Source organism: Selaginella moellendorffii, unplaced genomic scaffold, assembly GCF_000143415.4.
Source record: "Selaginella moellendorffii unplaced genomic scaffold, v1.0 SELMOscaffold_59, whole genome shotgun sequence".
Taxonomy (NCBI): domain Eukaryota; kingdom Viridiplantae; phylum Streptophyta; class Lycopodiopsida; order Selaginellales; family Selaginellaceae; genus Selaginella; species Selaginella moellendorffii.
In genome coordinates, this window is record NW_003314320.1 from 319,670 (window position 1) to 383,159 (window position 63,490).

General features: G+C 44.0%; 11 protein-coding genes, 4 long non-coding RNA genes and 1 other non-coding gene across 24 annotated transcripts; 7 read left to right on the forward strand and 9 right to left on the reverse strand.

Moving 5' to 3' along the window:
- The first annotated feature begins 3,364 nt into the window (after positions 1-3,364).
- LOC9643804 lies at positions 3,365-5,205 on the forward strand. The gene is made up of 13 exons (XM_024688829.1): positions 3,365-3,469; positions 3,519-3,587; positions 3,637-3,702; positions 3,774-3,837; positions 3,891-3,965; positions 4,040-4,128; positions 4,180-4,253; positions 4,352-4,427; positions 4,488-4,648; positions 4,702-4,744; positions 4,807-4,872; positions 4,938-5,033; positions 5,085-5,205. The coding sequence occupies exons 1-13, from the start codon at positions 3,371-3,373 to the stop codon at positions 5,154-5,156; spliced, it is 1,050 nt and encodes a 349-aa protein (XP_024544597.1). The 5' UTR covers positions 3,365-3,370; the 3' UTR covers positions 5,157-5,205.
- A 2,444-nt stretch (positions 5,206-7,649) lies between these two features.
- Positions 7,650-7,886, forward strand: LOC9643987. Its single transcript, XR_002994064.1, has 3 exons — positions 7,650-7,696; positions 7,748-7,804; positions 7,847-7,886. It is a non-coding gene; the product is annotated as an uncharacterized LOC9643987 (long non-coding RNA).
- Positions 7,887-8,130: 244 nt separating this feature from the next.
- Positions 8,131-14,043, reverse strand: LOC9643806 (ABC transporter G family member 39). 2 transcript variants are annotated; one of them, XM_024688775.1, is made up of 24 exons: positions 13,593-14,043; positions 13,401-13,521; positions 13,252-13,340; positions 13,103-13,187; positions 12,890-13,049; positions 12,740-12,816; positions 12,613-12,666; positions 12,456-12,546; positions 12,095-12,396; positions 11,756-12,037; positions 11,378-11,694; positions 11,164-11,324; positions 11,010-11,113; positions 10,794-10,950; positions 10,636-10,740; positions 10,447-10,577; positions 10,062-10,394; positions 9,717-10,007; positions 9,566-9,649; positions 9,378-9,511; positions 9,092-9,319; positions 8,842-9,013; positions 8,528-8,782; positions 8,131-8,467 (listed from the first exon to the last, which is right to left on the reverse strand). In XM_024688775.1, the coding sequence occupies exons 1-24, from the start codon at positions 13,931-13,933 to the stop codon at positions 8,198-8,200; spliced, it is 4,344 nt and encodes a 1,447-aa protein (XP_024544543.1). In that variant the 5' UTR covers positions 13,934-14,043; the 3' UTR covers positions 8,131-8,197. The 2 variants fall into 2 exon arrangements, with proteins under 2 accessions (XP_024544543.1, XP_024544542.1); XM_024688774.1 differs by having other exon boundaries at positions 9,378-9,649; positions 13,593-13,933.
- A 540-nt stretch (positions 14,044-14,583) lies between these two features.
- LOC9643988 (pentatricopeptide repeat-containing protein At4g02750) lies at positions 14,584-16,284 on the reverse strand. Its single transcript, XM_024688743.1, has one exon. The coding sequence runs from the start codon at positions 16,282-16,284 to the stop codon at positions 14,584-14,586; it is 1,701 nt and encodes a 566-aa protein (XP_024544511.1).
- An 84-nt stretch (positions 16,285-16,368) lies between these two features.
- LOC112351246 lies at positions 16,369-19,179 on the forward strand. Its single transcript, XM_024688744.1, has 3 exons — positions 16,369-16,869; positions 16,934-16,980; positions 17,051-19,179. The coding sequence occupies exons 1-3, from the start codon at positions 16,369-16,371 to the stop codon at positions 18,963-18,965; spliced, it is 2,463 nt and encodes an 820-aa protein (XP_024544512.1). The 3' UTR covers positions 18,966-19,179.
- Positions 19,180-19,645: 466 nt separating this feature from the next.
- Positions 19,646-20,928, reverse strand: LOC112351281 (chlorophyll synthase, chloroplastic-like). Its single transcript, XM_024688846.1, has 6 exons — positions 20,915-20,928; positions 20,808-20,855; positions 20,482-20,740; positions 20,217-20,424; positions 19,951-20,153; positions 19,646-19,889 (listed from the first exon to the last, which is right to left on the reverse strand). Exons 3-6 carry the CDS (start codon positions 20,686-20,688, stop codon positions 19,698-19,700), a joined length of 810 nt encoding a protein of 269 aa, XP_024544614.1. The 5' UTR covers positions 20,689-20,740; positions 20,808-20,855; positions 20,915-20,928; the 3' UTR covers positions 19,646-19,697.
- A 273-nt stretch (positions 20,929-21,201) lies between these two features.
- TRNAL-CAA lies at positions 21,202-21,285 on the reverse strand. Its single transcript has one exon. It is a non-coding gene; the product is annotated as a tRNA-Leu (tRNA).
- Positions 21,286-21,361: 76 nt separating this feature from the next.
- On the forward strand, positions 21,362-21,913 carry LOC112351283 (30S ribosomal protein S31, chloroplastic-like). Its single transcript, XM_024688852.1, has 3 exons — positions 21,362-21,528; positions 21,590-21,654; positions 21,722-21,913. Exons 1-3 carry the CDS (start codon positions 21,402-21,404, stop codon positions 21,851-21,853), a joined length of 324 nt encoding a protein of 107 aa, XP_024544620.1. The 5' UTR covers positions 21,362-21,401; the 3' UTR covers positions 21,854-21,913.
- A 5-nt stretch (positions 21,914-21,918) lies between these two features.
- On the forward strand, positions 21,919-26,026 carry LOC9643807 (pentatricopeptide repeat-containing protein At3g12770). 5 transcript variants are annotated; one of them, XM_024688851.1, is made up of 4 exons: positions 21,919-22,217; positions 22,449-22,847; positions 22,895-23,231; positions 23,299-23,404. In XM_024688851.1, the coding sequence occupies exons 1-3, from the start codon at positions 21,950-21,952 to the stop codon at positions 23,209-23,211; spliced, it is 984 nt and encodes a 327-aa protein (XP_024544619.1). In that variant the 5' UTR covers positions 21,919-21,949; the 3' UTR covers positions 23,212-23,231; positions 23,299-23,404. The 5 variants fall into 5 exon arrangements, with proteins under 5 accessions (XP_024544619.1, XP_002983642.1, XP_024544616.1 ...); XM_002983596.2 differs by lacking the exon at positions 23,299-23,404 and having other exon boundaries at positions 22,895-23,293; XM_024688848.1 differs by lacking the exons at positions 21,919-22,217; positions 22,449-22,847 and having other exon boundaries at positions 23,119-23,231; positions 23,299-26,026.
- Positions 26,027-39,942: 13,916 nt separating this feature from the next.
- On the forward strand, positions 39,943-42,656 carry LOC112351296 (pentatricopeptide repeat-containing protein At3g26782, mitochondrial-like). The gene has a single exon (XM_024688905.1). It carries the CDS (start codon positions 39,976-39,978, stop codon positions 42,577-42,579), a length of 2,604 nt encoding a protein of 867 aa, XP_024544673.1. The 5' UTR covers positions 39,943-39,975; the 3' UTR covers positions 42,580-42,656.
- Positions 42,657-43,208: 552 nt separating this feature from the next.
- On the forward strand, positions 43,209-44,780 carry LOC9643809 (E3 ubiquitin ligase BIG BROTHER-related). Its single transcript, XM_002983598.2, has 7 exons — positions 43,209-43,556; positions 43,641-43,887; positions 43,949-44,127; positions 44,179-44,217; positions 44,275-44,405; positions 44,465-44,573; positions 44,633-44,780. The coding sequence occupies exons 1-7, from the start codon at positions 43,218-43,220 to the stop codon at positions 44,669-44,671; spliced, it is 1,083 nt and encodes a 360-aa protein (XP_002983644.2). The 5' UTR covers positions 43,209-43,217; the 3' UTR covers positions 44,672-44,780.
- Positions 44,704-46,103, reverse strand: LOC9643810 (probable xyloglucan endotransglucosylase/hydrolase protein 5). Its single transcript, XM_002983703.2, has 4 exons — positions 45,797-46,103; positions 45,630-45,730; positions 45,345-45,538; positions 44,704-45,239 (listed from the first exon to the last, which is right to left on the reverse strand). The coding sequence occupies exons 1-4, from the start codon at positions 46,101-46,103 to the stop codon at positions 44,831-44,833; spliced, it is 1,011 nt and encodes a 336-aa protein (XP_002983749.1). The 3' UTR covers positions 44,704-44,830.
- Positions 46,104-47,377: 1,274 nt separating this feature from the next.
- LOC9643990 (hydroxymethylglutaryl-CoA lyase, mitochondrial) lies at positions 47,378-49,290 on the reverse strand. Of its 2 annotated transcripts, none has more exons than XM_024688830.1 (8): positions 49,047-49,290; positions 48,829-48,982; positions 48,582-48,761; positions 48,437-48,517; positions 48,195-48,358; positions 47,964-48,100; positions 47,799-47,914; positions 47,378-47,722 (listed from the first exon to the last, which is right to left on the reverse strand). In XM_024688830.1, the coding sequence occupies exons 1-8, from the start codon at positions 49,193-49,195 to the stop codon at positions 47,471-47,473; spliced, it is 1,233 nt and encodes a 410-aa protein (XP_024544598.1). In that variant the 5' UTR covers positions 49,196-49,290; the 3' UTR covers positions 47,378-47,470. The 2 variants fall into 2 exon arrangements, with proteins under 2 accessions (XP_024544598.1, XP_002983750.2); XM_002983704.2 differs by having other exon boundaries at positions 48,829-48,985.
- A 3,950-nt stretch (positions 49,291-53,240) lies between these two features.
- LOC112351287 lies at positions 53,241-54,093 on the reverse strand. Its single transcript, XR_002994068.1, has 3 exons — positions 53,648-54,093; positions 53,422-53,556; positions 53,241-53,350 (listed from the first exon to the last, which is right to left on the reverse strand). It is a non-coding gene; the product is annotated as an uncharacterized LOC112351287 (long non-coding RNA).
- A 1,510-nt stretch (positions 54,094-55,603) lies between these two features.
- On the reverse strand, positions 55,604-56,307 carry LOC112351279. Its single transcript, XR_002994067.1, has 2 exons — positions 56,227-56,307; positions 55,604-56,151 (listed from the first exon to the last, which is right to left on the reverse strand). It is a non-coding gene; the product is annotated as an uncharacterized LOC112351279 (long non-coding RNA).
- Positions 56,308-56,848: 541 nt separating this feature from the next.
- LOC9643811 lies at positions 56,849-59,696 on the reverse strand. 3 transcript variants are annotated; one of them, XR_002994057.1, is made up of 12 exons: positions 59,525-59,696; positions 59,310-59,467; positions 59,028-59,185; positions 58,749-58,984; positions 58,511-58,684; positions 58,364-58,460; positions 58,108-58,303; positions 57,992-58,059; positions 57,715-57,934; positions 57,592-57,659; positions 57,210-57,531; positions 56,849-57,134 (listed from the first exon to the last, which is right to left on the reverse strand). It is a non-coding gene; the product is annotated as an uncharacterized LOC9643811 (long non-coding RNA). The 3 variants fall into 3 exon arrangements; XR_002994055.1 differs by having other exon boundaries at positions 59,248-59,467; XR_002994056.1 differs by lacking the exon at positions 56,849-57,134 and having other exon boundaries at positions 57,174-57,531; positions 59,248-59,467.
- Positions 59,697-63,490: the final 3,794 nt, after the last annotated feature.

The window sequence follows — 63,490 nt, forward strand, 5'->3', positions numbered from 1 at the left end:
GCCGGCTATCAACGACGGAGTACTTGTGAGAGAAGGCCCTCGTTCGTTCAGCCTCACCTCCAGCTTGCTGCTGGGTGCGATGTTGGAGGACTGCCATCTTTCTTCCCCCGACGTGCTGCCTCGTATCGATTCATTTACTCAAGCGCTTCAGATCGCCTTCAGCTACATCAATCACGAGCGCTTGGTGAAGCCAGAAGTCCTCAACGCGAACGGGCAACCTTCAGAATACATATGGCAGTCGGAGGTACTTCTCAGCACCAAGTTTGTTCTGGAAAAGGGTTTTCAACAAGGCAAGTACACCGTTCTAGTGGAAGCTAAGAAGAAGGACAAGAACGGAGATCGGAGAACTCGTCTTAACTTCCTCTACGTCAACTCCATCGCGGAGGGAATGGAAGTGCAGGGCGACGGAGATGAAGAGTCTATCCGGAAGCACGTACAGAAGACTGAAAAGTATGGTACGCTTCATCAATGCGGCATGCATTATGCATATCTACGGGTGGATGATCGCAAAAAGCAAGCGGTGGACGTCAAGGCTGTGATAAAGAGGGAGGCCGAGAAGTTGAAGGAGCAGCCAGTTTGCTGGTTTGTGGAGTACAAGCCGCATGACAAAGCATGGGTCATAGAGCAGCTTATCAAAGGCTCCAAGAACTGGACCAGCATGCAAATTTCAGCCCCTGCGAATCTTCCGGAGTTCATGTTCCAGGCTAGGCGGTCGTCGGTTTATCCGCCTAATTTGTTGTTCTAGATGCCGAAAGCTTGTCTTGTTTAATTTTTCAATCATTTAGAAAATTCCTAAAGTTAGTTTAGATCGTTATAATTTGAGCAGTGATCTTCCACTCATGTTTTTACGTTTTGGTTTTTGCAGGGAGCTGCTGAAGCTCTTTTTTGGGAGAGTCGCTTAAACATCATAGCAGCATAAGTTGTATATATATTCCTAAGCTCTTAATATTTGCCACTTTTAAATGTAAAACATTACACTAAAAGTCAAAAACCTTGAAGCTTTTATACTACTATTTACATTTTTTATTGTGGATATTTTAAGCCTTTACATTTATTTTTATTTCATTTTGTGAGGTCTAGGTAGATGCCATATAAAGTAGTGGGATTTGGGTTAATCAAATATGCAATTTCTATATCTTATAAGGGGTAATTTTGATTTCCTTTTAAATTTATGATTTTGGTTTCAATCTAACTTTGCATCATTTAAATCTCTTTTAATCTTCTCTTTTACTTTTATTTCTTCTTTTCATTCATCTTTATGGCAAAGTAATATATTTTTCCTTTGGAGGAGCCTCTTCCTCTTTAACTTTAGAATAGCAATTAGTGCAATTGCTCAATATTATATGGTTGCAATTGAATAATTAAATTTAGTTAATGGCGATGTTTATGCAATGTAACTCTTTGTGCTTTTATTTTTAATCCTTGTGTTTATTGCCAATCTTTGTATCTAACCAAATTTCTTCAATAGGAGATGATATATATCATTAGTTCAATCACTTGATAGTGATTGCCACTTATCATTTTGGAATAATTTCTAATATCTACATAAGTTTCTCACATATATCTTCAAGCCTTCTCCCAAATGTCTTATTTGGATATACTGACAATTATAGCATAAACTTTCACTTTCAAAGTTATAGCATGATTTAAGGGTTATTATGCTTTTAAATTCATTATTAAAAATGCTAAAAAGTAGCAAGAGTTTCTATAAGAACTTACAAGAAAATTGGCAGAATTTTGGGTGGAGTCTTTTATTCTAGAGGATATAGCTAACTACAAAATTCTTATGAAGTTATTCACAAATTAGTTTGATCATAGAAAGTCATCAATGGTGGTTGGGGCAACAAATCCCATAAGATTTTAATGAAGTGTTGGCCACAACATTTTCAATTTGATTTGATTTAGCTCCACACAAAACAAAAGGCTCTAAAAGCAAACATTAAATTGTATTGATGGAGATTATGCAATTATTAGAAAGTATTGTCTCACAATATGAATCTGAAGTGTTTAAGCCACATATTACAAATATCTTTCTCAAACATTTGCTAAAATTGTAAACACTGCTTTTAGTGAGGTTGCCTGCTCCTTTCCAAGTTGCAATTGATACTTAAAATGTGTACAAACCTTATTAGAAGCATAAGAAAATCTAGAAAATATAAAATCAAACAAGAGATACACTCCAGCTTGAAACTCCTCACATCCTACATATGTAGAGAGAAAGATATAAAAAAAGTGGAGAAGATAAGTTTAGGGGATCACTCACTTTCTAAAGCTTTTTGTCATACTCAAAGATATGAGATCCAAGTGTACTTAAAGAAATGAAGGATTTATAATTTTCATTCACTTGTGCAAAGGAATATGATGCAGATATAGACAAGAAGGCATAATTGTGCCAACACCACCTTATGTTATATTTGGGGCAGATTAAAGCAACTTCTCTAAGGCTTGATATCATGGTGGGGGAATGTGTGCATTCTATGTTACAAGCGGCTCAGATCACAAAATAGAGTGAGATTAAATATGCAAGAACAGCCAAAAGAAGCTCTAAAGATGGACATAAAAGTTTTTTGCAAAAACTCTAAAAAATGGAAGATAAATAAGATGGAAGAAGGATTGTGAAGAAGAAAGAGAAAAAAATCAAAGAAAACTTACTAGAACTTATGAAAGACTTGACAATTTGAAATGCCATAAGTTGTGAAAGAAAGATGAGAACCAAATATATTCAATGGCATCAAGTGAAGGTGACAAAGATCACTAGTGTGTGAAAGCTTATGAAACTATGCTATCCACCATGTGCTGATAGAAAAAAATCCAAATCTCTTGAAATATTATTCCATCAATAAACCACTCCTCAGATGGCTCTCCACCAAATCTAAATCTAAATACTCACACAAGAAACTTTTCAAATTGATACAAGAATCTCAAACTTAAACTGTTAGAAGCAAGTCGTGAAGACAAAAGGAGTATAATAAAGAAAGACCTTTGCATTCACTCAATTCTCCACCAAATAAAGTGATCTATGACTCATTGGAAAAATCACAGCAGATAAAAATAAGGAATATGTGAGCTGGGCTCCAAATATGTATGAGGAGGAGATCTTAAATAATTGAGCATCGTTTGTATGGATAAACATTTAACAATCCAACTTCCTAATTAAAATAAATCTTGCACATAAATAGAATATACATAAATATCAACTAAATATGTTAAGCTAGAAGATAAAATACAGTTAGTGGCCTTCGTTGCATTTTAAAGGCGGGCTATTTAAGCTTTACAAGGGCCAAAGTAAAACAATTTCTTATGCTAGTTTTAATTAAAGTGGAAAAGGAATAAAGATGAGACCATAGAACCCTAGAAAGTGGGTTTATGTATGGTGAGAGCCAGGAGGCTTGTGCGTGCAACAATTCCCAGGCATGTTGTCGGTCTACCGTCGCCCGCAACTCCACATTCCCGACGCGTCGCCGTCCAGGTCTTGCGATTTTCTCATTTTTCTTTTCCTTCTTTCAATTTCTTTCCAGGCTCCAATCGATGGTGGTGAAGCATGTAATGTCTACATCGCTTCGGCGTCACGAATCTATCGCCTCAAGGTGTGATGTTTCCTGTGCTTCCGTTGCCATTCATGTTTTTGGTTTCTAGGCCGACTTGCCGTGTTCTAGTGTCTTGGAAGGAAAAGAGGGCTTGCTCGTTCCCTCCGACTCTCGGGTGAGCTTTTCTTTTTCCTCTTTCATTTCTTAGCTTTGCCAGATTTTGGTTCTTAAGAGCTAGCTTTGCAGATTCTGGAAGCCGAGAAGCTAGAGCATTGTCCACATAGAGCTGAAGTTCAATGCATTGCACTGTGTGAGCTCGTAGATTTTATTTCCCTTTTGCTGAGATATGGTAGTTCTTTGCAGCCAATCCATCACAAGAGGCACTGCTAGCATCTGTTGATTCGTATGGCCATCTCATGGTCTCAAAGCTTTCTAAAGGTTGCAAGATTCCCAGAGTTTTGTGTGTCCTTCACGCATTAATTTCTTCGTTTCAAACTTTGAGAGGATTTTAGGAACATCCTACGCTGTATCTCCTCCTGATCCTGGAGCCGGCGAAGGCGGATGGGCCGGATGCGTCTTCTCTCCTCATCAACCATCGCTGGTAAGAATTGATAAAAAAAAGAACCAAGATTTGATGTGAAGAACAATGCAGATAACTGTGGCACGAGGATTTGCCAAGAGCATCGACATATATGACAGAGACGTACACGTACGCACCTTCCATACGTAAGTAGTAAAGTTTTCCAAGCTCCTCCTCACTTGCTTGAGTTTGTGTAATTTTCTTCCGTTTTTTCCTTCTTTTTCTTTTTTTTCTTTTTGTGAAGGCTTCAGTGTCCAACAGCGCTAACATTTCTTCATGGAGCTGCCCCATCTGTTTTAGCAATCAGTGAGGGTCCACAGGTAGTGAAAAAATATAGAGAAAAGAAGCACTTCTAAGGTTTATTTTTAATTTTTTTCCAGTTAAGTATTTGGGACTTGAGATGCGGGGAGCAAGGTGGATGTGTGCAGCGTTTCCTGGGTTCCTTCACAGGCGAGAGCTTATACTCTGTTTGTAGCTCTTGGGACAATCTCCTAGGGGCCGCTGGAGCTGATCGAGCAGTGACAATATTTGACACTCGAAGGTACGTTCTTTGTCCAGGCCAGAGTTTTCTTGCAAGGTTTGTTTTCTCTTTAGATGGATTCCAAGAGCGAGATGGGTGAATGCTCTCAAATACGAGGTCTGGCTCTTATAAATTCCTAGAGTTGTATGTAGTCTGAGATTGATTATCGAGGCTTTCAGGTAACAGGCATCGCTTTTTCGGCCACGAAGCAAAGCTATGTGTTTGCTCATGGTCTCGATTACGAGGTAGCAACAGCTTGTTTGCTGGTTTTGGTAGTAAAATGTTTTGTTTTTTTTTTTTTGGCCTCGAGGTTGCTGGAGGCGAATGGAATGAAGACGATTTTGAAGGAACTATCAAGCGAAGCTTTGGCTTTCGTGGAGATTCACGCTGGCTTGGAATGGACAAGGTGATACACTTGAAAGTTTCGTCCACTCTCACAATCTTTTGTTTCTTCTAGTGTCTTGACAAAGATTTTCTGGCTGGATGGAGTGAAAATGGAAGCATTTTCATAGGAGATTTTGAGAATTAAAATGTACTCTTTTTTCATCCTTTATGAATTTTACTTTAAAATTAATGCATTTCATCCTTGAAATAAACCATAAAATTTTACCCTCCTTTTTCGAGGCGAATTTTATAACAAGGAAGGTTACTTGTATTATGTTCATACTTGTACATTGTACTTATATATATGTTTAGGATTGATATGGACTAAGCTATATCTAGAAATTATGAGTCTACGTGGACAATGCCACGCGTTTATGACGTGGCACTCCTGCTGATGACGTGGCTATTTCTTTCCTATCTGGTCGTGGTTCCCAACTGATGGAGATCCTTCTCCATCTTTCTCAATCGATCCTTGATCATCACAAACTCGGCGCGCATCTTCTCCTCCAGCCCCTCGGAGCTTTCATCCAGCGGCACATCGCTGGGCGCGGGGCGACGCTTGGCCGGGGATGATCTCGCGGACGAGAACCCTACAAAAGCCTTCCTGCCGCCCGCGGGGGGGCTGGAATTCTCTCCCATTGCCGCCATAGCTGGATGCTGGAGCTTGTGGATGAGTTGCTTGATCCTCTCCACCTCCTTGAGATCGCTGGCTTTGCGCTGCCGCTGCGTGCCATAGACGTCCCACTCGCATTTTCCCGTGAGCACGCCCTTGCGGATTGGAGCTGGGGGAGATGTCGCGCTGCTGATTCCATTGCCCCCAAACACCTTGGGCAGCCGCAGATTACTGCCCAGGGAAAATCCCGCCGGCATTTTGATCGATTAAATGCAGTAGAATGGACTAGGATCGCTGGGCGCCCATCTCGAGCTCGCAAATGGGACTCTCTTTGGCGCGGAGAACACCAAAAGCCATGGGATTGCCAACGTGGCTGTCACTTTTGACACGTCATCGTTTTGTACTTTCCACGTCTAGGGCTTGGGGCTAGTTTTTATTTTGGGCAAAATGGCGGCAAGAGCTCTATTGCGGAGCTCCGGGCGGATCATCCTTGCGCGCTGCTCCGGGGTAGGCAAATGCTCCCACGATCTTGATTCCATCCATTTTTCTAGAATGCGCACAGGATTACACTGCGGGGCGGAGCTCATCGTGGTTTTGGATCAAGCGATCGAAATCTTGGTGTGTTTATTTCTTTTGCTACATGCTTTCTGCCGCGAGCTTTAGCGGGATCAGTAGCTGTTCTCGAGAAATTTCCACTCTACTGGTAATATCTTGCATTTGATCCATCGCGCATCGTTTAGTTTTCGGGATATGGCCACACGGAACTTATACGAAGTGCTTGGATTGGATTCGAGTGCTAGCACCGATCAAATCAAGAGGGCCTACTACTCGGTCGGTGCCATATTAATTTTTTTAAACTAGTTCTTCGATCTTTTTCCTTAAAAACTTGCAGCTAGCCAAGCAGTTCCATTCAGATTTGAATAAAGGAGACTCGGAGGCTTGGATTAAAGTTTCAGGAATTACAGTACGCTTATGAAGTAAGTGAGTGGTCTTTTGTTTCTTCGTTTTTGCAACGTTGCTTGAGTGTTTTGGTCAGATTCTCAAGGACAAGAAGAAGCGAGAAATGTATGACAAGGTATATCCACCAGCCGTATTTTGGAGATGGTTTGAAAGCCTTTCCTCCAGATGGGAATGGGTGCTTTCAATGAGCGCGCTAGTAACTGTGCCGATTTTAGTTCGGCAATTCACGAGGTATTCAAATGCAAATCTCCGAGCATTGTGAAACACCTGACTTACAAAACAAGCACAGCTTATGAGAGCAATGTGGATGCAAAGTAGTCGAGCGGTGAAAGTAAGTATTTTCATGTTTCGGACTCACACTCATACGTGTTTTCCTTTTTGAAGATAACTCTGTCATTGAGCTTTCGAGAAGCTGCACATGGATGTCAAAATCCTGTGTCTTTTTTGGCTTTAGTACGCTGTGGAATGTGCAGTATGGATGATTCCAAATATCTTGGTCTGTGGTTTTAATCTAACAGCTTTTAAGCTTGCAGATGGCAGTGGAATCCGAGCTGGTGCTAGGCAACAGCCCTGTTCCGAGTGTCGAGGCCTGGGAAAGGTTGAAATGGAGATTTCTAAAATCTAATCGTGACGCTGCTCTGTGTGATAGAATGCCCGAAAGCAAGGCCCTTTTATAATTCGTGTGCCGTGCTCAGCTTTTGGGGGATCAGGTTCTCAGGTAGCATGGAAAGTTGCTATGTTGTTACTGATTTATTACTCTCTTTTTTGCAGAACTTCTGTAATGTTTGTTCTGGTGGAGGTGTTGTCAGGGAGACGAGAACACATGACATGAGAATTCCACCTGGTATGCTTTGGTTTGTGCATGACAATAGAAAACAACTCCTTTAGGTTTTTTTCCTTCACGATAACCAAACAGTAGACACCGGAATGCGAATAATTATGCGCAAAGGAGATCCGCTTGGGAGACTTATTGATCTTATACTTTTTTTGAAGGTTTGCCCGTTTGAAAGCATATCCAAGCAACTAATTTTGTTATGTAGGTCCTGGATGATCCGGTCTTTTGGAGAGAAAGAGAGGACGTCCACATGAACTTGGCGATCGACTTCACAGCGGTACAATTGTTGTCTCTCTTCAGTATCACTCAAACTCAAATGGTTGAACAGGCAATTCTCGGTGGCGAAGTGTCGGTACCAACACTATCCGGGAATGTTAACACAAAGGTTAGGATCAGAGCTTCTCAGATTTGACAATCTTTTTTGCAGATTCAACCTGGAACACAGTATGGCGAAGTCCTCGTTTTGAAAGGAAAAGGCTCGTGGTTTTCTTATCTATTTATTTCGATATGATATATAAAAACTTATTCCAGGCATTCAGAGGTTCAACTCGGATGTCTCCGGGGATGAATACATCCACTGCCAAGTATAAATTCCAAAGTAAGTAAACTCCAACTTTCTACCGATCAACAATTCATCGCTGTGACGAAACTTCGCAGGAACATCACACCGACTCAACGCCATTTGCTTCAACAATTCGTGGACGAGGAAACTAAGCGCAAAAGGTTAGTGTCGATTTCTTTTCTTTCGATCTATACAATGTCGACACCGGGGGAAGTGTCATCTGTTTTGGAAATTCAAGTGCTTGATCCCGAGGGCAAACACCGAGATGCACAGGATAACAATTCCAACGTGAGCCGCCGCCACAACGCCGAGAAAATCGTGGTGGAAGCCAAAGTAGTCCTCCAGGAAGCTCTTCACGGACTGCATGCCAACACCAGGCACCGCAATGAGCGTCTCCACGTCGCCCAGCTGCGATGTGAGGAGACCGTACAGAGACCAGGCAATGGGATTCGCCCAGTAGTACCATCTCCACCACACTGGGATTTTCTGCAAGCAAGAGGATCGTCAAAGACATACATACAAATGGATGGAAGCATTGATCCTTACCTTGTACGGAATGACCATGCCCGAGAAGAGGTTCCAGACGAGGTAAAAGGCGCTGGAGATGACGGCGGCGATCTGCTCGTTGGGCGTGATAGCAACGGCCATCATTCCATAGAAGGTGAAGATGAGGAAGGAGAAGTAGACGAAGAAGAGGTTCCACATAAACTTGGCGGCCGTCCACTCGAGATTCACCGCGGGGTAAGTAATGGCGACGTGTAGCACGGCTTGGAGGAATACGTGAGGAAGCTCAATAATCACCTGGAAGAGATAAAAGTTCCAAGGATTAAAACCATGCAAGATGGTAAATATTGCTTAACCTGAGCAATCACGTATGAGAATGCCGAGTAGAGGCCAGCGGCTTTCTCGCGATAGTACACAACGCGCTCAATCTCTACAACCGATTGTACCGTGGATGCGTTGTTGAGACCAATGCCAAGGACACCAGCGTAGAAGAATCCCAAGAGATTGAGAATGTCCTGCTGGTTATTCCTGCGCAGTATAGAGATCTTCCATATCGGCAAAAGCTTTCTAGAGAAAAAGTAAAAGAAAAGGAAGGACGAGACAGACCTGTTGGATCCCAGTCGCCAGAACATGCTACCAAAGAGCAGCGCGCATGCCAATGTGTAGAACAATCTCACGGCGCAGTACGTTGGATTGCGCCAGTACGACCACTGCTGCTTCCACAGGCACGCCACACACTGCTCCGTGAACGATCTGGCGAAAGTGCTCGAGAATTCGAGGTCACTGCTGCCTGGAGCCGGGGCTGAGAGCTCCTTTATCATCGCCTCGTTCCTCCTGAATGTGGAAAAAAGCTCACAACGTGAGAAGTCATATCATCAGAGAAAGTACGTACTGATAAAGAGAAGAATTCCTGTAGTGTTCGGCAAAATCCACGCCTATCTGGCTCTCCACTGTCGCGGACGTTACTTCAAGCATCCATGTTGCTGGATTATAACCTTCTTTTATCCTTGGGACACCCTCAAGTGCCTGCAATGTAATGTAAAGGGTTGAGTAACACTGAATGTGGATGAAAATGCTTACTTGGAAATAGTCTGTCAATTTTTGAGAATTCTGACCGAGGGGACCTGCGTAGATTATTCTTCCACCATATTTCATCAACAAAAGCTGCATTACGAAACATCCGGTTGGTCATTTAGAATTCCTGTGTTTTTCATGAAAAGAAACAACTTACCTCGTCAAAAGCTTCGAATATGTCAATGCTTGGTTGATGGATTGTGCAGACGACTGTTCTGCCAGTGTTGACAGTATTTCTCACAGTGCGCATGACTATTGCCGCTGCCCGTGCATCCAGCCCTGTGGTAGGCTCGTCCATAAAAATAATTGAAGGGTTCGCAACCAGCTCCACTGCTATTGTCAGCCTTTTTCTTTGCTCGGTGGAAAGACCATCCACGCCAGGAAAGCCCACCAGTGCATCTTTCAGAGGAGTAAGTTCCACTAGTTCCATGACCTCTTCTAAGAACATCTGTCAGAGAAGCAAATTTTTTAGTCTACAAACAAAAACCAAGATATAAATTACCTCTCTGGTTTTTCTGTCAACCACTCGAGGCAGACGAAGCCAAGCAGAGAAAACCAGTGACTCGTACACGGTCACGTTGGGAGAATGAATGTCTGTCTGTTCGCAGTATCCAGCTACTCTTGCAAACGTTTCTTGCTTCTTCGTGTATCCAGATATTCTGATATCACCTTCAATGTATCCACCAGTTTTCCTTCCAGCCAGGACATCCATCAATGTAGTTTTGCCAGCACCGCTGACTCCCACCAGTGCCGTAAGAACTCCCGGCCTGAATGAACCACTAACATCACGCAGTAGCTGTAACCTTTGCGTGTCTGCGTCTGGCTGCTTCATTGCCTGTTGTTCATTACGCGTTAAGAAATTCACGTATACAACAAGATAAACTCACCGATGGCAAATCGACGTAATAGTTCACATGATGGAAGGATAGAGCAAGAGGCTGAAACGGTAGCACCATTCCCCGCTTTGAGATTCCACCCGACTCAATATCCTCAGCATCCCGAATTGACATCTCAATGCCTGAAGCCAGAGCTTAATCAGAGACGAAACGGGTGGCAAATAAATGACAACGAATTACCACGACTATGAGAGTAGCGGTTAGAGCTTTTTCCAGAGTACCGACGAGAAATGGTCGCATTCGTCGTTTCTTCTTCCAAAACAGCTGCTTGAGGTTTTCCGGGAGCTGAATTTGACGCGGGTCAGCAAACTTTATAACAGAGATACAATTGCAAGTACCTCTCAGATAAGTCATGGCAAGAACAAAGATCGCGTTTAGCAAGATCGAGAATCCAAATAGTGCCCCTATCCCGATCCATAGCCAGCTAGAACTGGAAAAGAGTCCACGGGCATGCAAAATTTCTGTTCCAATACTACCAGTAGAGTTCAGAACGGGCTGCATAAGTGAAATGGCATTTGTGAGATGTAGGGATGCAAACATTCTAGTACACGTACCTTTTGCCATCTTTCTGCTTCAAACTCGTTCACAGAGATAGCATTTTGGGCGTACATCATAGGTGAAGTCCAATAAGCCCACGTCCACCATGAAGGGATATTGTCTGTTCATAGGAAACAGTTAGTTTCCTTGTGAGCATGGCGACGTTGTTACCTCTAGATAGGACAAAGCCTCCCATCACAAAAATAATCAGCAAGGCAAATGAGCCAAATGTGTTTGCCACAACTCGGGTCCGTCCAAGGGCGGCTAGAGATCGAAAGAGTCCTCCTGACATTAGGTGAGCGAAGACAAGCACAATGAAGTGTTGCAATACCCTGGTTTCAAAATCCACACTCGTCGGTTGCTCATAGCTGACAAATATGCGTACCTTGTAGCTTCAGGAGCGAAACCGATAACCCAGTAACTTAGAAGCACCCATATGGCGGGTTCAATGACTGACAATGGTATCCTCAGTACTATGTAAGGAAGGGAATACGCCCAAGCAGGATAGAACATTAAGTCCCGTTGCTTGTAGAACACGGGAAGTCGTTCAACTGTCATCACAAGCTCCGCCAACCCGTTGAACATTACAGCGAGCACTCCAAAGAATAGAGCTCCCATGTAAATATTTGCATCACCGACGGTGCTATGATGCATTTTGGTGCGCAAAAACACAGTCATTGCTATGCATGCTGTTATTGCAAACTGTATAAAAAAAAAACCCACGTAAGATCTTGAGAAAAAAGCCCGAATGACAACAACTTGCCTGGACCGTCTTGAAAATGTACACGAAACTATTGCGCTTCATCAGCAATGCTTCTCGTGACAGGCAGGCTCTTAGCAACTCCCAGTTGCTCAGCGCGTGATTATAGGTGACTAGTGCACCCGGATGACTGCTAGACTTGTCGAATGGAACTGCAAGGTCTTGGGAAAGCTGATGGCCAACGCTGAACTTCGAAAATGCCTCCGCGAATTCATCGACAGAAACGTATTGATATGGTTGAGTCCTGTCTGCCCAGTATTGTTGTTGATCTTTCAATGATGTTACCTGGAAAAAAAAGACCACATTAGCGGGAGTCAAAGCCATATATATATTAAATGGTACCTCCTGGAGAAAATCCGCAACACCCTTTCGTTGTGGACACTTGAATCCCATCATAGCAAAGAAGTCTAAAACTCTTTCACGAGGACCCTGGTACACTATCCTACCTTCGGACAGCAGAATAACATCGTCAAAGAGCTCAAACGTTTCCGGTGCAGGTTGAAGAAGGGAGACAAGCATGGTAGCATCCATGAGATGAACAGTCTGCCTTAAGCATTTAACAATCTGGAAAGTTGTTGAACTGTCCAGCCCGGTGGATATCTCATCCATGAAAAGAGCTCTAGCAGGTCCAACCAACATTTCTCCTGTGCAGGAAGATAAAAAGTTTCGTTAGGCCAGAGTCATCTTCCCAGTGAAAATGTACCAGTTGTGAGTCTCTTTTTCTGGCCCCCTGAGATACCCCTTCGCATATTGTCCCCGACCATAGCGTCCGCACAAAGGTCCAACGCAAGGATCTACACTTAAAAACATACTCGAACTTGGTAAATTTTTAAAGCAAGTAGGTCGTAAAAAACATTTACCTTGAGAACGTAGTCTGTCACAATATTCGTCTCTTGTCCTTCAACTACAGTTGCCTGTCAAATACGAAGCTGAGTTTAGGCTCCATGGATTTTTTTATTGCTTCTTGGCAAACCGACCAATACTCACCTTAAGAAAAGCGTCCAATTCGGCGTCGGGCTTTACGCGCATCATAAGTTCCCGTCTCGAGAGCTCCGACAGCATCTCTGTTAAAGCAGAAGGTTATGAAAATAGAAAACTAAAAAGAAAAGACGACACAGAAAAAGAAACAATACGCACCGTATCTGGTACCCACTCCTTGACAGCGCCCAGAGAAATCAAGCGTCTCTCTAACTGTCATCTCGGCAGTATGTAAATCATGCTGGCTGATATAAGCTGATGTCTTGTGCGGTACAAATTCGGTCATGTCATGCCCATTGTATGTCACCTTACCACGAACCTACAAGAAACATAGTGCCTTTGAAGCACACGAACTCGCTGGATCGTTATTACCTTCAAGGATGGATCAAGCCTTCCGGCAAGCGCCAGCAGCAGACTCGTCTTTCCCGAACTAGGTGGACCCAGAAGCAGTGTCATCCTGAAAGGACCGTAAGTTCACTCGTTCTAGATCTCCGAGAGAAGATATAGAAAAAGAAAAGAACCTGCTGGGCTTAATGACGCCACTAACATCCCGCAAAATGTGAAGCTGCTTCTTCTTGGAGAATGAAAGGTTGAGAATTTGTAAGATGCTCTACAAGGAAATTTGGAACCAGTGAAGATAATTCGAGCATACATAGGATTCACGACTTACCTCAATTGCGTCGATCGTGAAATTGTAGAGCGTGGGAAGAGCTCTTCGTCCTATGTGCACCGAGGCTTCCAGGCTCAAGTTTTCAAACCTCACTTCAATTCTTGGCAATTGGATCCCGACCCTGTGATAGGAAAAATTAATCGCAAAGCCTCGGACAGGGAAAAGAAAAGAACGCAGAGCAATCGCACTTACAAATCGATTCGCTCTCGCAGCTTGCGCAGCATTCGCTCGTTATCGCGCTCCGCGACCCTGAAAATCCGCTGCACAAGAATGCGCCTTTCCTGCCCCTGGAGCCGAGTGACATCGATCTCATTGTGCTTGAACTTGCCGGCCTCGTCGTCGTCGGCGGGGCTGGGCAGCAGCGCCGTGCGCATGCGATTGTAAGTCGGCAGCTTCTCCAGCGACGCCCATTTGAATGCGTCCTCCTCATCGTACTCCCTGCCGGACTCGATCGAGAAGACGCTGCTGCCGCGGCTCATCGATCGCAAGCTGGAGCCCTTGACAAGAAATATCGACCCCGCCGAAGAATCCATGGCGATCCGCGCAAGAACTGGCGCTGAATCAGACCTAATCGAGCAGACGCGGCGCCGGCAAGCGATTCAGCTGATCAAGAATCATCAAGAACCAGGGCGGCGATCGTCTCGACGAGCCCAAAATATTTTGCCCTGTTCTTTCCAGAGGCAAGGATATATAAGGCCCATAACAACACGGAGGGAGGGAATGTGTGTGGAGGGTTTTTGAAAGCCAATGGCCGGTAAGCCGCATCTTTCACGTGTAAGGAGTACTCTTACGAGCCGACAATCGATCCGACGGCTGCCCGTCCACGATAGAAATGCCGAGCTGGCATCCGAGGTGGAGCCCGTCCTAAATGCAAACTCTCTTCGTCAATGCCCGGACAAGCGATCACCTAATAGTCGTTCGCCACGTCGGATGGGCAGGTTTTGACTTCCCTGGAAAAGTGGGCTTCTGTCTGAAATTTCTAAACAAACAAAACCAACTCCCATGCGTTGGCACCGGCACTTGGACACGCTTTGGACTTTTTGTTGACTATACTTGAAATTGACTACTTATAGTCAGCGTCAAGGGACCATGAAGGATACACACCAGAGAATGTAAATATTTGATCTCACAGATATTGCTTACACGGCCTCATAGCACCCACAATAAAGCATAAGGATTGATATCACCACATGGTTGAGGAGGCGAGAATGTAGGGCGATGATTTACAAGGGTTTAAACTAATCGCATTCTTTGCGGCGTTTAAGCCAGTCTTCCCATCCCCGTGCATTCTACACGCCGCAAGGAGCGTTGTCCAAGGCAGCAAGGGATCGTCCCCTTTCTGACGTGGCGCCTGCTGAATCAGCATCCACGCCATATCGAGTATGCCAGCGCGGCCGAGGAGATCCACCACGCACATGTAGTGGTCGGAGTCCAAATGCCCGGCAAATCCAGCCACGTACGCGCAGGCATCTTCCACCATGCCAGCGTGGCTAAATGCCGACAGTACGATGGAATGCGTGGTGGTATCCGGCTCGATCCCCTCCATCCTCATCACCAGCAACATCTCCAGTCCACTTGGGATCATGCTGTTCTGGCAATAGGCCGTCAGCATGGCATTCCAGGTTAGCACGTCACGGCACGTCATTGTCTCCATGACAGTCGCGGCCTCCCGCACGCTGCCGCATTTGCCGTACATGTTGATCAGCGAGTTCCTGACCGTTAGATCCGCCTGGAGCCCCGCTTTGACGGCCTCTCTGTGGATTAGTCTCCCCTCCAAAGGGTCACTCAAGCTAGCACACGCATCAACCAATGCCGCTAGTGTCACTTCATCAAATTGGCTGGACTTTAATTCAATTGCCAAGTCACTATGGCCGTTTTGGGCATATGCCGAGACCATCGAATTCAACGAAAGGATATTCCTCTGTGGCATTTGCTGGAACATTGTCTTTGCTAGATCTATATGTCCATTCCGGCTATATGCAACGATCATGGTATTCCACGATGATATGCTATGGGTGGGCATCGCATCGAAAGCACACTTCACATCTTCTAGAGACCCACATCTAGAATACAAACTTACAAGCGCATTTCCTACCAAAACACTACAACCGTAGCCTTTTCCATTTATACAGTCGTGGAGGATTCTCGCATCTTCAATCTCCACGCAGGAATCTAGTGCTGTGACTAGAGTCACTTCATTGAAGGGCATTCCCTCCAGATCCATAAGCCGAAAAAGCCTCAGTGCCTCTTGACAGAGGCCATTTTGAGAGAGAGCGCCTAGCAATGCATTCCATGTCACTACATTCTTTTCGACAGGCATTTTGTCAAAAACTTCCCTGGCTAACGAAACATCTCTCTCCCGGGCATTTGCGGTTATTAGAATATTCCAGGTGGCCGTGTTATACTCGGGCATTATGCTAAGAAAACTCCGTGCTTGATCTAAACAACTATTGTGTGCGTATCCACAAAGCATTGCATTCCACAACACTATATCCTTTTCCAGCGCTCTATCAAACACATTCCTAGCCTCAAGCAAATGCCCATTGTGCGAATATGCCACGACCATCGCCGTGCTCAGAGACACACTTTCCTCGCCCCGGAATTGCGAGAATATCGTTCTTGCTTGAGCGATGTCTCCTCTATCGCCATAGATGCCGATCATTGCATTACAAGACACACAATCCCTCTCCGGCATAGCATCGAAAAGCTCCCTGGCCTCGTCCAATCGCTCGGGCTCGCGACAGTAGCCAACAATCACGGCATTCCAGGCGATCAAGCTGCGTTGCGGCATTCGATCAAAGAAACTCTTTGCTTTGTCCAAATGCCCTCTTTGGGCAAGTGCTGTGACGATCGCCGTCCATGTGAGAAGATTCCTTTCTTCCATTCGATCAAAGAAATCAATCGCCTCGTAAAACGATCCATTCTCTACATAGGCAGTGAGAATAGCATTTGATGAAACGATAGTTCTATGAGGCATGGTATCAAACACAGACCTCGCGCTCTCACAGTCCCCGGCAATGGCAAACGCTGTGATCATGACCGTCCACGACACAACGTCGCGCGTGGGCATCCGTTGAAACAGCATCCAGGCCTCGTCGACCATGCCACAGTGGGAATATGCAGTGATTACTTCGTTCCAGGTTACAACGTTCCTCTCTCTCATTCCATCGAAGACGCCGCGAGCGCCAGCGAGATTCCCAGCGCGGGCATAGGCGGCGATGAGGATGTTGGCGGAGAAGACGTTTGGGATCGCGATCTCGTCGAATGCGCGCTTGGCGTTGCGCACGCTGCCGCATCTGCCATACATTTCGATGATCAGGTTTCGGAGGAAGAGATCGCGGCGGTGCTCGCTGCCCAGCACGCTGGCCTCGAGCCGGCGGCAGTCGTCCAGATCGCGGCATTGTCTCAAGAGCTGCGCGTAGCTGGATCGATCGAAGAACAGACTGGAATCGAGCATTTGGCGGGCATGGCAAATAGTCTATGCTGGATCGATCAAATTTTAGGGCAAGTGATTCCTGGATGGCGCTGTGGAGCGCTGCGAGGCGATCCATCCAGAATGTCAGGGCGTTGATACGATCTGGTAAGTCTAGCGCTCTTCTTCCATTCTTTCAAAGCTATCAATGCCAGCGCTCTCCACGATCACACAGCAGTGTTCTTGGATTGGAACCGATTTCGCTGGCCGAGATCAGGGAAGCTCGCGGGAAGGATCTCACGAAGCAGCATTTTTCTGGGAGATTGCTCCAGGGGAAGCTGTGCATCGATGCCGAGGTCAGGGAAGGGATCATTGTTCACGTCGTGGAAGACGAGCAGAGCTTCCGCTACTACCTCTTCCTTTGCAACTTCGCGAGCTCCTGGTGGACGGAAAAGGAAGCTCGGCAGTGGTTTCCAAGAGATGCGACGGTGGGTATCAGGGATCCCGTGGTCTCCTTCGCCAAGGATGGTGTTCCATGCATCGAGGTGCTCAACCCAGCTTCGCTAGAGATCTCGGGAATAGAACTGGAAGGCAGTGACGAAGACCCGTGGAAAATCGCGATGGTTGCTTTGGAAAACCATGAGTACATTCGCGCAGCGCATCTCTTCACCAACTTTGTTCACGAGAGTTCTGAGAAGGGAGACAGGATTGCAGCGCTGTCTTATCGATCAGAGGCTTGGCTGCGAGCAGGACTTCTCGACAAGGCTCTCGAGGATGCCGAGATGGCACTGAAACTCCAGCCGGAGGGTCCATTCTCCTCCGAGAATCTGCTGAGGAAAGCAAGAGCTCTCTTGAAACTTCATGACTATCGAGCAGCTCTAGAATGCTTTGAGTCGTCTGGTCTGGCGGACGATACTTCTAGGGAGATGGAAAGATGTAGGAGGTTCTTAGAGCATAGCGAGCAGGGACTTTTCGATCTGGACGAGTACTACTTGAGCAGGGAGTCGGGAAAATCCACGCCCGAGTGTGGAGAATTTGTCGGTGCTGTGAGAATCGGCATGTCTCCAGATGGGAAAGGAAGGGGACTGTTTGCAACACAGGATGTAAAGGCCGGGGACGTTTTTTTCTTTTGCCACCCCTTGTCTGCTATGCACGACTCAGAAAAACTCCCGGCAGAGAGTGATCTTCTTGCACAGATGGTCCGAAACTGCATGGCCTCGGGTAGAAGTTTGGAGCAGCTGGTATCACTTGTAGAGTCCGATGAGATTCCAGAGCTGAATCTCTTCAAGCCGAATACAAACTGGCAGCAGAGGATCGGATTCATCGACATTCCGGCTTGCGCAAGGAAGACTTCCATCGATTATGGGTACAAGTTCGAGCGGGTGATAGGACTAGAGCGGCGACGCGAGTTTCTATCCGGGCTGTGGATTCTCACGGCCTTTGCCAACCATTCGTGTTGTCCGAGCGCCACACAGAAGGCCGTGGGATCTGCCTCGCTCGTGAGAGCGGCAAGGGACTTGAAAGCGGGCGACGAAGTTACCTTGGCATACCTGGATCCTTTCATGCCGTGGGACGTGAGAAGCAGGCAGACAGAGTCTCGCTGGGGATTTGAGTGCGCTTGCGAGAGGTGCCACTTCGAGTCGAAGCTCCATTCCGAGAACCGGGATCTCGTAAACTCTGGTATCAAGATGGAAAAGATGCTCGAGGAGCCGAGCAACTTGGACTTGTTCGAAGTGAGCGAGATGGCATGCACGGTAGAGAAGATGATAAGCAGATGGAAAGGTCCGGATGCTCAGCGGCACAAGCACTGGATGCGGGCCTCGTACTACAAAGCATACGAAGTCTACCTTCTAAACCGAGAGGAGTTTGAGAAGTTTATAACGAGGCAGGCGCCTCCGTCATGGGAAGCTATCATGGAGGCTCTTTCCTTCACAGCTCCAGGCTACGAAGGCTTGCTTACTTTGCTAACAGTCTTCGCACAACATAACGGGAACAGCAGCAAAGCCAGGGAGTTACTCGTCCGGGAGTGCACTTCTTGCTTTGGAAAACTGTGCCGTGGAACAGTGGATTCGATCCTTCAGCGCGAAGCAAGACACTGCGCTCAAATGTGCTCAAAGCTGAGCGAAAAAGTTGTGGACCTCTCTAACAGGTAGCTTTGTGTATTCTGCGACTGGCTATTTGTTTCAAAGCACATACAACAGGGATCTGTCTAAGACTTGAAGAGGCCACCACAGTGGTCTTGTGGAAGCGACTGAACTGAAGGAAAAGAAGAGAAGAAAGTGAGTATGTTATCGTTGATCTCACAGAGAGACTGCTATATAAGAAGATTGAAGTGAAGTGTATTGCAGCAAATCACTGCAAGACTTACAACGAATATGTTTTCAAGTGTATTAGAATCGTAGACTGTGGTGGTTTCCTCAAGTCTTGCGGAGATCCTGAGAGAAAAAGGCCTTTCTTCTGAGTATGTTGTCATTTAAGAAGGATCTTTGCGAGACATAAGGAAGCCACCACAGTCTACTAATGCATTTGCTGCTGTGGAAGAACCGAGAGCGACTAACCTGTCGTGTTTCTCTTTTCCTTTCCTTCTCCTTATATTCACCTTTGTTTATACAAAGACAAATTGGATCGACTGACGAAGATTCCACTGTGAAAATTCAATTGTTTCAGAACAGGCTGATGTTCCATTGCATAGATGAAGAGAAACCATCAAGGCTAGTTTCTTGGCCTTATCTCTGAGCTTCAAACAAAATGGTCAGACCTGGTCAGTCACACATATAGAGTTCTAGAGCTTTGTTGCTCTACTCGATCTCAATGTTCTGCTTTGCGCTCAAGCTGACCGATAAAGTTTGTGGATCTCTCTTACAACATTAGTTAATTGAATTACTTTATACTGCTATGGCGAGGAGGAAGAGACCAAATGCCATAGTAAACTTTGTATCCAGCTTGACCAAGCTTTCCACATTAGCATCGCCATTGCTAAACATGAGTAGTTTAAGCAGCTTAAAATGCATTGGAAACGAGTTCACCATCGCAATGAGCAACACAAAGTGTGAAGAGTTGGACCACAAAAGCTTTGCCTGCATACATATTATCTCTGGTTAGAGCATTTTTACTTTGTGGTAATTAAAACCATTTTACCAGGAAAATATTTGCTCCCAGCGAGCATGCTCCGGATAAAACTATCCCAAGCTTCCTTCCAAACATAACCGGGAGAGTTCTCACACCTGTGACTCGATCCCCATCCACATCTTTCACGTCCATGAGAATCTCACGCCCCAAAATCGAGAAGAAGAGGTAGAGAGTGGAGGCGTAAGTTCTCATCGGAAAACTTGCAGCATCTCCTACAAAAGAGATGTATTTCATATTATGACTTGAAAAGATCCTTGTGTGATCTATCAATTCACCTGTGATTGCCAAGCCTCCAGCGAGAATAGAGCTCGCTACCACAGCTGCCACCACCAAATTCTTCACTATCGTCACCTTCTTGAACAAAGGTGTATAGATGAAAGTTATCAAAGCCGAGGTGGCGACCAAAAGCCTCGCATTTAGAGTCTCCAAGTAACAAGCTCCCAGCAAAGCGGCGCCATAGATACATCCACTAGCCAATGCAACCTTGACGAATCAAACTGCTATTAGAATTCTTAATGAATGTGACTATAATATTCTTACGTGAGCTACTTCCAATTGGCCACTCTCGAGCGCTGACTCTCGCTTGTTGAGGGCGTCGGTCCCATTGCTGTGATCGTAGCAATCGTTGGCGAGCATAGAAGCCCCGGCGATGCAAGCGCTGCAAAGAGCGGTCGTCCACACCAATGGAAGATTGATAAACTCCAGGCTTAAGTTTGCGGTCATCCAGCTCCCTCCCAAGCTCAGCATCAAGGACGGGACAACATCGTCCGGCCTTGTGAGTGATGCCAGCCCCAAAAACCTGTCAAATCTTATGCAGAGAAGTCGATTGGCATGAGCAGTATCTTTTGGGAAGAGCTACCACTCACCTGAGATTAGTAGAAATCGGGCTGGAGCTTTTGAAAACATCCTCAGATCTAGCAAAAAAGAGGAACTCTTTGAGAAATCAAATTGATACTTCTCTCTTCACGCATACCGTTGTCCAGAACTAGAGATTGGCTTTTGTGATCTTTACACGAGTACGGGGAGATCTTTCAATCAAGGAAAGAGTTGACAATGCATTTCATTACCTTGATCCAGCCAAAATGGGCTTGGAAGTGTCTTGAGCTCTCACAATTGCTGTTCTTTTGATCTTGGGGAGACTTGCATTGAGATTATAAATGTATGACTGGATTGCTTGATTCATTGCAGAGAAAGGAAGTGGGAGACACAATGCATTAGTGAGATTAAACAAAACTTTAAACGTGAAAAAAAAATCATATTTGTCAGAAGTGGGGTTCGAACCCACGCCCTCGTAAGAGGACCAGAACTTGAGTCTGGCGCCTTAGACCACTCGGCCATCCTGACCACTTGTGTGAGATCTCCTCTTGTGTAGCTCATAGTGCTTAATGAGAAATAATTTCTAATGGATTGGATGAGGAATTTCTCACAAGACAAGGGATTGGAATTTGGAGGTTCCAGCGATGGCCACGGCCATGGCGTCTAATCGAGCAGCATTCCTCGCTGGCAGCTCCAGCGCCCTGGCAATTCACGCGCCAACGCGGCCGGCACAGCTCGCTTGCGTTCCATCTATTTCGTGTTATCCATCTGGTTCGTTCTTGCTCTACAATGCTCTCTCTCTATCTGATCGATTGACGATTGATGGAAACAGTCTACTGTGGAAGGGGCGACAAGCGCACAGCCAAAGGGAAGCGATTCAGGCACTCGTTTGGCAATGTAAGCTCCTTTTCTTCTTTCTAGATTCACTGGTTGAGGCCTCCAATCGATCGATTTGCGATGCCAGTCGCGGCCCCGGAAGCGCAACAAGGGTCGAGGGCTGCCGCCGACGCCACTGCCTCCCAAGCCAGCTGATTCCACTACCGAAGGATCGCCAGCGCCGGAGCCAGCACCAGCGGCAATCGCCATGGAAGAGTGATCGAGGTCTCGCTCAAATGTATCATCCAAATTTTTTTCAAAAACATCTCATCCCCTCCAAGAACCCTAGGTAGAGTTGTTTCATTCGCGAGAGATTATGGATGCGCTGCTCGATACCGCGGCGCGGGGCGATGCCACGGAGCTGCGAGAGCTGATTCGAGCCGGCGGGGATGCGAGCTACGCGAATCCATCTACAGGTCTCACGCCGCTCATCGCCGCGGCAAAAGCTGGGCATTCCGAGGTAGTGCGTGTTCTCTTGAATGCCGGCGCTCCCTGGAACGCGTTGGATCGATCCGGACGCTGCGCTGGAGATTATGCCATGGACGCGGGTCACCAGGATTGCTACGACATCCTTCTTGATGCCGGTATTGCTCTTCCCTAGGTTTTTCTTGCTCGATTTTGCGATTTCCCTCCCAATGTGATCATGCTTCTCGATGCCACCCTAGATTTTCTTGTTTTCATGGATTTCTTGCTCGATTTTGCGATCTCCCTCGGTATTGTTCTTCCCTAGTTTTTCTTGTTTCCATGGATTTCTTGCTCGATTTTGCGATTTCCCTGGCAATGTGATCGATATATTTCTTTCCTTTTCCTTGAAGGCGTGAAAGCTGAGCTCGTGCTTGGAGCGGCCTCGAGACAAACCACCAAGAACAGCGAATTTTCCAACAAGGACTACTTGGAAGCTCGGCTAAGTTTTAGTGAAGGAAAGCTGGTGAACGAGGAGAGTGAGGGCGTTATGATGGCGTGGGAGAGACCTCTTATGGAAGCTCACGCTAAGGCGGTTTGCTGCGGTGGTGACGACATTCTCAACGTCGGCTTTGGCATGGGACTCGTCGACACTGCGATCCAGAGCTACAATCCATCGTCTCACACGATCATCGAAGCGCATCCAGATGTTTACGCTCGAATGATCTCCACAGGCTGGAAAGAGAAGGCGAACGTTCGAATTGTCTTCGGGCGATGGCAAGATGTTATTTCCGAGCTGGGACAGTATGATGGTAAGTTCCATCTCGCATTACTTGCAGCTAAAAATCTTGTTACACAGGGATTTTCTTTGACACTTACGGGGAGTACTACGAAGATATGCGAGAGTTCCACTCCCAGCTACCAAAACTCTTGAAGCCTGGAGGAATCTACTCCTACTTCAATGGTCTGTGCGGACACAATGCGTTCTTTCACGTTGTTTACTGTCAGCTGGTGGCGTTGGAACTTGCACAGATCGGTCTCACCACTCAGTTCATTCCTTTGCCAGTGAGGAGCTGCCTGGACGAGAAGACCTGGGAAGGGGTCCGAGAGAAATACTGGCAACTGGATACATACTTTTTGCCTGCTGCACAGGCCGAGGAAGAGACCGACAACTAGAAAATCTTGAGAAAATCTTGGTAAACATCTTGAGTTTGGAGTTTGGGTAAAATGACCACATTGTTTCTCTCTCTTCTTTTTATCTAGCCTATGGTTCAAGCAAGTAGACATCCTGCTGATGCGGAAATGGGCAAGTAACATCGTAAGAAAGTCACCACCATCTTCGACAGCCAGAGCTACCAGCAGCAGCAAGATGGGTTGTTTGAAGCAGCTCCAGAGTGCTCTCGATTTGCTAGACGAGCAAAGCATGGAGATCGATTCGGCTACGTACGCATCACTTCTCCGGCAAGCGGGGGATCACAAGTCTCTCGACGACGTCAGGCGCATCCACCGGCACCTTGTCGCGAACGGGCAGCTCAAGGCAGTGGACAACACGCTGGTGGAGATGTACGGCAAGTGTGGGAGTGTGGAAGAAGCCAGAGACGTCTTCAACTCGATAAAGAGAAGCAGCTGCTTTTCGTGGAACCTCATGCTGGGTGCCTACTGCAACAATGGGTTTGGAGATCAGGCTCTGGAATTGTTCAAGCAGATGGTTGATGTTCACGGAATCCGCGCAGACAGAGTCACCTTCGTTACAGCTGCTACTGCTTGCTCCTTGGTGGGGAGTTTGGAAGAAGGTAAGCAGTTTCATTCGCGTTTTTTTGAGAGTGGGCTGGAGTCTAGCTTGATCCTTGACTCTGCGCTCATGAACATGTATGGCAGATGCGGCAGTGCTGAAGAAGCCAGGAAGATTTTCGACCGGATCCCTGTGAAGAATGTTGTCTGCTGGAACGTGATGATTGCCGCATATGCCCAGAACGGGCACTTCTCGGAGGCGCTAGAGCTTTACTATGACATGAACTTGAAGCCGGACAGGGTAACTTTTCTCAACGTTTTACACGCTTGCACTCTTGAAAGCGGACGGCTTATTCACCAGGACGTTGTCTCTGCAGGGCTCGAGAGGGACAAATTCGTTGGAAATGCACTGGTGAACATGTTTGGGAAGTGTGGGAGCTTGAGCGATGCAAAGAGAGTGTTTGACAGGATTGCTTTCCGGGACGTGATCTCGTGGAATGCTCTCATGTCAGTTTACATTCAACAGGGACGCAGGAAAGAAGCCTTCGAGCTTTTCAAGAGAATGGGCGTAGCTCCCGACTCGGTGACATTCACAGTTATTCTGGGGGCATTCAACAGCCGGGAGTCCCTCGAAGATGGCAGACAGGTCCACAGACAAATTGTGGACAGTAGAATCACACCTGGGGTCGTTCTCGAGACTGCGCTGCTCAACATGTACGGGAAGTGCGGCAGTGTGGAAGATGCCAGGGCTGTATTTGAGGGGATGAAACAGCGAAGTGACGTGACATGGAACGCAATGCTTACGGCTTGTTCCCAACTCGGGCATTGCAAAGAGGCCGTAGATCTGTACAGGCGAATGAAGAAAGCGGGGCTTCAGCCAAACTCCGTCACGTACTTGAGCCTGCTTCCGGCTTGCTCCAGCATAGAACAGCTCAGGGAAATCCATCAAGAGCTTGCGGATCAGGGCCTGGAACAGGACGAACAAGTCGGCAACACTCTGATAACAGCCTACAACAAGTTTAGCCTGGAGGACTCCGTCGCGGTGTTTGAGAGAATGAAGAGGCGGAGCGTCGTCAGCTGGACTTGCATGATCATGGGGATGGTAGAACACGGCTACGGTGGCAGGGCTCTGGATCTCTACAGGGAAATGGTCGTGGAAGGCGTCAGGCCAGACGCGGTGGCTCTCGTCTGTGCTCTGGACGCGTGCACCAGCGTCGAGAACCTCGCCGAAGGCCGGAAGATTCACAGGCTTGTGGAGGGGACGACGATGGTCACGGATGTTTTTGTAGCGACGGCCGTGGTAAACATGTACGGCAAGTGTGGGAAGTTCGCAGAGGCGGAAGCGGTGTTCCAGGGGATGAAGACTACAACGGTGGCGACATGGAACTCGCTGATCGGTGCTTATGCCCAGCACGGCCATGCCACCGATGCTCTCAAGCTCTACGAGAGAATGGAGCTGAGTGGGACGCGGCCGGACGGCGTGACGCTGCTGTGCGCGCTGTTTGCTTGCAGCCACCTCGGACTCCTGGATCGAGCGAGAGAGTTTTACTCGGGCATGGTGGAAGACTACCAGGTTGAGGCTGTCCCGGCTCACTTTGGCTGCTTGGTGGATCTCTTTTGCCGGGCTGGTTGGATCGACGAGGCCGAGGAGCTGATCGCGAGCATGCCAGTGCGGCCCCATATAAGCGCGTGGACGGCTCTGCTCAATGCGTGTAAAGCTCACAACGATATGGAGCGCGGGGCCTGGGCCGCGTGCAAAGCGCACGAGTTGGATTCCAGGAGATCTAGCCCGTTTGTGGTGCTATCCGGGTTTTGCTAGCGCCGGCAGGGACAGAAACAAGAGGATCAAAGGAGACAGACAGCCGTTTGCTAGTGACGAAAAAGTTGGTCACCATCGCGACTGTGAGATTTTGCGACTGTAGGCGCTCGATGGATCACTTTGTACATGGATTTACATGGTAACGAGCATCTCAGCAAAAAGCCGCAAGAGTTGCAGAAGAAACGGTAGGGCAGGCCCTTGGTCAGCAAAGCTTTTGTCCGAAGCATACGACTTCCCGAAGCCCACAGCAGCATTCATTTTTAAAGAACAATCTGAAGATCAATAACTTTGATTGGCTTGGACCTTTGCAGTCCAGATTTTCTCTTTTTCTTGGGTTCAATTATGGTGCCACAACTTTATTCCACAAGAATTTGAAAAAAGTTATACTTTATACTGTCAATTAGCTCCGTTTAAGACAAGATGGTTAAAAAATTTCTTGCTTCACCTCTTCATCCTGACAGTGGTTGTCCTCATGCTTAATCTTTTTCTTCTTCTGTTCTTCTTTTTTCTTCCTTATTTCCTGTTTCCTTTTTCTCTGCAGGAATAACAAAGTAAAAATACTTTAGACAACAAGAAAATTACCAGTTCCTGTTCACGTTGAGTAGCATGTAGTTGCCTATTTTGCTTCTTTTTGTCATTTTCCAGCATTAAATTGGTGTAGTGCTTTTTCCATGTTTTTAGATCTTGCAGGATTTTAATTTTCCGGGTGTCTTCATCTTTGATATGGTTATACTTCATGTTCAGAAGCTTCAACTTTTCGTTCTCCAGTCTACGTGGCAACACTTCATTGTGAAGCTGCACTTGGTCTTCTAAAGTCTGCATAATAAAAATTTGCAGAAAAATTTGAATGTAAGTTTTGAAGAACAAAAATTCTTTACCTGGTATTTCTTGGAAGAGGACTCTTGCTTACTCTTCCTCCCATGTCCATTTCCAGATTTTAGCATTGTCAACTAGAAAAGAAAAGTATTGAAAAGAAAAAAAAACATACAAAAAACTTACGATTTCACGGTTATGGAATCTGATTCTATGCTGATTTAAAGATGCTTTGTCGAAAAATTGCTTGTCACAAAATCCCTTCAGGGGGTGTGTAAGGACGTTCTCGAGCTTGCACACGTATGGCTTGTCATCTCCATCCTCAAGACACTGCCACTCATCTGCATCACTAAATGTGTCGACATCCTCCTTGGCCGAGGTGACTTTGTGCATCACTAAAAAATTGCCAAAGATGAGTAACTAAGTTTTAAACCAAAGACCAAAAACTCTTTCACTGTTGTGCATTTTTGAAAAAAAGTAGTGATGAGGGGTGTTTGAGCTTTCTATTTAGGATCTTGATCGGTGGCTTTGTGCATCTTTAAGTAGATGCCACAAACAAAAGTTGAGAAAAAGACCCTTAATAAGCATCCCTTTTCACCATTGTGTCTTAAAAAAATGCAGCCTTCCTATCTATATGATTGGGGGTCTTACCCATCTAAATGCCTGAAATGTAGGTTAAATCTTGCAAGTGGCCGATCTCTAGCTCCCTTCCAACACTGTTGCCCTGGCCTTCTAACAAACTCTATGAAATACCCTTGCCCTAAACCTTATCTCTTGCAGCTAGGGAATAAGGTAATAGTAAATAGTTAATGATGCTTCAGATTCCTAACGGTTATCTTTTTATAACGGATGAGCCTTATAGATTAGTTTTTAAATATTGGCTTTAGGTATCTAAAGTAGTACATGGTCTTTAATTACTAACAACTAAAACATCTTGCTACTTTAATAGATTTTTAAGTTTTCCAAGTTTTCCTAGTCTTATGAACCTCCTAGTGCTAGTAGGAAATTCGCCATCTCCTGAGTAGTTACTGACTGTTGTAAATCGTTGGGCTTGTCATAGTTAGAGGCATTTAGAATTTGTTCAAAAACTCACTTTAACTCCCACATATGCTTCTTCATAGTTTATTTTTTGTTTTCATCCATGAAACCCATGGTGTGCAACATGTTATCTGCAGTGTCATTTATACCAACCAATGCTGGTGCTAATGAGAAGTTTTCAATAAGACTGAATGGCAAGCGATGCTTGACTACCTTAAAGTACAGGAACATTCCAAAAGCATTTGTAAAGCCAAAAGCATTAACAGATGTGAAAAAAAGCCATTTTGAAAACTTTTAAAGTCTTTGTTTACCCCTTTTTGTAGTAACAGTTTAATAATAACTTGATCACCTACTGCACAAGCCACAACCAAGGGTACTTGACCAGTGTGATCTATGTTGTTAAGATTTAATATTTCAGAAATAAGTTTTTTGACCTTTGCTTTCTGGCACTTTGTGATTGCATTGCATAACATATCAATGATTTGTTTTACCGTTTTTAGGCAGTGTCTTCGTCCATGCTGAAAAAAAGAATTTAAGAATAGAAGAAATAGCAAAAATAGTAATAATGAACTAAAAATCTACTTGTAGTGAATGCCAAGGAAAACTTGTAATCTAGGATCATATAGGAAATATCCAAAAACACTTGACAATGGTTGATGTAGTGGTCAACCTTAATAGTGTGCTTGCCATCCTTGGAAGCCACTGTAAAAAAGTACTATAAAAAGTCAAATTTCTTTTGATGCTTGGTTGATTCAATGTCAACAATAAGTACAACAAGCTTAGTTGTTTCTACAAAAACATGTGAAGTAAAACAATGCAGTGAAAAAGCTTACCCTTGCAAATATAATCTCTACATTTTGTTTGAAGAATAGCTAAATCGTCTGAAGCTAAGAGCTACTCCAAAACCTCCAGCCATTTCTCCTTTTCAAAGAGATATCTATCAGGTATTTCTATTCTGTAAAAAACCAACAGCCCAAAACAAAATTAGAGACCAAAAAACCAGAAGCAAAGACAAGAAACTTATTTGTCCAAGTTGTAAATGATGGAACCAAAGTCGGACAGACAATATGTCTTCCAAATGTCAAGCTTTAGTAAGCAGAACCATTCTTGAGGAGCTTTTTGTGAGACACAAAATCCCTAGGCCCCAAAGTGGAGCCAAAAGGGCACCATGTGGTAGTGGCCGAAGCGAAAGCCAAACGAGCGTAACATGTTTGGACTAAAAGCTCTGACTTGAAAAGGTCGAGAGTGGGAGTGGAACTCCTAACGAAGGGCTCGAGAAACAAGCACGAGGCGAGCCATGAGTGAGTCTCTAGAAAAGGGGACACAAGAGGACTGAAACATGACACGTGGAAGTGTTCAAGATGGAGTCTGAGGTGGAGTCCGAGATGGAGTCCAAGGTGGAGTTCGAGGTGGAGTCCGAGGTGGACCCGAGATGGACCCCAGATGGAGTCCAAGATGGACCCGAGATTGAGTCCAAGATGGACCCGAGATGGACCCGAGATGGAGTCCAAGATGGACCCGAGATGGAGTTCGAGATGGACCCGAGATGGAGTCCAAGATGGACCGAGATGGAGTCCAAGATAGAGTCCAAGATGGACCCGAAATGGAGTCCAATAAGGACCCGAGATGGAGTCTGAAGTCGAGACCGAGAGCAAGACCAAGACCAGGACCGAGACCGAGACCGGGACCAAGGCCGAGACCGAGCCCAAGCCCGAGTCCGAGTCTGAGTCTGAGTCCAAGTCTGAGTTTGAGTTTGAGAGGGTGAAAGCCCAAAGCGTTCGTCTCCTAGACCTTAGGGGGTTTGGTGAGCTCCAAAAGTATAGTAGGGAGAGGACTCCAGTGGAGCCAGTTTGGCCAGGAAAGGCCAGTTTGGCCCAGGAAGGCTGTGCCCAGGTGTTGGGTGACGGGATAACCATTAGGAGATCCAAGGCTAGAGTGAATACGGACTGTCAAGTGGGGTAGCTTGGTGAAATGTTCAAGAGCCGGCTCTAGTTCCCCTGGGAGATCGAATGGCCGATGCTCCCAATCCAAGTGTGGGTGGCACTACCTACTTGGATACCTGGCGTGGCTCAATAGAACCTTGCTCTAAGCTTATGGCTAGAGCACCTAAAGGCAGAAGGCGGGGAGAGTACCCATAAGGCCCGCGTAGGGCCACGGTGTTTCGAAATGTTGTCCCAAAGTCCCAGTCTGTGGAAAGGAAGAGGAGTAGCCCTCTGGTGTGGTGACCAAGAACACAGTCACACAGTGAGGAAGTCCTAGAGGACAGTGGGATTTAGTGGTCGGGCCCATGGGCCTTGATCCAGTGGCAGTGTTGGCGAATATGGCCAAGGACAGAAAGGGACTTGGTGGAGACCGGAATGGAGATATTGGGGAAGGCTATTCTCCATGTCTACGAGCATCCTAAGGATGCTAAGGAGTGGATTTGAGATGACCACTCATGGGCGAATGGCCCAGTCTTGGAGAGATGGGATTGCAATGCAGGTGGTGTTAGACCACTGATGTGACTAAGGTGAATGAGCGTGGCTTAGCATAACGGGCTCATATGTCGGCGGTACCCTGGGGTGTCGGTCATGGGATCAGACATGTGGAGCACTTGGACCAAGTGCAAAGGTTGAGTGGCATGGATGCCATTCTCGGGGCTAGCAAGCCCCAAGTCCTGAATGGGACTTATGGAGGTTGTGAATGAGACTCCTCTAAGTGGTTGGAGGTGTGGTTAAGTGACTAGAATAGAATGGAAAAATTAGTCGCTTACAACTTGGTATCAGAGCTGTTCCTTAATCTAACTTTTATTGGTGCTCAAGTATATCACCACTGGTGTTGGCATTGGAAGGTCCTAGAAGTGGGCCTATTTGTGAGGAGTAGCAAGTCGGGAAGACATAGCTCTCCACTATAGTTTATGTGTGAATTGGTAGGTGAGGTGGTGGATAAAAAAGGGCCAATAATGGAACGACTTTGGGATCTTGGGAATAGTGTAAAGTTTTCCTCATTGAGTTAAGGATGTGATCCAGATGAGTGTTTGACTCAGCAGACTGGCTAATGTAGTTGTGGTAAACAACTATAGTTGGGATCATGGGAAAGATGAAGACTCCAAAATAATAAAGGAGTCACAAGATTACCTTCATATAGTTGAGGCTAGTGCTCATAATTTGAGACCGGAATTGATGACCATGGGAGGTCAAATACAGAAGAGGACACAATCCTTGAAATGGTAGCCGGGGCTACCTCTAATAAATGTTGGAACAACCCAAGGAGTTAGGGGTGTACTCAGAAGATGAGTTGGTATTCTCATCACATGGACAAGTGGTCCCAAGGGGCAAAAGGTTGCCCCAAGAGAACAAATCAAGTGTCGAAGTAACACTTGCAAAGATGGTCCTTGTGAGCAAGACCTAAATACAAGAAGTTATATTCCAGTGAGTTGGCACCTCAAAAGTAGGACCTCATGGGTCGTCGGATGATAAAGTCCAAAAAGCTGGATGACTCAAATAGAGTCAAAGAATAATCCTAAAGGATTGATGGAAACATTTGGACTGAGGTGTGTTGTACCCCATGAAAGATGGGGGGGGGGATCATAAGATCCAAGTATGAGAACAGTAGGTATCTCATGAGTGGCAAAATGTGCCATACTAAAGTCGTGGGAAAGGTGTTCCCAAAAGAAAGCAACTTTGGTGCAAAGTTGTGTGAGAACACTATGATGAAGTGCTAACGAATAGTTGGCATGAGAAATGACTGTGTTAGTCTTGGCAAAAGACTGAAACACGAGTGCAAGTGTCATAAAGGTAGGCTCGTGGAGCCGATGGTGTGGAGACACCAAATGTGCCAAGGTGTTATACTTTGAGGTTATGTTGGTGGGTTCATGAGAACCCCTTGCTAAGGGAATCCCAATGGAAATGGGAATGGCATATCCTAAGCTGGAAGGCATGCAATTGGAGTGTGGTGACCAAGATAATAATGGAGGTGTGGAAGCACAAGCAATGAGTTTTAGGACTTGACAATTGTGAGGCAACTAAGCAAAAGGTGCAAAATAATCGGTTAAACTGGTAGCACGTAACTACCCAAGACTTCTTAATGGTATAAGGAAGTTAGATATACCCTTATGGGGGGATAAATTGCTTATGTGCCGATATAGTAAGTAAATGTTGTAAAAGGGAATGCTCATTGCCAAAGAGGCTATCATTGTGACACCTAAACACTCTAGAACACCAGGAGGTGGTGTTTGATGTCGTGAGGGCAATAGATAAGGCCCAAGGGATTAAGTCTCTAGTGAATGATGGATAGAAGGTGCTATCTAAATGGATAGAAGGTGCTATTTGTCTTTTGTTCTTAGTGTTTTTTCTAATGAATAACTATTAACTATGTCAAGGAAATTATGTTCTTTTGATTTTTCTCCTTATTCAAAAAAATCCTTGGACATTAGCTATGTTGCAAAGGGATATTTTAACCTCAAAAGTTGCATACGAAAGAGGTTATTTTTCTTAAGCCCTTATCAATGACAGGGTCAAGAATATTAGATTTGTTTTCTAAAGGCTTTTCTAGTATGCATGAAAGTGGCTATATATCTTCTGTTCTTAGTATTTCTTTTTAACAAATAACCATTAATTGTGTTATGTTCTTTTGAACATTTTCCTTATTCGAAATAGTCCTTAGACATTATCTACACTATAGAGGGATGTTTTAACCTCAAAAGTTAGGTATGAAAGAAGTTATTTTTCTTGGGCCCTTACCAATGACTATATCAAGAAGATTATATTTGTTTTCTAAAGGCTTTTCAACAGTATTATTGCATGAATTGGTGATTTTGGCCTAAATCTCATTTAGCCAAGGTACTATATGTTAAAAATTGCCAATTCACGTATTTAGGTTTAGGGTTTTTAGTCTGTTTAGGTTTGAGATTATATAAAACCACCATAAACCTTAGGGTTTAGATAAATTATTCCTTCAAGACCATTTAGCAAATGTACAAAAGATAGTGAGATAACTCCAATAAAAAAAGAGTTTAGGATTTAGGGTTTAGAAATAGGAAACCTAAGGTAGATGTAGTAAATTGAATTTTATATTTATAAATTTTTTAATCCAAAAGATAGAGAGGGTTTTGGGTTTAGGGTCATAACCCTTAAAATTCCGTTTTGTGCTCTAGTTCATTATTTTATTTGGAATATTAAATGGATGGCATAGAGTTTTAGGGCAATAGAGTAGTTAGGTTTGTAAATCTAAATGAGAGTTATCATCTAGAATAACATATATTTTTAATTTATCTAGAGAAAAGCTTGTTTAGGTGGATGGAATCCTGACCAGATAGGGGAGTGCGCTGCCTATTAGCTGGCTTTGATCTAGGGCGTTCACAACCACAAATTTCCAGAATGTATCTTTTAAGGGAGTTTGTGGCTGCTTGGTATGGATACTTAAATTATAGATATAAACAATTGATTAAAAGGTGTGAATTTTAAATTTTCTCTACATTACATCACTCCATTCACTATCATAATCAATCGGAACAATTTAAACTAACTTTCTGCCCATGAATCCACTCACTACACTATATTTAGTACTCACTATACCTAATTCATATTTTATCAAATATACATTTATTTATTTAGATATATTTTGACAATATATACCTTGGGTGAATACTCTTAAACAATCTCCTTAAAATATTAGGAACTTTAGGATTTACAATTTAAAGGTTAATGTTTTTAAGGGGTAATCTTTTTTTCAAAACTATTGGAATAAATAAAAACCTAGTCTAAACCCTAAATTCTAGTTCCCAATATAAGCCCTAGGATTTAGAGAGATTATTTAAGACCATTGACACATATAAAGATATTCCTATATAAATAAATATATAATGAGAAATATGATGAAATGTGAATTAGGTAACTATAATGATTGCATACTGAATGATAGATGGGCAGAAAATTAATGACTCAAACTAATTATAATAATAAATGGAGTGACATGATATAAAGAAAACTTAGAAACCATGAGATTAAAATTAGGAAATGCATGAGTTCTCAAAAGAGAAGAGTTAGCATAATCTCAAAATGAAAATTAAAGTTTACACTTGTGCTTTTCTTAGTACCATATTGTGAGACACAAATCCTTAAACCCCAAAGTGGAGCGAAAAGGGTGCCACATAATAGTGGTTGAAGTGGAAATCTAACAAATATAACATGTTTGGACCAAAAGCTTCAACTTGGAAAGTCGAGAGCAAGAGTGAAACCCTGATCAAAGTGTTTGAGGAATAAGCACAAAGCAATTAATGAATGAGTTTTGCAAAAGGAACACGAGAAAGAGTCTAAAATGGAGTTCAAGAAAGAGTCCGAGATGGAGTCCGAAAAATAGCCCGAGAAGGAGTTCAAGATGGAGTTTGATATGGACCCGAGCTAGAGACTGAAATGGAGTCCAATATTGATCCGAGATGGACCCGAGATGGAGTCCAAAGTCAAGTCCGAGGTTAAGGCCAAAACCAAGACCGAGATCTAGACTAAGGCCGAAGTTGAGATTGAGACTAAGATTGAGATCGAGACCGAGACTAAGGCCGAGGTTGAGATTGAGATTAAGACTGAGACCGAGACCGAGACTACGACCAAGACCTAGACCAAGATCGAGATTAAATCCGAATCTGAGACCGAGTCCAAGTCCAAGTTCGAGGGTGGAAGCCCAAAGCGATTGTCTCCCAGATCCTAGGGGTTTGGTGAGCTCCAAAAGTATAGTAGTGAAGCCAATTTAGCTAGGAAATGTTAGTATGACCAAGGAAAGTTATATCTGAGTGATGATATAACCATTAAAGAATCCAAAGCTAAAGTGAACAAAGACAAACAAATGGGGTAACTTGGTAAAATGTTCAAAAGGTAGCATTAACTCCCTTGGGAGATTGAATGGTTAATGCTCCCAATCCAAGTGTGGGTGGCACTACCTACTTAGAAATTTAGCATGGCTCATTGAAATCTTGCTTTAGTCACATGGCTAGGGCACCCAAAAGCAAAAAGTAAAGAGAGTACCCATAAGGCTCACATAGGGTCATAGTGTTTTAAAATGTCATCCCAAAGTCCCAGACTATAGAAAAAAAGAGGATCAATCCTCTTATGTAGTATGACTAAGAATACAGTCACATAGTGAAAAAGTTCCAAAGGTTAATGGGATGTAGTGGTTGGGCCTTTGGGCCCTAACTCAATAGCAGTGTTGACAAACACAATTGTGGATAGAAAGGAACTTAGTGGGAATTTAAGAAGGGATATTAGGGAAAAATGTTTCCTATATCTCTAGGCATTCTAAGGGTGCTAAAGTGTGGTTAAGGGATGACAACTCATGAATGGAGGCCCTAGTCTTTGAAAGATAGGACTATGATGCAAATGGTCTTTAACTACCAATGTGACAAGGGTGAATGGGTATGGGTTTAGTGTAATGGGTTGATATGTTAGTGGTACCTTTAAGTGTTAGTCATGGGATTAGACACGTTGAGCACTTGGACCAAATGCAAAGGCTGAGTGGCATAAATGCCATTCACAGAGCTATTGTGCGGCCAAATCAAGAATAGAATTTATGGAGGTTATGAGTGAGACTCCTCCAAATGGTTAACGGTGTGGTTAAATGACTAAAGTAAAATGGAAAAATTAGTCACTTACACACATCCTAGAAAAGAAGAATGTGAAAGCAAAGGGAGAAAAAAAAATGAAGAAAAAAACAAGAAAGTGAAAAGAGAAAAGTTTTCACCATATGTAACAGTAATAATGGAAAACATATTAACATATTTATAAAGAATCTAGTGATTGAGTGAAGTAGTTTTGACTATAAAAAAATACTGTAGTCATTAGAAGTCATAATATGGTGATAGATTGATCGCTCTAATAAGTTGGTGATAGTGCTCGAAACTAGTGAGGAAAGCCAACCTCAATTTAGGGTTTATGGTTTAAGGTTTAGGGCCATGGTTGGATCTTTATGTGTTAGAACTCACCCTCCACAAAGGTTAGAAGCTACTACTTCTTCATGGAAACATGTGTGAAAGTTATACAAGAATAAAATAAAGATCTTTTGGCCCATATTATAAAAAACTAGAGAGAAAAGTCAAACCTTAAAAAATAAATTTCTAAACTCTTTTTTTATTAGGGAAATACCTATCAATTATCTTGCAACCATCATCAACATATAGTTCATTTGCTAAATGGTCTTGGAGGAATATTCTATCTAAGCTCTAGGGTTTAGGTTCATTATTTGAGATGCTGTAAAATCTAAATTCCAAATTCTAGGGTTTATAAGGTAAGTCCTGGTATATAATACAGTCTTTAATATAATTTTATTATTTTTAAAAGTAATATGAGTTATGGTAAACAAAAGTCCTAAATTGATATCAAGAACATTGCTAGAAGCTAGTGCCCTAGAAAAAAAGCATTGCCATGGCAATGTTATGCATCAACACATGCACCCAACAAACCCTAAGAAATGAGGGTTAAATGTTTAGAAGTGTTGCTTTTATATGGTCTGTTGCAACTAAAATTATACCTTCATTTAAACCAATCAATCAATGTGAAGTTTTAAATAAAGTCTTTATACAGGAATATTTAGAGGCTATAAGGCTTGTTACCTTAGTTTTTTATATTATAACTAATATATATATATACATAAAAAATTGTGTTCTATATGAGTTTTATATTCTAGCATATGAGTTTTCATATTTATAAATTCCAATGAGTTCATGGTGTTTAGCTTAAGAGAGAAGAGAGCAAGTTTTTTGCTGAAGATTAGATCAAGGCATAATTATGGTCATATGAATGTCATAACTATGGTATAACTAGGTCATATCTATACATAACTAGTATATCCATAGACATGACCAATTGAGAACTATCCATTAGCTAGTTTGTCCCTTGTACTCTAAAGAGCTATTCCTCATTCATAGGACCATATATGCCCAAGGTTGGGTTATGCCTCAAAAATATTATAGCTGAAATATCTCTACCTTGGATACATATGCTTAGAATATGCTCTGATCTTTAATTACCAATCTCTAGCAAAACTTTATATGCTCCTTAAATAAACAAGAACTTAGTTAATAAGGTTTGGGTTTTAGGATTTAAATATTTCAATTTAAACCCTAAACCGTAGCCTATAATACTAGAAACCCTAGTAAGAAATAGTGGCTTGTAAACTATTGCTAAAGTTGGTTTTGTTTTAGCCTTACATGTTGTGTAAGTTGGATTTTTGAGGTTAGAAGATAGAGAAGGGTCAGCCTATCCACTCAATTTACCAAAAAAACAAACATGTATGTACATTCCTTATGTGCTTTATTAACTAATTACAAAAGAATTGGGCAAGATGATCAATCACTTTCAAAAAGGGTCGTGGAGTTGAACATTGCTAATGGAGCGCATCCCCTCCCTAGGTTGCTCAAATAGGGTTTAGGGTTAAAGAATTAAAATGAATGATTTTCTTGTTGTAAGTCCAAAAACTCTAAGATGTCAAGCTCCAAATGCCTAAACTTGGAATCTCCAACTAATGAAAAACACTTGTTATCTGAGATGCACTTTTAAAATCTAGTGTACAACATAACTAAAAGAGCCTCAAAGAGAAGAAGAAATGAAGAGAAATGTCACTCTATAGCAATTGAGCGTTTAGGGAATTGAATGGGCTTGTACATTTGATCTCTCTCCATCTTCCGGCCAAACAAGGAACTAAAGAAGAATGATATTTCCATTTGTGAGTCTATAAACCCATATTGTTAGTTCTTTTAGTTGTCCTTATTCTTTGGTTAAGCTAAAGACTAAAGATAGTAAATTATGTGCAATCATAACATTTTTTGGGTTTGGAAGTGTCATTTTGTACATTCTTTTTTACATGGACAATGATTTAATGCTATTTGTGAAGTTTGATAAGCTTTCAGAGTTGCTTCTACTGTTTCTTTTATAGCTTAGCAAGAATAACAAGTGTTGTGCTCACCTCTATGCTCTTGTGCTATAACCACAATAGCCACTTCAAAACCAGCTTGCCTTCTAGATAATTCCTTGACTATTTTTTATGCCATCCATTGGAAGTATCTATTGTTTACATTCTCTAGTTTTTGTCTTACGGGTGATAAAATTTCACAAAACTGGAATGCCTCCTTAATTTTCTTGCTGACAATTGATTTGTGCAAAAATTGATTAGAACAATAGTATCATCCAAGAGAAAGAATAATTCTAGGGCCAAGACACAAACAAAAGAAGAAGAAGAAGCAAATAAAAGATAGAAGCAGGAGAAAGAAAGAAAAATAGGAGAAAAGAAGTGGTAATATAGATGTTAAGCTTAATTGCAAAGAAGCTTTATGACCATGAAAAAAAAGGAAGAAAAAAGAATATGATGGTCACCTTGATTAAGAGTGAATCTTTATTGCTCCAAGGCAAAGCAAACTGTTGGTGCAAGCTGTGATTGATCATTGCCACCACTGCTAGAGCTGATAGTCACTGTTAATTAGGAAAGAATATGAATGAGTTGCTCCTCTAATGGCATGGCATTTAACAATGAATTAAATCACATTTCAAGTGGCTACCAATAGAATGGACCTAAAATCTAGGAGGGAAGAAGAGAGATTTTCATAAACCAAATCACATTCTATTGCTTTTGAAAGCAATTGATCTCTAACTCTCTTTCAACATTACTGCCTTCACCTTCCAAAAAGCTCTATCAAATGCCCTCACCTTAAATTAGACTTATCTCCCACCACTAAATGTTACTAAAATAAATTAATGGTAAATAGTTCATAGTATTTGTTATGATTTTTGGCTATAAACTATATCAATAAGCTTTAGCTTCTTGACAGTTATCTCTTTATAATGGATAAACCTTATAGACTACTTTTCGAACATAGCTCAAAATGCTTATGTATATATCAGTTTTCTTAAACTTTTCTTTGAAGAACTTATTATAAATTTAGTTATAAACTTTGATATTTTGTAGAAGCACTTCCCATATGAAAAAATCTAAGCTAGAATAGAACTTCAAAATATCCTAACTCATCTAAGTTACATTTGTTCTTTTTGCATTTTGCATTTTCCTACATTTAACAATTAGTTTTTAGTTTTTCATTTGGCTTAAAGACTACCTAATCATTTACTTTCTCATCTATAACTTCATTCTCCATTTTTAACTACAAGTTTTTATCCTTCTTCTTTTGCTCAGGTGCAACAGCAACTTCTTACTCTTCCTTGTCATTCTCTTTGACAATTTGGTTTTTATGCCTTTTGAAGAATTTTTTTAGCAACATTTCCTTCTTTATTTCATCATTTTTCTGGACATCTATTTGCAAATAGTGGTTAGTTTTTAGCTTATCCAAAGACAAGTAACTAATTTAATATAAAACTATATCCTTTGCATTTTTATCTTATTGCATGCAAGTTCTTTTTTGTTGTTCTTGGTCTTCTCCCTCCACCAAAATTTCTCTTTTTTTTATTCATGCTCATGTTGCACAATATAGAAGAAAAATCAAGAACTAATTTAGACAATAAGAAAATTACCACAACATGCCAACCATGAAACCCTATCTCCGGTTGAACTGATTTCAAATCAATAGGCTGTTAAAAAGCAAAGAGAACTTAGAGCGGGGATATCCCTCATATACTCTGAGCCTAAGCAACTTTGTTTCAAAGTTCCAAGCTCTTCACAAAGTTATCCAAATCTCTCGATGTGAAATGACTCTTCTTCTCTTCACCACTTTTCCACTGATTTTCCTGCCTTTGCAGCCAAGCTAGAAAGGACCTTGAGCACGAGAATTCAGACAGCGCTGCCTTGCGAGTAGCAGCATCAGCTCCAAAGTCACGTCTCCCTGGCCATTCTTGGAGTTGGCGAGCATGAGCGCTGTCCAGAGAAAATCTGCGAGAAGCGCTCCAAAGTCACTTCTCCCTGGCCGTTCTTGGAGTAGCCGTGCTTGAGAGCTGTCCAGAGAAAAACATCGTGGTGCTCCATGGCATCAAACACCCAGCGAGGCTCGTCCGATGTAGCCATACCTCACGTACATGCTCGATTTTGTGAGGACGCTTGCATTCCTTCGTCGCTGCTGCTGGAAGCGCCATAGCCTCTCGGCCCGTGGCTCACTTTCGAGAAAGCCAGCGAAAGTGATGCGTACGTAGCCGAATCGATCTCCATGCTTTGCTCGTCGCGAGCTCTCTTGGAGCAAATTAGTTTCAACTACTTGCCGCTTTCACAGGATCGACTCGATTCATATCCGCGATGAAGTCCAGCTCGCGATTGGGAAACCATAGTTTTCGACTTGGCCTGGACAAGAGACAGGAAAATAAGAAAGAGAAAAGGAATCTACAAAAACGTTTGCGCTGTTCTTCCAAGATTCTGCAATGACTAGACTTCATTAGCACCTTCGCTGCCGGAAATGAGACTATGAGACTCCATTCCAAGTTCCCCGGACTTTTTTTCCCTGCCGGTGATGCTGAGCTGGAAGACAGTTCCAAAGTATCTCAAAGAACACTTCAATCGCGGCATCTGGAAGGAAAATGGACCTACATATTTTAGGGTTCTTGAGAGAATGCGCTTGAGATGGCCGCGATGACCCCGATCTCATGCTCTGGCGTTGCCGTCTCATCAGCAGATCATGTAAGTCGTCCTTCTTTCGGAGCTATCGCATTGGAACAAGAAATATCCAGCAGCAGCGATGCGAGCCGGAGAGTGCCAGTGCGCTTCTTGCCGGATTGAAGGCATGCGCCAGCACAGAGGAGCTCGATTTCGGGAGGAAGATGCACGATCACGCAATCCAGAGTGGGATGATCGCCGACATCTACATCGCCAGCACTCTAGTCGACATGTACGCGAAATCTGGAAGCATGGCCGATGCTCGCAGCGTCTTCGAGCACATTTCTTCTCCGAATGTGGTGTCCTGGACGGCACTGATGCTGGGCTATGCCGAGAACGGGCAAGCTGAGGAGAGCTTGGATTTGTTCCATAGGATGGAATTTACAGGATGCTTGCCAAACTCTCGAGCTTTTGTGGCTGCTATCAAGGCCTGCTCGTTGCTCTCGGCCAAGGAGGATGGAAAGCTCGTAGATGGAAAGGTCGTCAAGGTAGAGTGTCTGGAGAAAGGCTTGGAGATCTTCTCCAGGGCAGCGAAAGCTGGCTACGACAGGGATACTTTCGTGGAGAACTGTGCCATCGACATGTTTGCCAAGTGTGGAAGCTTGAGAATGGCTCGCCAGGTTTTCGATAAGATGGTCACTCGCAGTGTTGTCTCGTGGAACGCACTGATGCTCGGGTACGCGGAGAATGGCGGTGGTGATCTAGCTCTGGAACTTTTGGACTCGATGCGAGCAGAAGGGATCTGTGAGCCAAACCGAGTTACGATCCTCGCGGCACTTAAAGCTTGCGCGAGCTTGGCGGCGAAGGAAGATGGAAGGCTGGTTGAAGGAGAGGCTGTGAAGATGAATGCCTTGGAGAAAGGCATGGCTGTTCACTCTGAGGCGCTGAAGATTGGATGCGAGCTCGATACGTTTGTCGGGAACAGTCTGGTGGATATGTATGCGAGCTGTGGAAGCATTCTGGATGCTCGAAGAGCTTTCGACAGGACAAGGTGGCAGACTGTGGTATCTTGGAACTCGTTGCTGATGGGATACGTGGAAAACGGGAAGGCAGGATTGGGTTTGAGGCTCTTCGAGCTCATGCAGCAAGAAGCTCTGTGTTCTCCAAATCGTGTCACCTTTCTCGTTGCACTCAAGGCTTGCGCTTGGCTTGCTGCGAACGAGGATGCCACTCAGCTCGACGGAAAGGCTGCTAAACAAGGTGTGCTGGAGAAGGGGAGCGCTATTCACTCTCAAGCTGCTTCTTATGATTACGAGACAGACAATTTCATAGCCAGCAGCTTGATCGACATGTACACGAACTGTGGAGGCCTGGCACAAGCTCAGAGCGTGTTTGACAAGCTCCCCGTTCGCTGTCTGGTCACTTGGAACGCCCTGATCCTGGGATATGTTGAAAGCGGTGAAGCCGGCTCATCTTTGGAGCTCTTCATGAGAATGCGGGAGGATGGCTGCACTCCGGACTCGGTAACTTTCATAGCAGTACTCAAGGCCTGTGCGGGAGTTGCAGCTTTGGAAGCTGGGAAATTTGTATGTGGAGAGATCTATAAAGCTGGGGTCGAAAAGGAGCACGCCGTGAGCACTGGCATCGTGGACCTTTTTGGGAAATGCGGCAACGTAGATGAAGCGGAAGAAAGCTTCGTCTCCACGGACGTGCGGAGTACCATAGCCTGGACTGCGTTGCTGGCCGGCTACAGCCGCCAAGGAAATACCAGGTACGCATTCCAGCTCTTTCAAGCGATGCAGGAAGAGAACGTACTTCCGGACGGTATAACGTTTCTTTGCCTGTTAACAGCGTGCAGCCATGCTGGTCTAGTCGAGAGAGGAAGACGCTACTTTGAAGCCATGCGGTCCAGGTACTCGATCGAGCCTGGTATCGAGCACTACCACTGCATGATAGATACTTTGGCACGAACAAACAAGCTCAGCGAGGCGCTGGATATGGTCAAAGCCATGCCTTACAGGAAAACTCCCGTGGCCTGGATGACGCTCTTGGGGGCATGCAAGAAGTGGAAGAACTTGGAAGTTGGGAAGCTGGCCTTTGAGTCCCTGATGGAGCTGGACGACCGGGACGTCGCAGGCTACATGCTCATGGGAAGCATCTATGGAAGCTTGGGAATGTGGGAGGAGCAATCTAAGATCGAGACGATGAGAACGAGTGCTCGGGTTTTACGACGGCAGGGACAGAGCTGGTGGACAGATCCTAGAGGCGTAGTTCACAGGTTCAGTGCGGGTGATACAAGCCATTATCCTCAAGGGGAGGAGATCAAAGCTTTGCTCAAGAAAACCATGGCGAGGATCAAGAAAGAAGCCGGCTACGTCGCTCATCTCGCTAGCGTCTCCCACCACAACATTTGTGACGAGGCAAAGGAGGACGCGCTCTGTGGACACAGCGAGAAGCTGGCTCTTGCGTGTGCGCTGCTGAACACTCGTCCGGGAGGAACAGTGCGCATCATAAAGAACCTCCGGGTTTGTGATGACTGCCATCTCGTCTTCTGCGCGGTCTCCGCCATGGAAGCGAGACGTATACTCTGCAGAGATTCAAGCAGGTTTCACGTCTTTGGCGATGGCAAGTGCTCCTGTGCCAACTTCTGGTGATGATCAAACGAGAAAGAAGTCTAAAGGAAGTAAAGAAATTAAAGGAAGTAACAAAGTTTAAAGGAATAGTTTGGGTACTTATGACTTAAGCTATGAAAAAGCGTTGCATACAAGCTTAAACCCGGTGTATATATTTGCGTGCTAGGTTTACCAACCACATCAAGCTTCACTTCCCTTTGGTCTGCGTGGTTTATCTATTTCCTTGTGCATGGTGATGGCGGCTGCTAGTGAGAAGAATCGCAAGAGTTCCAAGGCAAAGAATGGAGTTCGCAGTGAGATCCCGCAGAGGAAGAGCCCGCGGCTGGTGGAGAGGCACAGGAAGATGCGAAGGCTGGCTGCTGCCATGAGCAAATTGTCTGTCGATGCAGCAGCAGCATCAAATCGGAAGATTATCACCATCAAATCCAGGGCTCTCAGGCAACAAAAAGAGAGAGATCTTCGCCAAAAGTTGAGACTCAGGAAGAAAATCTGTAAATAATTTGTAAATAAATTGTCAAGATAAATTGAATTTGTCAATTTCTGGTCGAGTCAATCTTTGAATGTAAATTGTCAAAATAAATTGAATTGTCCTACAAGCTTTCAGTGGCTTGGATTAGGGCTTTCGATTATCTCTTACTTAGCATGGAAAATAAAATGGAATGGAATTGGCAAGTGTAGATGGAGATCTCTTCTTGGCTGGCGTGTTTAGGTTGGAGAGCGAATTTAGGGTTGTAGCAGCGATGAAGGGCGAGACGCGCTCCTCCGGCTCCGAGGAGAGTGCCAAGGAGAACAAGGAGCAAAAGCAGATCGATTCTCAATCCAGTGCTTCCTCGGCGCCAGCGGCGGCAGCAGCGGCGGCGGCAGCGCCCGCGTCAGCTGGAGTGGCGGCGCCGGGCGGAGCCGCTGCTGGGAACAACAATGCGCGAGCTCGGCAGCCTTTTACGCAGCTGAGCCAGATAGAATCCGATTTGGTTCTTGCGCGAACGCTCCAGGAACAAGTAAGTGGGCTTTGTCTCTTTTTTGTGATCCTCTGGGCTTCTCTGATTCTCTTTGCGATGTATGGGATTGTTCTTCTGGCCTAGGAAAGAGCTTACATGCTTTTGAGAAATGGAGGGGCTTACTATCATGGCTACGAGGATGACTCCGACGAGGATGGTGAGGAGGAGAGCGATGTTCGAGTCCAGGCTCCTGGATTAAACGCTGACAACAGGACGACCACCATGGATGGCTCCCAGTACGAAAGTGATGAGGCGTTTGCCAGGGCTTTGCAGGAGAATGAGGAGCGCGAGCACGCGGCTCGTATGATGGCGCTCGCCGGAATCCATGACTGTGAGTTTCGATTGCTTTCCACTCATCTTGTTTTGGTGCTGAGATGAGTGGGAAATGGCAGTGGGAGACGATGGTGAAGAAGAGGAGGATGAGGAAGGAGAGGAAGATGACGAAGAAGTGGATGAGGACGATGTGGATGTACATGAAGACGACGAGGAAGATGATGAGGATGAAGACGAAGATGACGAGGAAGAAGAAGAAGAAGAGGAGGAAGAGGAGGATGGCAGTGATGAATCACAGGTATGTAGAGCTTTTTGTTTATTTTGCGAAAAGTTAAGATTCTCGTGGCAGGAGTGGCAAGATGTTGATCCAGACCATATGTCTTACGAGGTAACATTCCCTCTTTCGTTTCATCCTGTATTCTTAAGTTTCTTTTTCCTTCCACAGGAGCTCGTGGCGCTTGGTGATGCTGTCGGAGTAGAAAGTCGAGGGCTCTCTTCGGATGCCATAGCCGAGCTTCCAGTAACATCCTACAAGCGTGGTCATACCGGAGGCAGCACCAGCAGTGACAGTGAGCAGTACGTACAAAGATTTTTGATTTCTTGAGTAACTTCTAGTCTAAACTGGGATCACTTAGGTGTGTGATTTGTCGACACGATTACGAGGAAGACGAGATGCTGTTGACATTGCCTTGCAAGCACAAGTATCACTCCGAGTGTATCCAGCAATGGCTTCAGATTAACAAGGCAAGTTGTTTCTTTTCTTTCATCCGTGTCTCTGATCCGTGAAGTTTGTTTTCCTGCAGACTTGCCCTGTTTGCAGTGCTGGAGTCACTGCCTCATAAAGAATACAATCAGGGAAAAAAAGAATCCAATGTAAAGAACATTACACACAACGTGAAATTCGTCACGGTGTCTCAAAAAATGGTATGTCCTCTAAGACAAATTATTGTTCGTCCTAAGCTCCGAGTCGTCGATGTTTCTGAGTTCCAAGCAAAGTCAAGTCAGGGATTGGCACCGCACTCTGGAGGAACTGGTGAATAGCGCTTGGTATCAGTGCAGTAGTCGTATATGGTGTAGTTTCTCACGATGGAGCCGAGATTATCCAGCTGACCAACGTCCAAAACACGGTACTTTTCCTCATCCCACCAGTGATTTCGATTCCCAGAGCTAAAACAAAATCCAGGATCACCAGGAGACGAGGAGGGGTCGCAGCCATCGATGGCAAAGTCTTGGAAGGAAGCGATGAAAGGTGCGTAGTTCCAGTTGGTTTTCTCGAGGCCGCCAACTGTGGCCCATTGCTCTCCGTTCCACATACTCCCAAAGATCCGCATTGGCTGGCTAAACGCGTAGGGGACTCCGAGGTGGCTGTTGTTCCGAAAGACTCGCACTGGAGTGTCGTCGACGAAAAATCTGCTCCAAAAAGAAGGAAAGAACCAAAGTAAGTTAAAATTTCTAGCGCTTTGCTTCCAAGAGTGAAAGAACTTCTGGCAAAAGCAAGGAAAAGATTTCTCTTACATGACTTGGTACTGGTTCCAGAGAACAGAGTACGTGTGATAATCGAGGCTTGGATCAAACCACAGTAGGATTCGCTGCTCTCTTCCACCGGTTCCATTGACATAGATGTTCGTCTGGAGCGCGTATGGCTGCCCGGATCTGTTGCCCAAGAACTCAAAGTCGAACTCGTCGCGATTCTCCGTGTGTGACGCCATCTGGACGAGTCAAATCGATCGAGAAACTGTATTAGATCCAATGTTCTTGGAAGACACTGACGGAGATCTTGGAAGAAAACTTGATGCTTACATAGAAAGCTGTTACTGTTCCAGCCGAGTCATTGGCGACGAGCTTCATTTGCATCTTGAGATGGCCAAAGAGATAGGATCTCTTAGATCCGAATTCGGCCCCTAGGAGATCACGCACAGATCGATCACAAAGGAAGGAAATTCATGAAATAACAGAGTTTCTCTTACCGGATTGCTTGTCGAGCAGAATGTCCGCGAGCAGGCCGCCGTTGAGAAGCCGGACGTGATCTCCCGACCAGGAGATGTTGTAATTCTCGTCGAATGTGGCCGCATTGGAGCTCTTCTTGTGGCGGTGATTCCTGGCGGATGCTCGAGTTGCTCCAACGCTCGCTCCAATCACCACTGCTGCAGTGACAAGAAGAGCGAGAGCCGCGATGGAGAGAAGGATTTTGGGTCGTGTGGAAGAGCAGCAGCACCTGCATTCGTCCCTGGAGAGCAGCCATTGCTTGCGAGTGTCTGCTGGATCTGTTGCCATTTGCTTTGCTTAAACCCTACAAAATCTGCGTTTTGGTGATTTATTTTGGTTATAGTTTGAGGTTATGGAAAGAAAAACTTATTGCTTAAGTTTATCTATAATATTTACCTTTAGGAATTTCTTTTTTATATATTTTTATCAGCTATAGTTAGTTTAAATATAAATTTAATTAAATTGGTTTATTATACTTAGTTTTATCTGTTTCTCTTTTGCTATCATAAAAGATTCTATTTTAATAATTCACCAATTGAAATTATTTAATAAGAAGTACAAAGCAAAGCTTCTCAATTTGTATTATACATTTAGAAAACCAATCCACACAAAAAACACCAATATTAATACGTACTCCAGTATTATCTTAACAGTTAACAACTTGACAATCATCACAAATGCATCTCTTGATATCATTGCAAGAGCCGCTCTTACAGATCTCACAATTGTTTCCTTCGTTGTTAAAGTGGCACATCTTGCAAAATGTGTGGCAGTGTGATTTAATTGCAGGGTCCTGTGGGCAGGAATAAAAATTATAACAGTCTTGAGCATTGACTGCCATTGCTAGCACCAAACATAGAATTATAACAATTCCTTTCTTCATCCTGAGACTGCCGGCTACTAAGTGATCACATAATTCTTTCATTTTATAGTAAGTAACACGTTAACAAAATATCAAAAATGCTAAGCCAAGCGAGCCGGGAATCTGTAAAGTGGTCTTAGATTAAAACGGTATTATAAAGCGAGCTTAGATTAAAACGGTATATCGTCCTGCTTTTAGAGAGGAGTAATCTAGATTAATAAAAGGAGTAATTGTCGTCTTAGCAAGCGTTATGTTCTCTAGAAGGAACAAAACGTCCCTGAAAGACTTACGAGTGAACTGTTTTTATTGATGATGAGTTTACTGGCACGATCGAAGCTCCGATCGAAGGATGGATCTATCAAGCATAGACGGGGCAATTGGAGCTGCTGCAAGGTCCCTTGCAAGTGCATCGACCATAGGAGCAGCTTCCAGAGTGGCACCTCTCGCAGTGCTCGCCGTGGCTCACAAAGTGGCAAAGCTTACAGTAGTCCTTGCACTTGAGGCCACCAAAAAAGCAGGTATACCTCCTGTAACATTTGGCTTCCTCATGCGCTCCCTCAATCACCATGGCTGCCACAAGAAAGATCGCTGCCAGCATTAAAAGAAACATCACAAACTTCATTGTCAAGAGCAAGAAAACCAAGCAAAGAATGCCTACAAGATGGCTCTCTCTCTCTCTCTCTCTCAATATATATATATATATATATGGTGTGCTGCTATAGTAATATTTTCTTTCATTCATCTCAGGTGAGACGATCTTCAATAATTATATTCTGTACATGTTCTCGAATGGTTAGATCTTGGAGTGCTCGCATCTGCTAGACTTGCCCAGAGCCACAGCGGTCTTGGAGCCCGACTGGCGCCCCAGGTGCTGCGAGATAAACTCTCCAGCAGCGAGAACCAAGCTCAAGTCCACGTTTGTGGAGACGCCCAGCCCGTTTAGAAGATAGATCACGTCCTCCGTCGCTACGTTCCCAGACGCGCCTTTCGCGTAGGGGCAGCCACCGAGCCCTGACACGGACGAATCCACGGTGCTCACTCCCATCTAAAACAAATCCACAGAGCTCATTCCCTACTCGAGAAGAAACGAGAAAAAAGCGAAGAGTGAATTGATCACTCACTTGTAAAGCTACGAGGATATTGGACAAGGCTTGACCATACGTGTCGTGCATGTGTACGGCTAGATTCTCCACTGGAACGACGGACATTACTGCCTCGAGCATCGGCACCAAAGTTCCTGCCAATCGTTCCAAGCTTTAGATAATAAAAGAGTGATTTTTCCTTACCCGGGGTTCCAACGCCAATCGTATCACCCAGAGAGATTTCGCTGCAACCCATTCGGTAGAGCTCGCCAGCAACGTATCCAACTTTGTGGGGAGGAACCGGGCCTTCGATCGGGCAGCCTACAACACAAGAGATGTACCTTGAAGAAGGAATGATATGCAGTGAGAAAAAATGAAAGCAGAATTCGTTCTCTCTTTTTTTTTGTGAAAGATAAAACGAGCCTCTTAGCTTACCCTCGGACAGAGATGCCGTGCTGCTTTGCTAGATCACAGACCTGTTTGTAGCGCTCCAGGCTCTCGCTGATGGTGCAATTTATGTTTGCCTTGGAGAATGACTCGGAGGCTGCTGCGAAAACTGCTACGTCTCTTGCTCCAGCATCCAGTGCTGCTTGAAAACCCTGAGGTGCAGCATGGATGCTACTAGACCTTATTCTAAGCGAAAGAAAGAAAGAAAGAAAGAAAGAAATCAAGAGTACCTTGACGTTTGGCGTGAGGACTGGAAACTTGCTCCCTTGGAGAGCTTTGATGGCATGCAAAACCTCCTTGGCATCCGAGAGCTACAACAAAAGGAAGTTTTCATGTCGTTTACAACAAACTGGCAACAAACTGGAAATTTGTTACCTGTGGAACCCATTTGGGCGAGACAAAGCTGGTGGCCTCGACGACTTGGAGGCCGGAAGCACAGAGCTTTCGTATAAGCTCAACTTTGATGTGAGTTGGAACAATCTTCTTTTCGTTTTGCAGCCCGTCTCGAGGCCCGACCTCGACGATCTTCACAAACTCTGGCATGCTACCAAATATCTACATTTTCAAACAAAACGACATGAAGCGTAGAAAAAGAAACATCGAGATATAAGTTAAAAGTTACCCTTGGCTTTGGACGCTCCGTGCTGAAATAGCGGCTGGAAGAGCGAAACAAGCCTCCGGAAGAAGCCCAGAACCCTTGCTCGCTCGCTGAAGAAGATGGAAAGCTGAAGGATTGGTACAGTCCCCTTTGTGACGGCCTCCACTGTGAATCATCACTACTGGAAAAGAAAAAAAAAACTAAGCAACTAAAAACTCGTGCAAAATGGAAGAAAATTTCACCTTGAGTTGCCGAAGCCCTCCCTGGCGAGCAAGCACGGCCTCCAGGCTGCGGAGAAGGAATCGGAGGAATCCATGGCGGGCGACACACCATGAGAGCCGAGCCACGCCCTGATTGTGGCCTGCGGAGCAGTGATCCTGGGAAGCCGCATCACAAAGACATTCTACTCTCGCCCTCGATTTGGAGTGTCGCCCTACCCTACCTACCCAAGTCTCGGGATTTCTTATGTCTATACAGTCAATTCTGGAAGAATTTTCATCTCTCTCTTTTTCTTACATTTGTGCGAATGCCATGAAAAATCAAAAACATTATTAAACGAGTACTTGCCCAACAAATGCTGGGTGGTTTACAAAGAGGTTCAATATAAAACTTTTTTATAAACAATGTTAATTGTAAAAATAGAAAGATCTTGGGGAAGGAAGTGGCTTTAGCATGTGGTGTTTTGAACTTTAATTCCAAATCCACGTGGTGATATGCATCTTGATAAAGCCACATAAAGTTGCCCATGAGTGAAAATTGGGTGGGGCAAGTAAACTCTAACTTAGTTAAATGTCTGTCTTTGGCATTTGGAATTTGTTAAATAGTAACCCAAACGAATTGGAAATTATCATCTGAACATTTTGAATGGAATTTATGTATTTAATGGTATTAGTGTGATATGTGGGATAAAGATGGTAAATTTTTAAAATTTTCACCATTTCCAATTTTGAGAAGCCATTCAAACCATGATTTATCACTTTTAGCAAGTTGCATATTTGTTTTCAAAGATAACTTTCTCAATAATCCCCATAATTTATTCATTCTTATAGAACTTGAAATAATTTATGCCCCATGTCCATGTGGAATGATTGGAAGTGTTTGTTTAAAGTCCCCGCTAATGACAACAATTATGCCACCAAAAGGTAATAATGTATTTTTTAGGTCTCACAACACTCGATTAACAGTAGTGAATGCATGAGTGTGAACCATATTTATTTCATCCCATAACAATATGTTAGTAGTTTTGATTTTTATACCTACTTCACTATTAACAGTTATAGTGGAAGTTGATGTTTCATTTATTGGAACAGGAGGTTTAAAAGTAGTATGTAAAATTCGGCCATTATAAAGTAAAGTACTTGTAATTACTGTCCAAACCATGCTAACAACATTTATTTTTTTCAGTTGTAAAATATTTATAAGAATGTTAAGAAGAAATATTTTACCAGTACCACCAGGGCCATCAATGAAAATGTATCGATTATGCTCAGTTGGGTGATCAATAACATTAAGAATATCATTAAAAATATTTAACTGTTCTTGATTAAATCGAGGAATATTTTGTTCAACATTTTGATATATTTATGTTGAGTTGACAATATTTTCATCATCAAAATTTTCAAACGTAAAGGTAGATAGTAGTTTTGATTAATTTTGCCATGCATTTTCATTTTAATATTTATATCATGTAAAGCATGTTCATAATGAAAAATTAGATTTTTTTGCATGAAATCCTCAAAGAGGAAGTCTTTAAATTTATCCCATAAGAAGTAAGGATCTTTTGGAGTGCAAAAGATACAAAGTAATACAAATAATTGTCTTAATTGTGATGGTATTTTAAAAAAGTAAGCATCTTCTAAACATTTTTCCCATTTGGTATCATCAGCTATAATCCCCATTGCATTTGCAACTTGTTGAAACGTGTCATAATAAATATTGTTAACTGTATTGAGATCTTTGAAAGATGTAACACCTTTTTTATGGAGTAAAATAAGACGTAAATGATATAGTTCAACATTAGATAGAGACATAGAATATATTCGGGGAATGACATTTCTTGTATGTCAAATTTGCTAGTTATGAGTATGAGCGTTAAATGTATAATATAAAGGGATCTCAGGATATGTATATTGTCTAGCATTTGGGTCATTTATATTTAATTCAAACTATTTTGTCAACATCATAGCTCTTTGAAGTGTCATTTGTTCAGAACCTTCTATAAAATAAACATTTTGAAATTTTGGAAAATGGATACGGATTATAGGGATCGAACGACTATGCATTTTAAATTTAAAAAGTCTCTATATTGCCTTTAGAGCAGATTCATAACGTGCTTTATAAAATATTGAAATAAATATTTAATACTTTTTATAGTAGCACAAATTTCAATATTAATATGAGCATTATATTTTTTACAAAGGTATTTATTATAAGGCACTACCCAACGATTATCAATATAACACCCACTTTTTATATATATACAGCTATTATCAGGTCTATAATAATTTGGATATCCATCAACACTAAAAGTAATTTTGTAATTAAATTTTTTCTGATAACCTTTTGAGCAAGTGCCATTTTTCATGCAAAGACTATTAGAATAAAGAGGCTCACATGGATCATGTATCATATGAGATGTAATTATTTTAGAAATTTCAAGTTCATTTTGAGGATCAAGCAATTGTGCCGTTATATATTGGTCAATAACATCATGGTCTTTAATCTTGTTTTCATAAGATAAAATCCCTAGAAAGTGACAATGTGGAAGGCCTCTTTTTTGAAATTCAATTACATATATAAAAGCAATACAATTTCCAAAAATATATTTTTTAGTAATATCATTCAAAAATTCTTTAAGCTTGATATGAAATGCTCTAGAAACCAAGTTTGGACGATCCTCAGTGCCTTCATTTGGATGTAAGTTTTAGCCATTTAGCATTGCATGTAAAAGTAATGAAAAGATTTGGCTTTGAAAAATGAGTAACTATAGCTATTGCATCTTGATAATTTTGTTGTATTGCTCTAGGGCCACCCCCAAAACTTGAAGGTAAAATAACAATCTTGCCTGGATTTATATTTTCATTAATAGCACAGTTTGCACCATAATCCATAAGATCAGTATACATTTCAACTTGCAATTGTTTCTAATGAGTGCGATAGTAATTCAAATTATTGCTTTCAACTTTTACATAAGCATCAACTATATATTGTTGTGTGAGTCTTTCTGCATGTAAAATTAAATTAAAACCAAAGTGTATTGTGTCTCTTATAGATAAATGGTATGCATAATATTGGAGTAATGTAATTCAACATCTGGAATTAAAAATATTTTTATGCCAACCTTTGTCACCAAAAGGAAATATTAATGGGTAAACCATTGGATCACAATTATAATCAAGTGTTGAGATACATTTAGAATTGCTTACAGTTGGATATATACAAATTTCACGACTATGTGGCGGTTCTCCATCATCACTAACAAACACAACAGCATCATTTGTCCGTGGAGCATTATAGCGTTGTGGATTAGTTCCTTCAGTTTTTAATAACATGTAAACACCACATATAAGATAACCTAAAAGTGTAGCAAAAAAAATTTCTTCTTGTTCCATTTCATACATCATTTTGAAAGCTTGAGCATATGGGTTAACATGACAAAGGAGAGCATCAAGATGTTTAAGTAAGTTTGTCTCACGGCTTGAATTAAAAGGGTTTTGCTTTCTTATATCTATAGCTTCTAGAGTATCAAGCATATAAAGTTGTCCATAGGTTCAATATTGACCTTCAGAAGGATGTGCTGAAACAATATTATGATATATTTGACCATGGATTTTAAAGCAATAAAGACCATGACCTTTTACAATATTAATATTAGAAGACATAGATGCAAAAGCAAGAGCACTATTGTAGTGTCTAATATTTGTTTTAAAATTAGAGTTCTTATTTTGCTTGTAAAGTGAAAGTAAATCAAATGGTAAAGGTGAAATTGGAGGTAATATAACTTGGTTATTCTAGCAACACATTGAAGAGTTTTCATCTTTAAAATGCAATGCATTACAAAAAGTACAAACAAATGATAAACTACCAATATTAAAATTTATTATGTTAAAGTCATTATAAATGCTATGGCTTGCTAGTGTGGTATTCATGGGTGGGAGTGGTAGATTTAATATTGCTTGATATATATAATCATCATAATAACGTGCATGTAAGGTTCCAGATGCTTCTAACTGTCCAATTGATTGCTGTATATAATCATTATCATGATTAATATTTTGGTATATAGAATCATTATCATGATTATTTTGAACAGCTATAGTATGTGTATCATGGTCAATCATAGTTTCAGAGGCATCTAAATCTCCATTAGATTGTTTACTATGTCGTATGGTTCTCAAACGATGGCAGAGGCAAGGCATTTTCAGTCACTTCGATTATAGGTTTGATTATATATATATATTTTTAATTGAGTTTGTATAGAAGTTTATGCAGAATAGAAATGCAGACTACAGTTGGATATATATAAATTTCACAACTATGTAATGATCTGAAAGGAAAATATTAGACTTTTGCGAAGCACACTCAAGAACAACAAAATAACTCCACTGTTGTGTTTACCAATCTCTGCCTCATAATCCACAGCTTTGCAATTTTGAGCTGCAGCCCCAAGTGCTGCTCCTACGCCAGCATCAGGTTACCTGGCACAGCATCCTAGCACAGCATCGTTGAAACCAGCCCTCAAACTCTCGGAAACTGGAACTAAATTTTAGATTCGACAGAAGTAGTATCAGACAGAAAAAAAATCTCATCATAGAATACAAAGATATTCAAACTTACGACTTACCTCGATCTAAAAACGAAGCTAAACCACGCGATGCTTGCGGTGGCGCCTTCTGCTTCTCCTTCTCTTTCAAGAGAACCCAGACATCAGTGCTGTGTCGGATTTCCAAAACTTCAGGAGCAGTGTTGGCTGGCACAGCCACTCGACAGCCCTACGTCAACTCGAAACACCTGGTTCCTACAAACGGAGTTGATCCCGAGCATGTGCTGAAACAAAAATCCCTCACCAGGCCCAGCAGCAAGGGATTCCTCGAGAGAATCCGGGGATGAAGAGGGAGTGTCCTTGATAATTGCTTTCTTGTAGGCCAAAGAGCTCGTGAGGCGGTGGCGAACAGGGATCAAAGCTTTGCTGAGTTGGAGATGAGCCAATTTGCCTCTCACAATCCTGAGTTGATCCCGAGAGGAGCCTCGATTGTGTGCCCGACTACCATTCTACTCGCCCCTGTTACTTACCACGGCTCTCACGGGAATGCCCACACAACCGTGTCCGAGTAGAGCAGCCATGGAGCCCTAAGAGTGCATGGCATACACACCCTCTTCCCTTCCCGGCCACGCATGCATCCCGCCCATTGGCCGCCACAACATTGAGCCGATATTCCCGCTAACCATGGCCACCGGCCCTGGTCCGAGCCTGGGCTGGTCTCCCCTTCCCAAGAACCATGGCTTCCGAGGCTGCCCCGGGCCCGGGATCGGACGGCTGCGGGGGTCTGGGCTCTTCGTTCTTATTATTATAGATTAAAGGCAAACACCAAATATGGTTCTTGTACCTCTTTGTATTGTATACATAATCAACTCTTGTAGTCACTCTCATTAGTGGAACGATGCCACCACACACGGGATTACCAGACGTTCTTTGGTTTTATATCTTGTCCAAGCTGCTGGATGTTGAATCACTGGTTCGAGCATCCCTTGTTTGCAGGGAATGGAACGGGTTTGTTCGTAGCGAGGGCAACGATATCAAGCAAAGGTGTAAATCTCCACTCTTGTTTCTTAAAGTGGAACTTCGAAGGCTGGCATGCTTCAATCCTCAAAGTGGCCAGCTCTACGATCCCAACACCTTTTTTCTGCCACCTGAGGTATCAGTTTCATTATCCAGCATTCCAGTCGCTAGCTCCAATGGTTGGGTGTTGTGGAGGTACTACACAGAGGAAGATATGGTCTCTCTGGTGATAAACAATCCCTTGGTACGATCCAGCTCAGTGGCGCTGCCACACTGCCATGACGTTCAGTTGGAGGATTGGATTCAACCTGAGAACTTCGCCATGCTTGCGGCCAAAGACGGCAGCAGCTTTTGCATATCTTTTGTCCTCTTTGGTACCATTAATGCGTATGCTTATACTGCGGGTGGTCATGATCATGATCAGAACGAGTGGAGAACGGTCGGGAATGGAAGATATAAGGGACATAGGGTTGCATGGACTAATTTTGAGCACTGCCACATCTTAGGGGAAAGCGGTCACTGGGTTTACAAGCCCCAAAATGATGAATGTGTGCTTGTGGGGAAATTGGAAAGCTTGGAGGATTACGAGTATGGTGCTTTTGGATTAGTCTCGTTGAGAGGAGAGCTCGTCACCGTGAGATTCATGAACGGGCCCATGCGTTTATCACTGGTAAAAAGTGTTGACGGGTTTGTAAAAGAGGAGGAAAAATGGGTTTGTGCTGAAACTATCCCATATAGGAGAAAGAAAGTGTTTATTTGCTTGGATAATGAGTTCCACCACGTTCCATGGAAACTAACGGTGCTTGATTTGAAGACTGGAGTGTGGAAGGTTGAAAAGCTTGTGACACCAATCAAGTTTAAATGGTGCCCTCTAATGAAAGAAACCGATGAAGCTCAGCCATGGCCGAAAGATTGGCCCATGTCACACACATTAGCATTTGTTCCAAATCCAAAAATCTAAAGAAGCTATAGTTTGTCTTCAGAGAAAGAGTTTAGGGTTGTGTTTTGTGAGAGAGCGTGGGTGCAGGAGAATTCGTGCTCGATAAAATGGAGCTCGACGGGTCACGGCATAGCTCCCGGGCCTCCATAGTAGGCGAAGTTGCCACCTCGGGCTCCTTGATCTACGCGGGCATTTTATTCTAGAGCCGGCCCCATATCTTAAGCTATGAAACTCGTAGCTGGAAAATTTGGGAAAGAAACCCCCGTGCAAATCGATCGAGGGAGAAGAAAGAAGCACGAATGGAAGATTGGGGATCCACAATCCCTAGTGGATTCTAGTCCAGCTTCAGAGCATCGAGAGCCATCTCAGTCTTGTACATGGCGTGCTTGAAACCCTGGCCGATCTGTAGGACCCGAGTGGCAAAGCGCTTGGCATTGGCAGCGTTGGTGTGTAGGAGAGCGTTGGCCTGGAGTTGCTCATCGTTGTCGATAGAACTGTGGACTGCGGCGAGATCGAGCTGGCGGAGGGTGGGGATGAATGAAAGCCGCCTCGGTGCCGTGGAGAAGTTCCTCCAAGTCTCGCTTGAGCTAGATCGCTCTGCCCATTGGAATGTTGTGTGCCATCCTCACTGCAGAGAAGAGAAACGAAACAGAGAGAGAGAGAGAGACGAGAAGGAGAATCTAGAAAAGAAAAACACACTCACCTTGTGGAGAGAAGAGAGAACAGCCGAGAAGACAGCGCTTAAAGAGAAGAATAGCGAGCTGTAGCGGATTTTATAAAGCAGGAGAGATTGACCATTGACCTTTGAATATCTTTGACTTGGATCTCTGAATATCTTTGACTTTAGATTTTCGACAGCTAAAGCATCATAAAAATCTTGGATTTTGAATTCCGTTAGAGATGTTTGAAAGTTGACCCATAAAATCTTCTTAATGAATAGATTTTTAACTTAAGGCACTCTTCATGACGTTCACTAATCATGTGTTTAACAGAGCAAGAGTACCGAGATTAGCTACTCCTTGCCATGGTTGCTTTTGAGCCTTTTGAGGATTTCATACAATTACTTGGGAACTGCGGTTCTAGGATCTCTTCACCATCTAGTGCTTCTTGAAACGTCTTGCTCACAAGAGCGTTGCTCGTCGCATGGATCAAATATATATATAGTTTACTTACTTCAAGCTTACTTGAGGAATGTCTTAGCTTAATCTTTCTTAATCATCAATTATGTACATTTTAAATACTTTTCCTGATAGTTTGTATTTGGATTTCCTGATTTCATTCGTCTGTCAGTAACAAAAAAAAATGCCCTGTATTAAGTTCTTCTTTGCCCGTATCAAAGTCAAAGTCACTGAAATCTTTACGGGATCACGTCAAAGTCCAAGCAGTCCTCAGTCAAAAGTCAATATCCTGCTCTATAAAATGGCCAGCTGGGGCGTCTCGGCTCTTCAGCGGCTCGCTAACGTCTCGGCTCTTGTCTGCGCGGCTCTCTAACGTAATTCGTCTAGGCGGAAGCCAGTGAGCGTGTCCCCGATGGCGTCTTCAGTCACACGGGCGATTCGCTGGAGCTCTCCTTTGATCGCCAGAACATTGCGCATCGCCTCTGCCGCCATCCTGGAAAAGAAAGAGAAACGAGAGGGAGAGAGACGGAAGAGATGAGAGATGAGGGAGTAGAAGAAGAGCACTCACACGCAACCGGGGCTTCGTGCTATGGGGGAAATCGGGAAGCGCAAAGCAACAAAACTGGAGAAGATCGGAGAAAAGTTCGAGCGTGCTGTTCTGGATGCCGAAAAGGCTCTGCGTGAGCTTGTTGTAGATTTCTAGTTGAATCTTGTGTGCCGTCGGTGCCGCATTGTCAAAGTTCTATTCTACGCAATTTGTTCTCGGCCATGGGCGTCCTCTTGTCTCCAATACATTCATCTTCACGGCTCGCATCCAATCCTTGAACAGCCATGCCTTTCTCCAGTGCATTCATCTTCACGGCCTCTCCTTGCCGCCAAGCTCGTGCAAACTTCAAGTGACACAAAGGAAAAAATCGAACCGAGGAAACACCAAACTACCAAACTCTTACCTATGCCGCTCACTCTCCTCTTCCGATTGTCACGTACTTGGGCTTAAAAACTATAGCGATCATACCACCTGGAATTTTGTGATGGTAGAAATTTGTCTCGCAACTTTAAAAAAAAGAGCTTACCTTCAAAAGAATGATGCAATCTAGATCTCGGCCAAGCACCACATTATAGTCCTGCCAAACACCGGAAACGCAAATTGTACGTAGAGATCAAACAATCGTAAACCATTCCGGAACGTCTGACAGAGCCGAATATCCTGCAAAACAAAAGCAGCTATGTAATTGCCTTGACACTGTCGAACTTGACTTGCTTGCTAAGGGTGCCCTCTGTCTTCAAAGTTTCCTGGCAGAAAGAATTACGTGGTTAGACGCACTAGGACCAGCTCTAGAGACTGCTTACTTTCTGGGGCTCGTCTCGTTAATTCCTCGCCACCTCACCAGATCGATTGCCTCCTCCGGTTCTTCGATCTAAAGCGGGAGTAAACGAAGTAAGAAAGAAAAAAAAGTGTTGTTTACCTGTGCAGAAGTCACGTTGAAACGTCCATCTGAAGCCATTGGTCTTGTTCTCTTGCGCTTCCAAACTCCGTAGCTAGACCCGCCTGTGTATGGTCGATAAGTAGCAGAAGAAGAAGACATAACCTGCCGGTTGCTCAGAAGCGCAAGAAAGCGTTCAAACTCGTTTTCTTGATGAATTGAAGCTCCTACCCTGTGCCTGCCAATGGAGCTTGTCAAGTTAGACGACAATCACCACAATGGAGTAAACGGCGCTTACAAGAACACCTCGCTACTAGTTAAACTCGGCTAAACATTACTTGATTCGAACTGGTAGCCTCATTTTACTGTTTTTCAGCACATTCCTGGGCTTGAATCTGTGTTCCAAAGGATAAGTTTTTACTTATTTATTTCAAGGAGCTCTTACCTCTTCCAGACCTCGTCAAGCCTCTCTTCAATATACTGCACAACGTCGGTGATCTGTTTCTGCCAATTCTTCGCACGACACATCAAAGAAGACAGAAATTTCCGACGTCGACTTAGAGCTCACCTGTGTCCCGCATAATCCCGAGACTCTTCGTACACCACCGATGTCCAGATGCTGTTCAGAAATGCCACGAAAAGATGAATAAACTATAGAAAAAGAGACAGACATTCAACATCACCTGGAACTGGAACTGACTTTAGCCGCCGCCACACCAGCTTATACTTTTGCCACAGCAGTAATCGGCACCTTTGGAGAACACAGCTCGAATACGATCAAGTGAAAGCTCTCCAGTCCCCGATTTCCCACTCCCAAAACTCGTTCTTTCTGCTAGAGCTCCGCCCGAAGCCCATACAGCTGCTTTCCAAACTTAGTGTGGATAAGTATGCCGAGATGCCATGCCTCGTCTCCCTGATTCTGAAGAGGCCGTGAGAGACATTGGAAAGTGTCGAAACGCTACCTTGGCGGAAGAACTGCGTGACTGCTTCATTTCAAAGCCTTCGAGCAGGGACTCCATTTTCAGGGAGTCTGTCGCCAAACAGATTTGTTGGCCACGCGAAGCCCGATGGCCATGGTATCATCAAAACCAAGAAACAAGTACTTCCAGCCACCAAGAACCTATCAGAGAAGAAATAGTTTTCCACTGTAAGTTTCACAAGCAATGATCCAAGTTAATGCACCGTGACAGTTCCCGCTTGAACAGGATCGACCGACACGATTCATATCTGCGCTGATGCTGTACCGAGAAAAGAAGTCCAGTTCGCGATTGGGAACACCAAACCTGTCATGGTTGCCACGAAGATCGAAGAACACACTTTGTGGCAATCGGCTTTCTTTTGAGACGTGCTTCATAGTTTTGTTCGTCTTGCCTTGTCACAGAGAGGTCTCTGTTCTTGGCAGCTAGAACGAAATGCAAGGGATTTTTTAGAAAAAGTTCGTGGGAGAGACCAAAATTACCAGTGAGATCGCCGGTGACGAGCACCAGAGCAGGCCGGACGAGCGCCAAAAGCCGCGAGGCCACACTTCCGCTCGATTTGGATGAAAAACACTCACATCGAGATCGGAGATCTGAAAGGCCCAGTCGCGCTCGCGCTCTTCGCCAGGATCAGGTGCGAGGAGACAAAGATCGATTTCTTAAGCGCCAGATAACCTGAAAAATATTTTAGGGTTCTTGAGAAAATTATTGCCACTTCATTTCAATTAAGTTTTGGATTAGGAACAAATGCTAATGTGTGTGACGTATGCCAATATTCCGGCCATGGCCGAGCTTCATCCGTTTCCATCATTAGCGGGCACCATTTATATTTAATTGGCGTCACAAGCTCTTCAACCCTCCAGACTTGAGTCTTCATATCAAGAACTAAATCTTTTGTCCATGGAATAAAGTGGAACTCATCATCCAAGCACACAAACACTTTCTTTGTCCTGTCCTGGATGACTACCGTCCCAGAATCCCATTTTACCTCCTCTTTTACAAAACCGTCAACACTTTTTACCAGTGATAAACGCATAGAATTCTTGACAGGTCTCGCAGTCATGAGCTCTCCTCTCAGCAATACTAAACCAAACATACCATACTTGTAATTGTCCAAACTTTCCAAAGTCCCCACAAGCTCACATTCACGAGCTTGAGGCTTGTAAACCCAGTGACCGCTTTCCCCTAAGATGTGGCAGTGCTCAAAATCAGTCCATGCAATCCTATTTCTCCTCCAGTTTGGACCATTAACTTCTATCCACTCGTTCTCACCACCAGCAGCATAAGAATACGCATAAAAGATGTCAAAGTCGACAAACGATATGCAAAAGCTGCTGCCGTCTTTCGCGGCAAGCATGGCGAAGTTCTCAGGTTCAATCCAATCATGCTTTACTTCTGGGCAGTGTGGTAGCGTCACTGAGCTGGATGGTACCAAGGGATTGTTTAGCACCAAAGAGACCGTCTTTCCTTCTGTGTAGTACCTCCACAACACCCAACCATTTGAGCTCGCCACTGGAATGCTTGATGGCGAAACTGACACTTCCGGTGGTAAAAAGAAAGTGTTGGGATTGTAGAGCTTGCCACTTTTAGGGTTGAAGCACGCCAGCCTTCTTAGCTCCACTTTAAGGAACAAGAGCGGGGAATTACACCTCTGCTTGATGTGGCTGCCATCTCCACGAATAAATGTATTCCATTCCTTGCAGACAAGGCTCGCTCGAACTAGCGTTTCAACATCCAGTAGCTTGGACAAGATATAGGACCAAAGAGCGTCTGGTAATCCGCCGTCTGCTGACATCAGAGTACAGAAAAGGATTTCTAACATGTTTATAACCTTTTAATTGTAGAGAATATTCTCAAACGATATAAGGATTCGCGCCTAACGAATCCCCTCTCTACAAGTGAAGATAAACATAAATAAATTAAAACTTATCTTTTGGAACACAGCCCAGCTATGAAGGCTTGGATGTTTGAATCAAGCAATGTTAAGTCGAGTTTTCCGCAGGGAGAAGTGACAACGAGTGCCAAGCTTGTCCAAGCTCTTGTAAGCGCCGGTTACTCCACTGTGGTGATTGTCGTTTAACTTAAGATCCATTGGCAGGTACAGGTTAGGAGCTCCAATCTCTTGAGAAAGGAAGATCGAAGAACACACTTTGTGGCAATCGGCTCTCTTTCGGTAAGTTCTTCCATGGTTTTCCACTAACACAGCAGCTTTGCTGGTCACCCCGCAAGTGTGGAAGTTCCCAGCTCAGATGAAAATAGCTATATCACTCTGGCTAGTAGCCATGTAGATCCGTTTTGCCAGGTTTGGTTTCTTTTTTTTTTCACTTCTCATGTCTTTTTATGATCTATAGATTTCTTGAGCCAGCTCTCGTCCTGCCCAGCTACTCGAAATGTACAAAGGCAACTCCATCGTGAGGAGGTCCAAGAGAGTAGCTCATGAGCAAAATCACCACAGTGACGATTGAACGGCCCATGCGACAAATCGATCTTCGTCTCTTCGCTGGCAAAAACCTAGACGAAAATGAGAACTTTATCAAATTTAAGTAAGTTTTGGATTAGGAACAAATGCTAATGTGTGTGACGTAGGCCAATTTTCTGGCCATGGCCGAGCTTCATCGGTTTCGGTCATTAGTGGGCACCATTTAAGTTTAATTGGCATCACAAGCTTTTCCACCCTCCACACTTGAGTCTTCAAATCAAGCACCATTTGTGCTTTTGTCCATGGAAGAAAGTAGAATTCATCATCCAAGCACACAAACACTTTCTTTCCGTCATGGATAACTACGGCCCCAGAATTCCATTTTACCTCCTCTTTTACAAAACCGTCAACACTTTTTACCAGTGATAAACGCATGGACTTCCTGACAGATCTCGTAGTGATGAGCTCTCCTCTCAATGAGACTAATCCAAAACCATTCGCATAGACCTCCAAACTTTCAACTTTCCCCACAAGCACACATTCACCAGTTTGTGGCTTGTAAACCCAATGACCGTTTTGCCCTAAGATGTGGCAGTGCTCAAAATCAGTCCATGCAATCCTATGTCTCCTCCATCTTAGATTCTTATTAACCTTCTTCCACTGGTTCTGGCCAACCACAGAAGCATACGCATAAATCTTATCAACGTTGACAAAAGATAAGCAAAAGCTGCTGCCGTCTTTTGCCGCGAGCATGGCGAAGTTCTCAGGTTCAATCCAAAATCTGTCTATTCCTCGGCAGTGTGGTAGCTTCACTGAGCTGGATGGTACCAAGGGATTGTTTATCACCAAAGAGACCATATCTTCTTCTATGTAGCTCCACAGCACCCAACCATTTGAGCTCGCCACTGGAATGCTTGATGGCGAAAATGACAGTTCAGGTGGTAAAAAAAAAGTGTTAGGATTGTAAATCTTGCCACTTTTAGGGTTGAAACACGCTAGCCTTCTCCATTCCACATGAAGGAACAAGAGTGGAGAATTACACCTCTGCTTGATCTGGCTGCCATCTCCACGAATAAACGTATTCCATTCCTTGCAAACAAGGCACGCTCGAACTAGCGATTCAACGTCCAGTAGCTTGGACAAGATATAGAACCAAAGAGCGTCTGGTAATCCCGCGTGTGCTGGCATCGTTCCTAGCTAACGAGAGAAAACAAAAGAGCCATATTCGGTCTGCTTTTTTATTGTAGCGAATATTCTTAAAATTATCTGCTTTGTTCTTTCCAGGAATTCGATCGAGATCTGCGATTCACAACAACCAACCTAAACATCTAGTTCATTCACAGCCGCCCCTGCAGTCATCACGGCCCGTTCAAAGGCCTCCCCGAGCTTCTCGAGCTTCTTTGCCTTGGCCTTGGCATCTCTCCCCTTCCGGGCAATCGATCGCGAGTAGGGGTTTTCCTGTAGGATGCGATTTATCTCCTTCTTGAATTCCTTGCGGTCGAAGGAATTCATGGTGTCCCCGATGGCAATTTCCGTGGCAAGCAGGAGGTCATGGAGCTTCTCCTTGAGCTCGATAACGTCACGCACCGCAGCATTCAGCTCTTCTTTTCCCGTCATCCTGGAAACAAAACAGACCAAGAGAAATGTGAAATGTGTGTGAGAGAGAGGGGCGGGGCGGGAGAGCACGAGCGCGAGAATGAGAAGGAGAGTGCACGAGCGCGAGGGACAGGGAGAGAGCAAGCGTGAGAGGAGAGGGAGCCCAGAGGGAGAGGGAACACGAGCGCGAGAGAGGGAGAGGGAGAGAGCAAGAGCGAGAGGGAGAGGGAACACGAGCGCGAGAGAGGGAGAGGGAGAGAGCAAGAGCGAGAGGGAGAGGGATAGCGCGAGCGCGAGAGGGAGAGGGAGAGGGAGAGGGAGAGAGCAAGCGCGAGAGGGAGAACGATAGCGCCAGCGCGAGAGGGAGAGAGCAAGCGCGAGAGGAGAGGAAGAGCCCGAGCGCGAGAATCAGCAGTTGAGTCGGGGTGGCCGC

Bases quoted from the DNA above. Each gene is read 5' to 3' on its own strand.
- LOC9643809 (XM_002983598.2), top strand. From the start codon at position 43,218: ATGGAATTGGCAAGTGTAGATGGAGATCTCTTCTTGGCTGGCGTGTTT. The intron at 44,218-44,274 runs GTAACATTCCCT...TTCCTTCCACAG, and splicing joins CAGACCATATGTCTTACGAG to GAGCTCGTGGCGCTTGGTGA. The intron at 44,574-44,632 runs GCAAGTTGTTTC...GTTTTCCTGCAG, and splicing joins AATGGCTTCAGATTAACAAG to ACTTGCCCTGTTTGCAGTGC.
- LOC112351283 (XM_024688852.1), top strand. From the start codon at position 21,402: ATGGCCACGGCCATGGCGTCTAATCGAGCAGCATTCCTCGCTGGCAGC. The intron at 21,529-21,589 runs GTTCGTTCTTGC...TGATGGAAACAG, and splicing joins TATTTCGTGTTATCCATCTG to TCTACTGTGGAAGGGGCGAC. The intron at 21,655-21,721 runs GTAAGCTCCTTT...TTGCGATGCCAG, and splicing joins TCAGGCACTCGTTTGGCAAT to TCGCGGCCCCGGAAGCGCAA.
- LOC112351296 (XM_024688905.1), top strand. From the start codon at position 39,976: ATGCTCTGGCGTTGCCGTCTCATCAGCAGATCATGTAAGTCGTCCTTC.
- LOC9643807 (XM_024688848.1), top strand. From the start codon at position 23,330: ATGCGGAAATGGGCAAGTAACATCGTAAGAAAGTCACCACCATCTTCG.
- LOC9643810 (XM_002983703.2), bottom strand. From the start codon at position 46,103: ATGGCAACAGATCCAGCAGACACTCGCAAGCAATGGCTGCTCTCCAGG. The intron at 45,731-45,796 runs GTAAGAGAAACT...GTGATCTCCTAG, and splicing joins TCTGCTCGACAAGCAATCCG to GGGCCGAATTCGGATCTAAG. The intron at 45,240-45,344 runs GTAAGAGAAATC...TTTTTGGAGCAG, and splicing joins TGGAACCAGTACCAAGTCAT to ATTTTTCGTCGACGACACTC.
- LOC9643806 (XM_024688774.1), bottom strand. From the start codon at position 13,933: ATGGATTCTTCGGCGGGGTCGATATTTCTTGTCAAGGGCTCCAGCTTG. The intron at 10,951-11,009 runs GTACGTGTACTA...TCACTTATGCAG, and splicing joins AAGCAGAAAGATGGCAAAAG to CCCGTTCTGAACTCTACTGG. The intron at 10,008-10,061 runs GTAATTTATATC...CTTCTCTGACAG, and splicing joins TTGACAGAAAAACCAGAGAG to ATGTTCTTAGAAGAGGTCAT.
- LOC9643804 (XM_024688829.1), top strand. From the start codon at position 3,371: ATGGTGAGAGCCAGGAGGCTTGTGCGTGCAACAATTCCCAGGCATGTT. The intron at 3,703-3,773 runs GTGAGCTTTTCT...CTAGCTTTGCAG, and splicing joins TCGTTCCCTCCGACTCTCGG to ATTCTGGAAGCCGAGAAGCT. The intron at 3,838-3,890 runs GTGAGCTCGTAG...AGTTCTTTGCAG, and splicing joins AGTTCAATGCATTGCACTGT to CCAATCCATCACAAGAGGCA.
- LOC9643990 (XM_002983704.2), bottom strand. From the start codon at position 49,195: ATGCGGCTTCCCAGGATCACTGCTCCGCAGGCCACAATCAGGGCGTGG. The intron at 48,518-48,581 runs GTAACAAATTTC...CTTTTGTTGTAG, and splicing joins CGCCCAAATGGGTTCCACAG to CTCTCGGATGCCAAGGAGGT. The intron at 48,359-48,436 runs GTACTCTTGATT...GCTGCACCTCAG, and splicing joins TCCTCACGCCAAACGTCAAG to GGTTTTCAAGCAGCACTGGA.
- LOC112351246 (XM_024688744.1), top strand. From the start codon at position 16,369: ATGAGGCATGGTATCAAACACAGACCTCGCGCTCTCACAGTCCCCGGC. The intron at 16,870-16,933 runs GCAAATAGTCTA...GGCGCTGTGGAG, and splicing joins TCGAGCATTTGGCGGGCATG to CGCTGCGAGGCGATCCATCC. The intron at 16,981-17,050 runs GTAAGTCTAGCG...ATCACACAGCAG, and splicing joins CAGGGCGTTGATACGATCTG to TGTTCTTGGATTGGAACCGA.
- LOC112351281 (XM_024688846.1), bottom strand. From the start codon at position 20,688: ATGCTGAGCTTGGGAGGGAGCTGGATGACCGCAAACTTAAGCCTGGAG. The intron at 20,425-20,481 runs GTAAGAATATTA...TGATTCGTCAAG, and splicing joins GCCAATTGGAAGTAGCTCAC to GTTGCATTGGCTAGTGGATG. The intron at 19,890-19,950 runs GTAAAATGGTTT...ATATGTATGCAG, and splicing joins TGGGAGCAAATATTTTCCTG to GCAAAGCTTTTGTGGTCCAA.
- LOC9643988 (XM_024688743.1), bottom strand. From the start codon at position 16,284: ATGGAAGAAAGGAATCTTCTCACATGGACGGCGATCGTCACAGCACTT.